This window comes from Mobula birostris, chromosome 28, assembly GCF_030028105.1.
Source record: "Mobula birostris isolate sMobBir1 chromosome 28, sMobBir1.hap1, whole genome shotgun sequence".
NCBI lineage: Eukaryota > Metazoa > Chordata > Chondrichthyes > Myliobatiformes > Myliobatidae > Mobula > Mobula birostris.
Window position 1 is genome coordinate 16766318 of NC_092397.1, and position 70964 is coordinate 16837281.

The 70964-nt window shown below is 51.2% G+C and overlaps 2 protein-coding genes across 3 annotated transcripts; one reads left to right on the forward strand and one right to left on the reverse strand.

Moving 5' to 3' along the window:
* The first annotated feature begins 20525 nt into the window (after window positions 1-20525).
* Window positions 20526-38636, forward strand: LOC140189038 (dapper homolog 2-like). The gene is made up of 4 exons (XM_072245721.1): window positions 20526-20918; window positions 31848-32148; window positions 32459-32725; window positions 37028-38636. The coding sequence occupies exons 1-4, from the start codon at window positions 20691-20693 to the stop codon at window positions 38167-38169; spliced, it is 1938 nt and encodes a 645-aa protein (XP_072101822.1). The 5' UTR covers window positions 20526-20690; the 3' UTR covers window positions 38170-38636.
* A 1628-nt stretch (window positions 38637-40264) lies between these two features.
* On the reverse strand, window positions 40265-55475 carry LOC140189119 (tetratricopeptide repeat protein 9C-like). 2 transcript variants are annotated; one of them, XM_072245824.1, is made up of 5 exons: window positions 55279-55475; window positions 48846-48897; window positions 47436-47691; window positions 42650-42832; window positions 40265-40724 (listed from the first exon to the last, which is right to left on the reverse strand). In XM_072245824.1, exons 1-5 carry the CDS (start codon window positions 55425-55427, stop codon window positions 40627-40629), a joined length of 738 nt encoding a protein of 245 aa, XP_072101925.1. In that variant the 5' UTR covers window positions 55428-55475; the 3' UTR covers window positions 40265-40626. The 2 variants fall into 2 exon arrangements, with proteins under 2 accessions (XP_072101925.1, XP_072101926.1); XM_072245825.1 differs by lacking the exon at window positions 48846-48897 and having other exon boundaries at window positions 40358-40724; window positions 55279-55360.
* Window positions 55476-70964: the final 15489 nt, after the last annotated feature.

The following is a 70964-nucleotide window of genomic DNA, read 5'->3' on the forward strand; positions in this document are numbered from 1 at the left end:
AGGAGGGAGCTCCGCACTGCGGGAGGGGCGGTGGGGAGGGAGCTCCGCACTGCGGGAGGGGCGGCGAGGAGGGAGCTCCACAGTGTGGGAGGGGCGGCGAGGAGGGAGCTCCGCACTGCGGGAGGGGCGGCGGGGAGGGAGCTCTGCACTGCGGGAGGGGCGGCGAGGAGGGAGCTCCGCACTGCGAGAGGGGCGGCGGGGAGGGAGCTCCGCACTGCGGGAGGGGCGGCGAGGAGGGAGCTCCGCAGTGTGGGAGGGGCGGCGAGGAGGGAGCTCCGCACTGCGGGAGGGGCGGCGAGGAGGAGCCAGTAACCAGTGATGATTTAAACATCCCTGTCAGGGCCCCACCAGCTACTTTCCCTATCAGCTCAACCAGTCAACCAGGCCCCGGGGAATGTATCCACCTCAAATTCTGCTAATTCCGCCTCCCCCTTAATAATCACGTGTTCTAGAAATTTCCCATCCCGCTCCCTGAATCCTCCAACAATATCCTTCCCTTCGGCAGAAGGCAGGAGATCGGGGTCTGAGGGGGAAAGTGGATCGGCCACGATGTAATAACGGAGCAGACTCGATGGGCCGAAAGGCCTAATTCTGCTTCTATATCCCGGGTCTTTATCCTATGGTTCTCTGGATCTTTAGTGAATGCAAACGAGAAATATTCGTTTAAAACTTCTCTCTCACGCTCTGGCTCCGCCCAAACTGATATTTTCATCCCGAATGGTCCCTGCTCTTTCCGTCTTCACCTCTCACCCTTATTGTACGAATAAAATATTTTGAGATTTTCCCTAATCTTGTCGGCCCCTTTTGGGCCCTTCTGTCCCTCCTAACGTTTTTAACAGCCTCCCGCCACCTATCTATCTCTCTCTCTCGCAACCATCTTCGATGGGAGGATTGGCCAGCAGGTTTCCGTCGGGCCGAAGGGCCTGTTTCCCTGCTGACTCAGACTATGGCTACCGAATGGTCGCTCCTGGCGCCGAGGAGGCGTAACGCTTTACAGCGGCGGGGATGAGCGGGGATTCGACTCCCGCCGCTGCCGGAGGTACACCTCCCCGTGACCGCGTGGATTTCCTCTCGCATTCCAAAGTGTACGGGGTTAGGGTTAGTGCGGTGTGAGCCCGGCACGAATTTGAATTTATTTAAATCTTACATTCGTCCCACAACACGGGGGAGTAAACCCCTCTGCGTTATAACTCTGTCGCAACGTACAGACAGGTGGATTTAAAAGTCTGACGGCTTGTGGAAAGAAGCTGTCCCGGAGCCTGCTGGTCCTGGCTTTCATGCTGCGGTACCGTCTGCCAGACCGAGCAGCTGAAACAGTTCGTGGTTGGGGGTGACCGGTGTCCCCGGTGATCTCCCAGGCCTTCTTTCTGCACCCGCTGCTGGAAATGTGCTCAGTGGTACGGACAGCCCAGCGCATTTGTGGATGTGAACTTCCCTCCGCTCTCTGCAGTGCCCAGCGATCAAAGCTGGTGCAGTTCCCGTTCCAGGCAGCAGTCGTGCCCCGGTAAAAGGTGTTGAGGATTTGGGGGCCCATGCAGAACTTCTTCAGCCGCCTGAGGTGGAAGAGACGCTGTTTTGCTGGGTTTTTTTGCCACACAGCCAGTGTGTACGGTCCAGGTGAGACCACAGGTGATGTGTAAACTACTCACCCTTCTCACCTCCAGACCCATTAATGTTAATCGGGGCGAGCCTGTCTCTGTTCCTCCTGTAACCCACAATCGGCTCTTTTGTTTTTTGGACACTGGGGGAGAGATTGTTATCTTGGCGTCACTGTGTCGGGGTGTCAACCTGTCCTCTGAGGGCTGTCTCGTCACTGCTATAGGCCGATATACAAGATACTATATATATATATATAGCCGATCAATACTCCGGGAGTTGGTTCCTAATGTGTTTTTTCCCCTTTTTTTCTTTCTCTTGAAGTTAGTGTTTTTTTTTCTTTTGGTTAGTTGGGTTCTCTTTTTCCTTTTCTTTATAAAAATTAATTGTTTTTCATTATCATATATTATTCTTGTTTGATAAGTTTTTTTCAGCTTTATTAACTATATATATATCAATTTGTTGAAGTCTTGTATTATTTTATAGCTGTAGAAGATTGTGTATCAATAAAAAGATTTTTTTTAAATAAAATGAAATAAGGCCGATCGATGTCGGGTCATCTGCGAATTTGATCCGCAGATTGGAGTTGTGTGCGGCTGCACAGTCGCGGGTGTAAAGGGAGTTGGCGGGGGGGGACTCAGGACACGACATCGGGGGGCGCCTGTGTTGAGGGGCAGAGGTGAGGGAGCCCATCCTGACCACCTGTCGGCGATCCGATAAGAAATCTGGGGTCCAGCTGCACAAGGCAGGGTGCGGACCGAGGTCTCTGAGCTCCCTGTCAACTCTGGAGGGAATTACGGCGTTGAAGTCCTGGAACAGGCCGGAAGCGTGGCGTCACTTGCGGGCTGACCCCCACCCCGGCACAATCCTCGGACTGTGTCGGTCGCGGACCCAGGGCACACACTTCGCCGTGCGTTTCGGTGTACAGGTGAGAAGTAAATCTAACTTTTGACTCTGTGGCGACGCCTTCACCCCGCTCTCGATTCACCCTAATGGAAGCACTCCCGCGACCTCACCTTGCTTGTCAGGTACAGAGTGCAGATGCCGCCAACTCCAAAGCAAACTTATTGGCAAAGTACGTTTACGTCTTTGTATCCCACCCTGAGATTCATTTACTCACGGGCATTCGCAGTAGAACAAAGAACTGCAATAGAATCAGTGGAAAGCGACACCCAAACACAGGCCCCTCCAAGAGGACCACAATCTTGTCGGAGGCTGGCGTGCCTCAGTGACCCGGAGAGATCTGCTGGCCGGAGTCAGGGCTTTGTGCTTTGGCTCTTGGCGGGGTCACCCGTGCCAAACAGGGTAAAAGGGTAGAGGCCAGACTAAGAGTGGTCCACCGGTCCTCCAGGTTCGGGGCTGACAACCCTGACGGGTCAAAAGTAAAAAAATTGTTACGGAAACAGCAATGAAGAATCCTTCTACCTCTGTGTGCGATTGCATGGACAGAGAGAAATGGCGGACCTTCACTGCTCCAGTAAATGTCAACAGCGTAACAGGTAGTAAGCAAGCACGTACTAACAAACAACCGATGCACAGACTGTGCAAATACAAAAATAAAATATTAAATAAATAATTCTGAGAACACAAGTTGTAGAGTCCCTAAAAGTGAGTCCGTAGGTTGTGGAATCAGTTCAGAGTTGAGATGAGTGGAGTTATCCACGCTGATTCAAGAGCCTGATGGTTGAGGGGTGATAACTGTTCCTGAACCTGGTGGTGTGGGACCTGATGGTTGAGGGGTGATAACTGTTCCTGAACCCGGTGGTGTGGGACTTGATGGTTGAGGGGTGATAACTGTCCCTGAACCTGGTGGGGTGGGACCTGAGGCTCCTGTACCACGGCCTGGATGGTGGTGGGGGTCCTTGACGACGGACGCTGCTTTCTTGTGTCAGGGCTCCTTGTCGATGTGCTCAGTGACGGTGGGGACGTGGGGGTGGTGGAGCTTTATCTGTGATAGACTGGCACTTTCACCAAGTCCTAATGAGATTAAAATCGACCTCCCCCCCCACCCCCTCTAAATCCGGGACCATCATTCCCAGATCATCCTTCACATAACTACTCCGGACATTAAAGACCGGAAAAGCCTTTGCCCAAAGTTTGTTCCCGGGCTCTTGCCCACGGAACGTTGTAGGCGTGCCCGCTCTCGTTGCCGTGATAACAGATTGTTTAATCGACACCGCCAGCCCACTTGCTCCTTAACCCTCTCCCTGCCACACCTGGAGGCTCCATGCCCTGGGATGCCATGTTACCTGCCCCGACCTTCGACGGTGCCGCGATCGCGCTGCTCAACGCTCGAAAGTTTGGCTGCAGACTCCGGCACGTCGGGTTCGCCACCCTTCCATGTTCCCTACACAGACACGTCAGCCCTCCTTATCGGAGCCAAGTAAAGTTACCGCTCGGTGTTTGATGGCAACATCTCACAAAATCCGACGAGCCCTCCCGCCGGTCAGCGTCGACCACTGCGTCCTCGCCGTCTGGACACGCGAGCCCCCGGGCGGGACGATCCGGAGAGCGAGCTGTCGCCCCGTGTAGCAAGCTCCCCCCCGCCCCGCCACGCATCCGATGGACCCAAAGGAACGGCAGAGACCGATGCAGTCTGGGCACCGGGAGTTGCCAGTCAGCGTCGAACTCAATGAAGAACTGCCTCAGGGTTTTACCCTCGGGGTTTACAGCGGGTACAGCCGCAAGGCAGCGGGGGTTTGAGATCAGAGTTTTCCTTCCGCTGGGTGAGCTGCCAACCACGGGCTAACGAGCCCAGTCTGCCCGAAGGTTTTAAGGGGCCAGTAACCCGCCTTTGCCCCCTCTCCTGTCAGTAGAAACAGTTCCTCCGGGCTTAGTAGCTAAGCCACGGGTGATGGCCAGGAATCGGACTTGGTTGTCAGAGGCTGTTGAGGCGCACGCCATTGGGAGCGTTTAATAGACAGTGGGAATTGCCCCCATTCCCACCCCCCATATCAATCTTGGGGAACCACACACACACACACACACACACACACATTGATGCAATCAGGAAGAAGACGCAGTGGCAACTCTACTTCATCTGGAGTTTGAAAAGATTCGGCTTGGAGACCGTAAGATATAGGAGCAGAATTAGGCCATTTGGCCCATCAAGTCTGCTCTGCCATTTCATCATGGCTGATCCATTTTCTCTCTCAGCCCTGATCTCCTGCCTTCTCCCCGTATCCCTTCATGCCCCGACCAATCAAGAATCTATCAACCTCTGCCTTAATTGTACATACAGACTTGGCCTCCACAGCTGCCTGTGGCAACGAATTCCACAGATTCACCACTCTCTGGCTAAAGAAATTCCTCCTCATCTCCATTCTAAAAGGACGCCCCTCTGTTCTGAGGCTGTGTCCTCTGGTCCTAGACTCCCCCACCATAGGAAACATCCTCTCCTCATCCATTCTATCGAGGCTTTCAACATTCGATAGGTTTCAATGAGATCACCCCTCATACAGCAAAAGCTCTTCATGTGATAAGCTGTTCAATCCTGGAATCATTTTTGTGAGCTTCCTTTGAACCCTCTCCAGTTTCAGCACATCCTTTCTAAGGTAAGGGGCCCAAAACTGCTCACAATACCCCAAGAGAGGCCTCACCAGCGCTTTATAAAGCCACAACATTACATCATTGCTTTTTTATAGTCTAGTCCTCTTGAAATGAATGCTAACATTGCATTTGCCTTCCTCACCACCGAGTCAACCTGCAAAGTAACCTTTAGAGAATCCTGCACAAGGACTCCCAAGCCCCTTTACACCTCCGTTTTTTGTACTTTCTCTCCATTTAAAAAATAGTTAACCCTCTCATTCTTCTACCAAAGTGCATGACCATACACTTCCTGACACTGTATTCCATTTGCCATTTCTTTGCCCATTCTCCGAATTTATCTAAGTCCTTCTGTAGCCTCTCTAATTCCTCAAAACTACCTGCTCCTCCTCCTACCTATCTTTGTATTGTTTTCAAACTTTGCAACAAAGCCATCACTTCTGTCATCGAAATCATTGATATATAAGACAAAAGGTATCAGTCCCAACCCAGATCCCTGTGGAACACCACCAGTCACCGGCAGCCAACCAGAAAAGGCTCCCTTTATTCCCACTCTTCGCCTCCTGCCAATCAGCCACTGCTTTATCCATGATAGAATCTTTCCTGTAATACCACGGGCTTGTTAAGCAGCTTCATGTGTGGCACCTTGTCAAAGACCCTCTGAAAACCCAAGTACACAACATCAGCCGATTCTCCTTTGTCTATCCTGCTTGTTATTTCTTCAAAGAATTCCAACAGATTTGTCAGGCAAATCTGAGGAAACCATGCTGACTACAGCCTATATTATCATGTGCTTCCAAGTACCCTGAGAACTCATCGTTAATAATTGATTCCAACATTTGAGGTCAGGCTAACTGGCCTATAATTTCCTTTCTTCTGACTCTCTCCCTTTTTGAAGAGTGGAGTGACATTTGTAATTTTCCAGTCTTCTGGAACTATTCCAGAATCTGGTGATTCTTGAAAGATCATTACTAATGCCTCCACAATCTCGTCAGCTACCTCTTTCAGAACGTTGGAGTGCACACCATCTGGTCCTGGTGACTTATCTGCCTTCAGATCTTTCAATTCCCCAAGAACCTCTCCCTAGTGATGGTATCTTCACACACTTCATGACCCCCAACACCTGGAACTCCCACCATACTGCTGGTGTCCTCCAAGGTATAGACTGATGCAAGATACTTATTCAGTTCATCTGCCTCATAGTCCTCCATTACTGCCTCTCCAGCATCGTTTTCCTGTGGCCTGATATCCACTCTCACCTCTCTTTTACGCTTTATGTATCAGAAGAATCTCTTTAATATTATCAGCTAGCTTACTTTCAATTTCTACCTTTACCTTCTTAATGAATTTTTAGTTGCCTTCTGCTGGTTGTTAAAAGCTTCTAACTTCCCATTATATCCTGTGTTACATACCCTTTTTTTTTGGCTTTTATGTTGCCTTTGGCTTCCCTTGTTAGTCATCTTGCCTCTAGAATACTTCTTCCTCTTTGGGATGTATATATCCTGTGCCTTCCGAATTGTTTCCAGAAATTCCAGCCATTGCTGCTCTGTCGTCATCCCTGCCAGTGTTCTTTTCCAGTCAATTCTAGCCAGCTCCTCTCTCATGCCCCTGTAATTCCCTTTCATCATCAGCATCAGGTGCCGTGCCCAGTTTGAGCTTTGACTGCCATGGCCCACACACTCCTGTTTCGGGTCAAGTGGATCAATTCATTGGTATTCATTTCCAGTTCTCTGGCTGCTGTCTCCATCATCATTTGTCTTTGCCTTCCTCTTGCTTTCTTCCCTTCAATCTTTTCCATAACTACCGTGCAATCTAACTCCTCTTTCCTAATCACACGTCCAATGAAGTCACAAACAACAGGAATTCTGCAGATGCTGGAAATTCAAGCAACACACATCAAAGTTGCTGGTGAACGCAGCAGGCCAGGCAGCATCTGTAGGAAGAGGTGCAGTCGATGTTTCAGGCTGAGACCTGACGAAGGGTCTCGGCGTGAAACGTCGACTGCACCTCTTCCTACAGATGCTGCCTGGCCTGCTGCGTTCACCAGCAACTTTGATGTGTGTTGTCCAATGAAGTCACGTTGCCTTTTCATGATCTCATACGTTATTTCTCTTTTTGTGTTTGCTCTGTTCATGACATCCTCGTTAGATATTCGTCTTGTCCATGATATTCTTTGCATCCTCCTCAAAAACCACATCGCTGCTGCTACAATTCATTTCCTCATGTTACTAGATATTGTCCAGCATTCTGAGCCATATAACATAACTGGATAAACGTAACATTTCAGTACTCTGAGGCGGGTTGTCATGCCTAGTTCAGTATTGGTCAGTATACTCTTCATTCTCGTAAAGGTGTCTTTTGCCATCCCTATTCTTCTTTTGATGTCCAAGTTGCACCTGCCATCTGATGTCACCCAGCTTCCTAAGTAGCAAAAGTTCTGTAATTGTTTTATGTCTTCCCCGTTTATTCTCAGTTTGCAGTTAGGATCCTCCTTCTTTTTGGATATCACCATACATTCTGTCTTTTTGCAATTGATAGATAGACCCATTTTTGCACTTTCTTCAACAACTATATCAATTAAGTTTTGTAGTTCTTCCTCCGTACTTGCAATTAACACAGCGTCATCCGCATATCTGAAATTATTGATGTTTTCACCACCAACTTTGATTCCCAAGATGTCTCTTATTTTTTGTAATATTGTTTCACTGTACACATTAAACAAATCAGGGGAGAAAACACACCCTTGTCTAACGCCTCTCTTGATTTTTGTAAACTGACTCAATTCTCCATCTATTCGTACAGCGGCAGTTTGTTCCCAGTACAGATTTCTGATTAGGCAGAGGTCTTTCAAATCTAGATCTGAAGTTTTCTGTAATATTTCAAATAACTTATTGTGCTTCACTTTATCAAATGCTTTTGTGTAGTCGATAAAACAAACAAATCTTTTTGCACTCGAATAGTTCGTTCTGATAGTATCCTTAACATCAATATTGCGTTTCTTGTACCTTTGTCTTTCACAAAAACCACATTGTTCTTTGCCTATTTCAGCTTGTATCTTACTTTGAGCTCTTGTCATCAAAATTCTTGGAAGTCTCTTGGTGATACGACTCATTAAACTTATGGTCCTATGTAATTCACATTCTATTTCTCCAGCTTTCTTAGGAAGAGTGATAAATACTCTCTCTTACTGATAAATACTGATTTTTTTCATCTCTTCTGGTATTATTCCAGTCTCATAAATGTCATTGATTAAATCAGTAAGTTTTTCAATTCCATAATCTTCAAGGGTGATAATTTGTTCTATTGCTAATTCATCAGGACCTGCTGCCTTTCCTTTCTTCATCTCATTTATTGCATTCCGAACTTCAGATTTTAAAATACTTGGACCTTCAATGTTTTTCTTAATTTCTAGTTTTCTAGTTTTTTGTCTCGATCATCTTCAAACAATTCCTGAATATAAGACCATAAGACAAAGGAGCAGAAGTCAGCCATTCGGCCCATCTGCTCCGCCATTTTATCATGAGCTGATCCATTCTCCCATTTAGTCCCATTCCCCCACCTTCTCACCATAACCTTTGATGCCCTGGCTACTCAGATACCTATCAATCTCTGCCTTAAATACACCCAATGACTTGGCCTCCACTGCCACCATTGGCAACAAATTCCACCCTCTAGCTGAAAAAAATTTCTTTGCATCTCTGTTCTGAATGGGCGCCCTTCAATCCTTAAGTCATGCCCTCTCGTACTAGGCTCCCCCACCATGGGAAACAACTTTGCCACATCCACTCTGTCCATGCCTTTCAACATTCGAGTTGTTTCTGTGAGGTCCCCCCTCATTCTTCTAAACTCCAAGGAATACAGTCCAAGAGCTGACAAACGTTCCTCATATGTTAACCCTCTCATTCCCGGAATCATTCTAGTGAATCTTCTCTGTACCCTCTCCAACGTCAGCACATCCTTTCTTAAAAAAGGAGCCCAAAACTGCCAAGTACTCCAAGTGAGGTCTTACCAGCGTCTTATAGAGCCTCAACATCACATCCCTGCTCCTATACTCTATTCCTCTAGAAATGAATGCCAACATTGCATTCGCCTTCTTCACTACCGACTCAACCTGGAGGTTAACCTTAAGGGTATCCTGCATGAGGACTCCCAAGTCCCGTTGCATCTCAGAACTTTGAATTCTCTCCCCATTTAAATAATAGTCTGCCCATTTATTTCTTCTGCCAAAGTGCATAACCATACACTTTCCAAAATTGTATTTCATTTGCCACTTCTTTGCCCATTCTTCCAATCTATCCAAGTCTCTCTGAAAACTGTCCATTTCCTCAGCACTACCGGCCCCTCCACCTATCCTCGTATCGTCAGCAAACTTAGCCACAAAGCCATCTATTCCATAATCCAAATCGTTGATGTACAATGTAAAAAGAAGCGGCCCCAACACGGACTCCTGTGGAAAACCACTGGTAACCGGCAGCCAACCAGAATAGGATCCCTTTATTCCCACTCTCTGTTTCCTGCCAATCAGCCAACGCTCTATCCACGTATGTAACTTTCCCGTAATTCCATGGGCTCTTATCTTGTTAAGTAGCCTCATGTGTGGCACCTTGTCAAAGGCCTTCTGAAAATCCAAATATACAAAATCCATTGCATCTCTCTTGTCTAGCCTACTGGTAATTTCCTCAAAAAATTGTAATAGGTTTGTCAGCCAGGATTTTCCTTTAAGGAATCCATGCTGAGTTCTGCCTATTTTGTCATATGCCTCCACGTACTCCGTAACCTCATCCTTGACAATCGACTCCAACAACTCCCCAACTAATATAATTGTGAATTTATGTCCTGATGTTTCTAATAAAATTAAAGCTGACTGGGAAAGAGAACTTGAGATTAATATACCGACTGAAAAATGGGAAAAAATTCTTCACTTGGTGAATTCATCCTCTGTATGTGCTAAGCATAGATTGATACAGTTTGGCTCATATGTCCAAAGATAAACTATCTCGTTATTACTCTTATATTAATCCAATATGTGACAGATGTCATTTCGAGATAGCTTCTTTAACCTACATGTTTTGGTCATGTCCCCTGTTGGAGAAATATTGGAAAGATATTTTTGATATTATTTCAACGGTCCTAAACATAGACTTATAACCTCATCCAATTATTGCTATCTTTGGACTACCAATGATAGACTTAAATAATTTAACCTCTTCATCACGAAGGATGATTGCATTTCTTACTTTAATGGCTAGAAGATCCATTTTACTGAATTGGAAAGAGATCAACCCTCCTACTGTATTTCATTGATTTTCACAAACTATGGTGTGTCTGAATCTGGAGAAAATTAGAAGTGCAGTTTATGACCCTTCCATTAAGTTTGAAAAAACTTGGAGGCCATTCATTCAGCATTTTCATTTGATGTAATTTGATCATTTCCAAACTTGTTTTATCTCTCTGTACTGTTGTTGGAGGGGAGTGGAGGCGTCGACGCTGAGGTTTTCTTCTTTTCCATTTTTAAGTTGTTAGTTTTGCCCAAGTCTTTTAGTTTAGTTGATTAATTCTGTTTTTCTTTGGGGATGGGGTTTGTTTTTTTTTTTTTTGGTTTTGTTTTTTTTTCTTTTTCATGTTTTTTTTTCAGTTTTTTTTGATTTGTATTATCCGTTGTCAGTTGGGAGCTTTGTTAACTTACACTATTTGATTTTACAATTACTTTTCCTAAGTGTAACAATATATCTCCTACTATTTGTATTATTGTTATGTTTTGTTTCTATACTTCGAAATTAATAAAAAGAGTGAAAAAGAAAAAGGAAGAGATTTATCTACCCTTAGACTATTCAGCTTCCTGAGTACTTTCTCTGTCGTAATTGTGACTGCGCACACTTCTCTTCCCTGCCACCCTTGAGTGTCCAGTATACTGCTGATGTCTTCCTCGTGAAGACTGATGCAAAATACTCGTTCAGTTCCTCTGCCAGCTCCTCATCTCCCATTACAATTTCTCCAGCATCATTTTCCATCGGTCCTATATCTACTCTCACCTGTCTGTTACTCTTTATATACTTGAGAAAGCTTTTAGTATCCTCTTTGATATTATTTGCTAGCTTCCTTTCAGAGTTAATCTTTTCTCTCTTAATGACCTTGGTTTCCTTTTGTAAGCTTTTAAAAACTTCCCAATCCTCTGTCTTCCCACTAATTTTTGCTTCCTTGTATGCCCTCTCCTTTGCTTTAACTTTGGCTTTGACTTCTCCTGTCAGCCACAGTTGCATCCTTTTGTCATTTGAAAATTTCTTCTTTTTTGGAATATATATTTTTTGGAAGAGGAGGGAGGAGAAGATGGTGGTGCGATGCAGCGCGCACGGCCGCTCCGAATGAATATCGTATGTGTTAACTAGGGGGCCGTGCACAATCCGGATTTGATGGAGACAGCCGTGAGAAGCACGGAGGAACACCTGGAGTAACTTCTGAAATGCCCGCTTCGCTGCCGCTGCTACTGTGCGATCGAGAATCTCCGGAGGGGAGTGTCTGTTGCCAGGGCCAGGGTCAAAGTGCTCGGCAGAGATGGTGCTCGGTGCTCGGTGTCGGGAGGTGGTTGGAGGCTCGGAGTTTTCGGACGGACTCGGAGTCGGACTGTGGTCAGATGCTTCCGGGATGCTGCATCAGCAAGTTTGCAGCGCTGGAGGTTCACCGTCTGAGTGAGATGATGGGACTTTCAAGAGACTTTGAGACTTTTTACCGTGCCCATGGTCTGTTCTTATCAAATTACGGTATTGCTTTGCACTGTTGTAACTATATGTTATAATTATGTGGTTTTTGTCAGTTTTTAAGTCGGTTTGTCATGTGTTTCTGTGATATCATTCTGGAAAAACATTGTATCATTTCTTAATGCATGCATTACTAAATGACAATAAAAGAGGACTGCGTGTCCTCATAATCTAATCTAATCTAATCTAATCTAATCTAATCTAATATCTGTCTTGCACCTTCCTAACTTCTGCATAAACTCCAGCCACTGCTGCTCTGCTGTCTTTCCCGCCAGTGTCCCTTTCCAGTCAACTTTGGCCAGTTCCTCTCTCATGCCACTGTAATTTCCTTTACTCCACTGAAATACCAACACATTGGATTTCAGCTTCTCTTTTTCAAATTTCACAGGAACTCAATCATGTTATGATCACTGCCTCCGAAGGGTTCCTTCACCTCAATCTTTCTAATCCCCTCCGGTTCATTACACAACACCCAATCCAGTACAGCCTATCCCCTAGTGGGCTCAACAACAAGCTGTTCTAAAAAGCCACCTCGCAGACATTCTGCAAATTCTCTCTTGAGATCCAGTGCCGACCTGATTTTCCCAATTCATTCACGTGTTAAAATCCCCCACAATTATCATAACACTGCCCTTCTGACAAGCCTTTTCTATTTCCAGTTGTAATTTGTAGTCCACATCCCTGCAGCTGTTTGGAGGCCTGTATATAACTGCCATCAGGGTCCTTTTACCCCTGCGATTTCTTAGCTCAACCTATAAAGATTCTGCACCTTCCGATCCTATGTCACCTCTTTCTAATGATTTAGTATCATTTCTTACCAATAAAGCCACGTCTCCCCCTCTGCCTACCTTCCTATCCTTCCGATACACCGTGTATCCTTGGACGTTCAGCTCCCAGAGACGTGCATCCTTTAGCCAGGTCTCAGTGATGGCCACAATATCATACCTGCCAATCTGTAGCTGTTCAACAAGATCATCCACCTTATTCCTTAAGCTGTGTGCATTTAAGCAGCATAACACCGCAAGTCCAGTATTTGGTACTTTTTGCTTTGATTGCCCAGCAACCCATCCCAATGGCTACAAATTTGCCCCATCCCCTGCCTGTCCTTCCTGACATCATTATTACTCACTATCTCAGACTCAGTCCATCTGTTCATAATCTCTTAGATTTAAAAAAATTCCCTTTACTCCACTGTAATACTGATACATCTGACTTTAGCTTCTCCCTCTCAGATTTCAGGGTGAAATTGATCATATTGTGATCACTTTCCCTGAAGGGTTCTTTTACCTGAAGCTCTCTATTCAATTCTGGTTCATGGTACAACACCGAATCCAGACTAGCTGATCCCTTCATGGGCTCAAGCACGAGCTGCTCTGAAAACCCATCTCATAGTCACTCTAGAAATTCCCCTTCCTGTAATCCAGCACCAACCTGATTTCCCCAATCTACCTGCGTACTGAAATCCCCCATGACTATTGTAACATTGCCCTTTTGGCATGCATTTTCTACCTCCCGTTGTAATTTGTAGCCACATCCTTACTACTGTTTGGGGGTCTGTATGTAATTCCGATCAGGGTCTTTTTAACCCTTGCAGTTCCTTATCTCTATCCAGGACGATTAACACCTTCTGACCCCACGTCAGCTCTTTCCAATGATTTGATTTCATTTTTTTGCCAACAGAGCAACGACACCCTCCCCCCTGCCTTCCTGCCTGTCTGTTTGCTGTAATGTGTATCCTTGGACATTAAGCTCCCAGCTGTAAGTTCTTTGTCACCAAAGACACTTACAGATTTCTCTCGGTGTACGATGGAGAGCGTCTCTGCCTGGCAGGGGGGCTCCAACGCATTGGATCACAAGAGGCGGCCGAGGGTTCTCCGTGGGGTTAACCTTACTCACCACCGAGGGAAAACAGAGGACTCACACAATGCTACAGCACAGAAAACAGACCCTTCGGCCCGTCTAGTCCCTGCCAAATAGTTATTCTGCTGAGACCCATTGACGCGCACCGGGACCACATCCCCCCTCCCATCCCCATAGCGATCCAAACTTCTCTTAAACGTTGAAATGGGACCCGCATCCACCGCTTGCGCCAGCCGCTCGTTCCACACGCCCACCATCCTCCGAGCTCCCCCTCAGGATCACCTTAAGTATCTCACCTTTCACCCTTAGCCCACGACCTCCAGTTGTTGTCACACCCAACTTCAGTGGAAAAAGCCTGCTTGGGTTTACCCTCATGATTTTGTGGCCCCTCGATTAAATCTCCTCTCGTTCTCCTGCGCTCCAAGGAATAAGGTCCTAACCTATTCAAGCTTTCCTTATAACTCATGTCCTCAAGTCCCGGAAACATCCTGGTAAATTTCCTCTGGACTCTTTCAACCTCGTTTACATCTTTCCAGTAGGTAGGTGACCAAAACTGCTCACAATGCTCCAAATTAGGCCTCACCAACGTCTGATACAACTTCAACATAACATCCCATCCCGTACTCAATACTTTGATTTACGAAGGCCAATATGCCAAAAGCTTTCGTTACAACCCTATCTACCTGTGACACCACTTTCAATGAATTATGTACCTGCATTCCCAGATCCCTCTGTTCTACCTCACTCCTCAGTGACTGTGTAAGACCTACCCTGGTTGGCCCTACCAAATTGCAAAACCTCTCACTTGTCTGCATTAAATTCCACCTGCCATTTTAGCCCATTTTTCCAGCTGGTCCAGATCCCTCAGCAAACCATGATAGTCTTCCTCGCTGTCCACTGTCTTGCTGTTATTCACAAATTTGCTGATCCATTTAAACACACTATCATTCAGATCGTTGATACAGATGACAAACAATGATGGACCCATCACCGATCCCTGTGGCATTCCACTAGTCACAGGCCTCCAGTCAGAGAGGCAGCCCTCTACTACCACTCCCTGGCTTCTCCCACAAAGCTGATGTCTAATCCAGTTTACTGCCTCATCTTGAACACCAAATGACTGACTCACCTTGACCAACCTCCCACGTGGGAGCTTGTCAAATGTCGTGCTAAAGTCCACGTAAACAACATGTACTGGCTTGGCTACACCACACACACACACACACACACACACACAGAGGAACTTGAAATTGCTCCCACTCTCCATTACTGATCTCTCTACGAGAATTGGTGTGTGTTCCCTTGTCCTACCCTTCCTGAAGTCCACAATCAGCTCCCTGGTCTCACGGATAGAAACATAGAAAACCTACACTCACAGCACGCTGGAGGAACTCAGCAGGTCGGGCAGCATCTGTGGAAAAGATCGGTCGACGTTTCGAGCCAGAAGCCTTCATCAGGACTGTAGAGGGAAGGGGCAGAGGCCCTATAAAGAAGGTGGTAGTCTCCAGCCCCTTGGTATGAAAATAGAATTCTCCAACTTCCGGTAATTCCCTCCCCCTCCCTTCCCCTATCCCTATGTCACTCTGCCCCCTCCCCCAGCTGCCTATCCCCTCCCTCATGGTTCTGCCTCCTTCTACTACCCATTGTGTTTTCCCCTATTCCTTCTTCACCTTTCCTGCCTATCCCCTCCCTGCTTCCCCTCCCCGACCCCTTTATCTTTCCCCTTACTGGTTTTTCACCTGGAACCTACCAGCCTTCTCCTTCCCACCCTCCCCCACCTTCTTTACAGGGCCTCTGCCCCTTCCCTCTACAGTCCTGACGAAGGGTTCCGGCCCGAAACGTCGACCGATCTTTTCCACGGATGCTGCCCGACCTGCTGAGTTCCTCCAGCACGTTGTGAGTGTTGCTTTGACCCCAGCATCTGCAGAGTATTTTGTGTTAACATAGAAAACCTACAGCACAATACAGGCCCTTTGGCCTACAGTGCTGTGCTGAACATGTCCTTACCTTAGAAATTACCTAGGTTTACCCATTGTTGTCTGTTTTACCAAGCTCCAGGAGTCTCTTAAAAGACCCTATCGTTTCTACCTCCACCACTGTCGCCGGCCGCAAATTCCACGCACTCACCACTCTCTGCGTAAAAAACTTACCCCTGACATCTCCTCTGTACCTACTTCCAAGCACCTTAAAACTGTGCCCTCTCATGTTAGCCGTCTCAGCCCTGGGAAAAAGCCTCTGACTATCCACACGATCAATGCCTCTCATCATCTGATACACCTCTATCAGGTCACCCCTCATCCTCCGTCGTTCCAAGGAGAAAAGGCCGAGTTCACTCAACCTATTCTCATAAGGCATGTTCCCCAATCCAGGCAACATCCTTGTAAATCTCCTCTGCACCCTTTCTATGGTTTCCACGTCCTTCCTGTAGTGAGGTGACCAGAACTGAGCACAGTACTCCAAGTGGGGTCTGACCAGGGTCCTATATAGCTGCAACATTACCTCTCGACTCTTAAATTCAATTCCACGATTGATGAAGGCCAATGCACCGTACGCCCTCTTAACCACAGAGTCAACCTGCACAGCAGCTTTGAGTGTCCTATGGACTCGGACCCCAAGATCCCTCTGATCCTCCACACTGCCAAGAGTCTTGCCATATTCTGTCATCATATTCGACCTACCAAAGTGAACCACCTCACACTTATCTGGGCTGAACTCCATCTGCCACTTCTCAGCCCAGTTTTGCATCCAATCAATGTCCCGCTGTAACCTCTGATAGCCCTCCACACCATCCACAACACCCCCAACCTTTGTGTCATCAGCAAATTTATTAAACCATCCCTCCACTTCCTCATCCGGGTTACTTATAAAAATCACAAAGAGTAGGTGTCCCAGAACAGATCCCTGAGGCACACCACTGGTCACCGACCTCCATGCAGAATATGACCCATCTACAACCACTCTTTGCCTTCTGTGGGCAAGCCAGTTCTGGATCCACAAAAGCAATGTCCCCTTGGATCCCATGCCTCCTTACTTTCTCAATAAGCCTGGCATGGGGTGCCTTATCAAATGCCTTGCTGAAATCCATATACACTACATCTACTGCTCTACCTTCATCAATGTGTTTAGTCACATCCTCAAAAAATTCAATCAGGCTCGTAAGGCACAACCTGCCTTTGACAAAGCCATGCTGACTATTCCTAATCATGTTATGCCTCTCCAAATGTTCATAAATCCTGCCTCTCAGGATCTTCTCCATCAACTTACCAACCACTGAAGTAAGACTCACTGGTTTATAATTTCCTGGGCTATCCCATTCCCTTTCTTGAATAATGGAACACCTTCCGCAACACTCCAATCCTCCAGAACCTCTCCCGTCCCCATTGATCATCGCCAGAGGCTCAGCAATCTCCTCCCTCGCCTCCCACAGTAGCCTGGGATACATCTCGTCTGGTCCCGGTGACTTATCCAACTTGATGCTTTCCACAAGTTCCAGCACATCCTCTTCCTTAATATCTACACGCTCAAGCTTTTCAGTCTGCTGCAATCACACAAGACACTTTTCCGTAGTGAATACTGAAGTAAAGTATTCATTAAGTACCCCTGCCACCTCCTCCAGTTCCATACTCACTTTTCCACTGTCACACTTGACTGGTCCTATTCTCTCATGTCTTATCCTCTTGCTCTTCACATACTTGTAGAATGCCTTGGGGTTTTCCTTAATCCTGCTCGCCAAGGCCTTCTCATAGCCCCTTCTGGCTCTCCTAATTTCATTCTTAAGCTCCTTCCTGCTAGCCTTATAATCTTCTAGACCTCTATCATTACCTAGGTCTTTGAACCTTCCGTAAGCTCTTCTTTTCTTCTTGACTAGATTTACAACAGCCTTTGTACACCACGGTTCCTGTACCCTACCACCCTTTCACTGTCTCATTGGAATGTACCTACTCAGAACCCCATGCAAATATCCCCTGAACAGTTGCCACATTTCTTCTGTACGTTTCCCTGAGACCATCTGTTTCCAATTTATATTTCCAAGTTCCTGCCTGATAGCCTCATATCTCCCCTTCCTCCAATTAAACACTTTTCTAACTTAGACAAGTTAGAAATAGACCATAGCATTGGAGAGGGATAGGAACAGACATGGTAAAAGAGATAGAATTGTGATCACTATCTCCAAAATGCTCTCCCACTGAGAGACCTGACACCTGACCAGGTTCATTTCCCAATACCAGATCAAGTACAGCCTCTCCTCTTGTAGGTTTATCTACACATTGTGTCAAGAAACCTTCCTGAACAGACTTAACAAACTCCACCCTATCTAAACCCCTCACTCTTGGGAGATGCCAATCAATATTTGGGAAATTAAAATCTCCCACCTCCACAACCCTGTTATTATTACTCCTTTGCAGAATCTGTCTCCCTGTTTACTCCTTGATGTCCCTGTTACTATTGGGTGGTCTATAAAAAATACCCAGTAGTGTTATTGACCCCTTCCTGTTTCCAACTTCCACCCACAGAGACTCTGTAGACAATCCCTCCATGAAGTCCACCTTTTCTGCAGTCGTGACGCTATCTCTGATCAACAGTGCCACGCCCCCACCTCTTTTGCCTCCCTCCCTGTCCTTTCCGAAACATCTAAATCCTGGCACTCTAAATAGCCATTCCTGCCCCTGAGCCATCCAAGTCTCTGTAATGGCCACCACATCATAGCTCCAAATACTGATCCACACTTTGAGCTCATCCGCATTGTTCATAATACTCCTTGCATTAAAATAGACACATCTCAAACCATCCGTCTGAGTGCGTCCCTTCCCTATCACCTGCCTGTCCTCCCTCACACACTGTCTCCAAGCTTTCTCTATTTGTGAGCCAACCACCTCTTCCCCAGTCTCTTCAGTTCGGTTCCCACCCCCCCAGCAATTCTAGTTTAAACTCTCCCTAATAGCTTTTGCAAACCTCCCCGCCAGGATATTGGTCCCCCTGGGATTCAAGTGCAACCCATCCTTTTTGTACAGGTCACGCCTGCCCCAAAAGAGGTCCCAATGATCCAGAAATCTGAATCCCGGCCCCCTGCTCCAATCCCTCAGTCACACATTTATCCTCCACCTCACTCTATTCCTATACTCACTGTCACATGGCACAGGCAGTAATCCCGAGATTACTAGCTTTGTGGTCCTGCTTCTCAGCTTCTTTCCTAACTCCCTGTAGTCTGCTTTCAGGACCCCCTCCCTTTTGCTACCTATGTCGTTGGTACCAATATGTACCACGATCTCTGGCAGTTCACCTTCCCACTTCAGGATATCGTGGACACGATCAGAAACGTCCCAGACACTGGCACACAGGACGCAAACTACCATCTGTGTTTCTTTTCTGAATCCATAGAATCACCTCTCTGACCCCCTAACTATAGGGTCCCCTATCATTGCTGCCATCCTCTTCCTTTCCCTGCCCTTCTGAGCCACAGGGCCAGACTCTGTGCCAGAGGCGTGGCCAGTGTTGCTCCCCCCAGGTAGCCGTCTCCCCCAACAGTACTCAAACAGGAGTACTTATTGTTCAGGGGGACAGCCACAGGGGTACTCTCAAGCATCTGCTTGTTGCCCTTCCTTCTCCTCACTGTTACCCTCTTATCTGTCTCCCGAGGCCCCAGTGTGACTACCTGCCTATAGCTCCTCTCTATCAGCTCCTCACTCTCCTTGACCAGACGAAGGTCATCGAGCTGCATCTCCAGTTCCCTAACGCGCTCCCTAAGGAGCTGCAGCTCGACGCACCTGGTGCAGATGTGGCCGTCCGGGAGGCTGGGAATCTCCCAGACTTCCCACATGACACCGAGCACAGAACACCGGCCTCACACACATTCTTTCTGTCTGTATTCTACACAGGCAACCTACCTCGCCTCGACCCGTTATTGCTAAAGCCCCATTGAGCCAAAGCCTTCCTACTCTGTCTCCCTCCATTCTGTCACCCGCTCCTCTGATGCCCGCTCTATAAAGCTGTCTTCTGTTTAATCCCTTCTCGCTGTTCTCACTGGCTGACGTCCGTGTGCTTGAGGTTGAGTACAAGGTTGTTCCTGCAACACCACTCAACTAGCTGGTACATCTCACTCCTATACGCCCTCTCGTCTCCATCTGAGATTCTGCCAACAATGGTTGTATCGTCAGCAACTTTATAGATGGCATTTGAGCTGTGCCCTGTCGTGGGTGTAGAGAGAGTAGAGCAGTGGGTTAAGCCAGTGAGGTGCGCCAGTGTCGATCGTCAGCAAGGACGAAATATTTTTTCATGATCTGCACAGACTCACCGGTCTCCCGGCAGGGAAGTCAAGGATCCAGTTGCAGAGGGAGGTACAGAGGCCCAGGGATTGGAGCTCGTTGATTTAGAACTGAGGGTTTGACTGTGTTGAACGCTAAGAGTTGTAATTAGTAAACAGCAGCCTGATGAAGGTATGGGTATTGTCCAGATGATCCACGGGTCTTGAGTCTGGACGGGGGTGTGTGTGTGTGTGTGTGTGTGTGTGTGTGTGTGTGTGTGTGTGTGTGTGTGTGTGTGTGTGTGTGTGTGTGTGTGTGTGTGTGTGTGTGTGTGTGTGTGTGTGTGTGTGTCTGCCTGTGTAACTGTGTGTGTGTATCTTGTGTGTTTAAGCGTGGTGACCGCTCTCCGTGACGAAGATGACCTCATTTGAAAAACTCTCCTCCGCCAATTGCAACATTCCTGGTCTCGGGATCGAACGGGTCGTGAGGCCCCGCCTCCTCCTGCCCCACGTGACGGGGCCGGCCAATGGGCGGCGGGCAGCCTGTTACATTGTTTCCATTTCTCAGTGATACTGACTCGCTACAATCGCGGCGCTTCCCCGGGGGACAGTGACGAGAGCCGGCGTGCGGGGTGGCTGCGAGACCCTGTTCCCCCGGGAGGGGGGACGGTGCGGAGGATCGGCAGCTCCTCATGGCCAGGAAGGCCGGCGCAAGCGGCCCCAAGCCCGGGCTGGACAGGAACCGGATCGGGGAGAGGCTGGAGGCCAGCGTGGCGGGCCTGCTGGAGCTGAGGCTGCTGCGGGAGAGGCAGGAGGAGACGGTACGGAGGGTGCTGCAGGAGGAGCGGCTGGAAGGCGGCGACGATCGCAAGCAGATCCTGGGGGATCTGCAGCCTCCGGGAGGGGCCGGCGCCCGGCAGGTGAGCAGGGGGGTGGGAGGGGGTCAGGCAGAAGCAGGGGTGTGGGGGGGGTGAGACAACATCTGGGCGCAAGGGTCAACATCTGGGAACGTGTTGACACCTGGACCGGTGCGAAGTTCAAAGCTGGATGTGGAACGGGATCGCCCCGGCAATTCGGTCGGACTGTGTTGGTAAACAGTCGGTATCCCCCTGGCACGGGGCTCGAAGGGCTGAACGGCCGCCCTTGCCCACCCTGGGAGTCGCGGGGCTGGGTTGCAACTCCTCCCATCCGCGGGGTCCCTCTCCCGGCCGCCAGAGCCGGTGTCTTCGGTCGGAAGGTTCCGGGTTCGAATCCCGCTCGGGGCTGAGCTGGGGCATGGAGGGAGAGGGGTCAGAATTACCCGCTTGGGGGGGGGGGAGGTGGGATCGGTCAGGCTCTGCTGCTCTGGGGGAAACAACCGGGGGGGGGGGAGGAGAGTGGGGACAGTAGTGAGGCATCCATATAACAACCCCCCCCCCCCCGGCCGCCACTCCCCACGGCCAGAGCAGAGACAAACCCGGGGTAGCCTGTGAGAGGCCGACCACCGCATGCAGTCCTAGGACCGGAGAGCAAGCCTGAGGGCAGAACCTCCCGTTGGATCAGAGATGAGGAGGGGTTTCTCAGAGCTGCAGAGGAGTAACGGCGCAGAAACAGGCCCTTCGGCCCGTCTAGTGCGTGCCGAGCCATTAAAACTGCCCACTCCCATCGACCTGCACAGCCTTCCACACCCCGACCATCCACGTTCTCTGAAACGTTGAAATCGAGCTCGCATGCACCTCTTGTGCTGGCAGCTACCTCCACTCTCTCACCACCCAAGTTTCCCCTCGTGTTCCCCTTAAATTTTTCACCTTTCCCCCTTAACCCGTGACCTCAGGTTGTACTCCCACCCACCCTCAGTGGAAAAAACCTGCTTGCAGTTACCCCATCTACACCCCTCATAATTTTGTATACCTCTATCAAATCTCCCCTCAATCTTCTACGTTCCAAGGAATAAAGTCCTAACCTATTCAATCTTTCCTTATAACTCAGGTCGTCCAGACCTGGCAACATCCTTGTAAATTTTCTCTGCACTCTTTCAAACTTGTTTACATCTTTCCTGTAGGTAGGTGGCCAAACCTGCAGAGGGGGTGGAGAATCTGTTGCCACAGATGGCTGTGGAAGACACGTCACCGGGTATATTTAAAGGGGAGGTGGGTAGGTTCTTGATTCGCTGAGGGGAAGGCGGGAGAACGCGGTTGAGAGGGATTACAGATCAGCCATGATGGGAATGGCGGGGCAGACTCGATGGGCCGAGTGGCCTCATTCTGCCCCGATGTTTTACGCTCTGAGCCGCGGTGCAGCGGGTAAGGTTGCTGTCTCAATGCTCCCGGAGTGGCGGGTTCGATCCCGATCGCTGGCAAGAGCGAATTCCTCATCAACACCTCCCGACCCGCCGCCCCTCTGCTGTCGGCTGCCCCTTGGCGCTGGGATTCCTGCCAGTGGGTGCCAGTCTCCCACAGCCTGGTGCCGTGTGACTGTTTGGGGGGGGGGGGCGGGGGGTGAGAGAGGGTGCTCATTCACGTGACCTTATTCTGAGTGTGGGATCGGGTGCGGGCCTGTCCAGCATGGACTCGATGGGCCGAAGAGCCCCTCTCCGTGCTGCAGTGCAGAATTGGCTCTGTGCGCGGGCGGCGGGATGCGCTGCTGCCCGCCCCGCGGCCCCGCGATGGGAGGGGAAAGTCCGGCTACGAGAGCCGCCTCCATACTGACCCTAGCCCGCGAGCGGGAGGAAACTGGCGCGTAGTTTGAACGTGCAGACTCCTCACGGGAATCGGACCCGGGAACGTCGGTGCTGTGAAGCGTTATGTCTGCCACTGCGTGACTGGGCTGCCCACAAAGACTCGGCCTCCTCGGCCACCTGTGGCAACGAATTCCACAGACTCGCCACCCTCTGGCTGAATAAATTCCTCCTCACCTCCGCTCAGGGTGGGAGAATTGGAAAGAATAAGGGGAGCAGTTGATGGTCAGTACGGGCTCGATGGGCCGAAGGGCCCTAGTGTCTCATCAGCCAAGGAAGCAGCCCGTCTCCGACCCAGGCGCTGTTCAGACGGGGTCACCGAACGCCAGCGGGCGCAGGCAGCACGACTGGGGCGTGTTCGCGGTTTGCGGTTTCCCGGTTCTCCTCGCCCGAGCTCCACTCTCGGCCTGCGGGATAATCTCCCCTCGTGACACGGCGCACAGCAGCACGCCTGTCGGAATTTCTGCCGAATTAATCTCTTAATTGTTCGCCTGTCGGGTACCGACTTGTCAAAAAGTCTGTCTGATCCACAGCGAGCCTGAGAGTGTAAACACGAATTAGGCTTTTGTGATGAACTGGGACCTCCCGGTTCACTTGGAATGGCGCCTCGGGCAGGAGGGAGGCGGATCTGTCTTCAGAGACACCGCAGTGTGGTGGGTGTTAACACTGGCACCTGGGCAACACCTCCCCTTCCCTCTCTCCCCCTCTGTCCATCCCTCACTCCCTCCCTCTCTCCCCCTTCCCCTCTGTCCATCCCTCCCTCCCTCCCGCTCCATCCGTCTGTCCCTCCCTCCCCCCTCCATCCGTCTGACCCTCCCTCCCTCCCCCTCCATCCATCCCATCCTCCCTCTCTCCCCCTCCATCCATCCCTCCCTCCCTCTCTTCCCCTCCCTGCCCCTCACTCTCCCTCCTTCCCTCTCTCCCTGCTCGTCACTCTCCCTCCTTCCCTGCCCCTCACTCTCCCTCCATCCCTCCCTCCCCCTCCATCCGTCTGTCCCTTTCTCCCTCTCCCTCCATCCATCCCTCCCTGCCCCTCACTCTCCCTCCTTCCCTCCCTCCCTGCCTGTCACCTTCCCTGCCCCTCACTCTCCCTCCCTCCCTCCCTCCCTGCCCCTCACTCTCCCTCCTTCCATCTCTCTCAGTCACACTCTCGGTCCGCCTCACTCAGCATCTGACGCGCGCCGGTCTGCAGTACCACATCCCGATCCGGGGCGCAGGTCCCCGAGCTGCGGCTGACGTTCCCGGTGACAGAACCTCAGGAAAGAGCCCCGCGGCTGCCGAGAATCTGAAATAAAATCCGGGGAGCGGTGGAAGCTCTGGGCAGGTTGGGCAGCCTCTGTGGGGAGGGACCTGGCAGGGACCGGGAAGGAGATTGAAGACGCAGGAGTCGGGCCACAGAGAAGCGTGCGAGAGGGTGGGACAGCTCAAGGGGATAGGGTAGGGATTGGCTAAAAACACTAGAATCACCATGACAACCTCGGCTTGTCTATTCCCCTTGCCCCGTCCCCCATCCCCCATCCGCTCTTTCGCGTTTCCATCCCCGTGCACGCTGCCAGACCTCCTGGGTGTTTCGAGAACGTTTTGTCTTTGCGCTCGGCGGTGTTTTGCTTTGGATCGGTGCCTCGGGGGGAGGGGGGGTCAGGTTGGTGGCCTGGAGACATGCCAGCTGGTGTCACTAACTAGTAGGTAAGGAGAGCCCGCACCCCACCAGCGAGGGAGACTTCCCACGGCCGGGACGCCCCGTTATCAGAGAGGGTCACGGAGGAGGCAGAGAATGGCGTTTCACCAACCACTTTTATTGCCGTGGTCCGATACCATTAAGCAGAGGGGACCATGGACTCCAGGGTGAGAGCCCCTGCTGTGGGGTGTCCTTGGACACAGGCCCTTTGGCCCATCGAGTCCCTGCTGACCCATTTACACTGATCCCGTTCTTTTCTCCCATGAACTGGGAGAAGAGGTTGTACAAGCCTGGGCTGTTTTCTCTGGAGCACCGGAGGGCGACTGGAGCCCTGAGAGTGGCTCGTCAGATTCTGACAGACGGAAGTCTTTCCCCAGGATCGAAATTCCTAATGAAGGAAAAACGTGGGGAGGTGTGCGGGAGAGGAGGGTGAGATCGAGCTCGGGGCGGGTTGAAGGGTCAGCACGGTGCGATGGGCCGAAGGGACTGCCCCTGAGCGGTACACAGCCGGGGCGCCCGGGGCTTTTGCGCCGTGCTGTATTTGTCAAAGTGGAGCAGAGATCGATTTTATCTCTCTGGCGGGAACAAAGGGTGTGAGGTTCGGGTAGAGCACCGCGGGACAGCTGGCAAGGGAGGGGCAACTACAGATACACCCCAGCCCTAACACACGGGGCGGGTTCATTCGATTCCAAACAACTAACTGGTTTACTGATCATTACAGGACATCTCCCCGGTGCTTCCCTCTCCCTTCCCCTTTTCCCAACACAGACCTTCTCCCTGCCCCCCTCCCCACTCGCGAGAGAGAGCGTGTGCTCTAATTCCAGAAGGCATTTACTTAAGGCGAGAGGAGGAAAGTTGAAGGAAGTGTGGGGCAGGACTGTTTTCTCAGACGCACGGGGATTGGGGGGTGCGCGGAAAGCTCAGCCGGGGTGGCGGAGACGTTGAAGGCGTTTAATACGCTGTCGGCCGCGTGGACAGGCGGGTAGCCGGGGGTGGGGGGGGGGGTGATACGGATCAGGTGCCGGCAGAAGGGATTCTGTTCTCTTCGGCATGGCGCCCAGCAGAGTTAGTACAGGCCAAAGACAGTATGGCCTCTGCTCTGTGCTCACCCAGTAATCGGTCAAGGCCCAGTTGGGTGAGCATAAAGCTCAGTGCTAGTGTTTTTTTCCAGTTTGCAGAAATATTTTTATAGATAGAACATAGAATAGTACAGCACAGTACAGGCCCTTCGGCCCACAATGTTGTGCTGACCCTCAAACCCTGCCTCCCATATAACCCCCCACCTTAAATTCCTCCATATACCTGTCTAGTAGTCGCTTAAACTTCACGAGTGTATCTGCCTCCACCACTGACTCAGGCAGTGCATTCCACGCACCAACCACTCTCTGAGTAAAAGACCTTCCTCTAATATCCCCCTTGAACTTCCCACCCCTTACCTTAAAGCCATGTATTGAGCAGTGGTGCCCTGGGGAAGAGGCGCTGGCTATCCACTCTATCTATTCCTCTTATTATCTTGTACACCTCTATCATGTCTCCTCTCATCCTCCTTCTCTCCAAAGAGTAAAGCCCTAGCTCCCTTAATCTCTGATCATAATGTATACTCTCTAAACCAGGCAGCATCCTGGTAAATCTCCTCTGTACCCTTTCCAATGCTTCCACATCTTTCCTATAGTGAGGTGACCAGAAGTGGACACAGTACTCCAAGTGTGGCCTAACCAGAGTTTTATAGAGCTGCATCATTACATCGCGACTCTTAAACTCTATCCCTCAACTAATGAAAGCTAACACCACATAAGTTTTCTTAACTACCCTATCCACCTGTGAGGACAGGGATTGCCTCCGTTACCCCCCCCCAACAGATATTTATTTATTGAGATAGTTATTTATTCGAGCTGTAGCCCAGCAATCTCCCGATTTAGCCAAAGTCACAGGCAATTTACAATGACCAATTAATCTACCAACTGGTCGGTCCTTGGACTGTGGGAGGAAACCCACGCGGTCACGGGGAGAATGTACAAACTCCTTACAGGCAGTAGTGGGAATTGAACCCAGGTCTCCTGCACTGCGAGCCGTCATGCTGACCGGACCTCCACTGAGGCTGCCTGGCCTACCGAGTGCCTCCAGTGTTATTGTGCGCGCACTGCCCTGGGTTTCCAGTGTCTGCTAGAATCGTGGGTCGACGGGACGTTCTCCTGAGAGATAGGGTGGGGCTAAAATGCAACCAGAAGAGGCGAGGAGCAGCCCCCCCCCCCCAAACCCCGCAGATGTGTGTGTGTGTGTGTGTGTGTGTGTGTGTGCATGTGTGTGGTACACGGCCTCTTCCAGCCCGCAGAAGAGACAGCCGGCTGGGGAGAGGACGGCGGGTGGTTGGTGTTGGGAGTGGCAGGCGAATGAAGGGTTAAACGAGGGGAACGTTTTCGAGCGACCGGAGCGTTTCCCAGGTCCGCCTGCCGAGGGCCGTTCGTTTCTGGGCTGCCTGTTCTGCGGTCGGGCGCCCTCCCTCCCCCACCGGGATCAGATAAGGGGGAGTGGGGTCAGGCGCAGTTCACCTGATGCCTGGAACAATGGGTACCTGGCATGGGGAGCGGCTGGATCTAATCTCTGCTCTCACCTGAGCGCAGAAACCGAGCCAGTGGCTCTAGTCAGCGGGGTGGGGTTTCATCTAGCCTGGAGGGTGGGTCTGGGATCAGAACCCCTCCCTTGGCACAGTCTCCCCCTTCCTCTCCCACTGGTCCACACCCATTCTCTCTCCCCCCACCCTGTGTTCCCTCATGCTCTCCTTTCCTTCCCAACACATTCCCTCTCCCACTCTATCCCTTCTTCCTCCCCACATTTTCACACTCTCTCCCTTCCTGTCCCACCCTTGTGCATTCCCCCTCTTCTTCTCCCCACATTCCCTCTCCCTGTATGTTCTTTCTCATCCACATATTCCCCCCTTCTCTCTCCCCCCACGGTCCCCCCCGTCTCTCTCCCCCCCCATGGTCCCAATCTGTCCTTCACACCCACACGTTCCTGTTCCCCCCTCCCAATACTTTCTCCCCCCCTGCACACATTCCCTCCCTCTCCCTGTGCATTCTCTCGTTCCCCACATTTTCCCTCCTTCTCGCCCGCACATTCCCTCCCCCCACACGTCTCCCACCCCAGCACACATTCTCTCCCTCCTTAATCGTTTCCTCTCTGCTCTCCGTCCCCACACGTTCCCCCTCTCTCCCCCTCCCCCCTACATTCTCTCCCCACATGTTCCCCTTCTCTCTCGCCTCCCCCCCACATTCCCCCTCTCCCCTTCGTGCCTTCCCCCTCTCCATCCCCCCCCCCCCCACCCCAGCCTCTCTGGTTTAACCCCGAACATCCGTGTTCAGAAGCATTAGGACAGGCCCCCGCCCTGCTGCCTTGGAACCGTGCCCGCCCCCTGCTGGGTGCTGCCCTGCTGCATTTTCCAACACCTGCTGCTTATCAGCCGCCCGGGTGGCGGGTGTGGCGGATTCCGGCCGTGCCCGGACCTGCGAGCTGGAGCCAGGGTGCAGAGTCCAACGTCAGTGGGAGAGAGAGCTCGGCGCCCAGCCGCACCCTGTCCCGGGTCAGCTGCTGCGCGCGGGGAGGGAAAGCTCCCTCCCCGCCACCAAGCAGGCAGCCACAGTGCAGGAGAGGGCCGGCGGGAGGCCATTGGGGTGGGCTAGTCTTCCAACTGCCTCTTGTTTCTACAGTGTGGTTTGCTGACGCCAGTTCCCTCGGTAAAGCGCATCTGTAGAGGTGTTGCATCCCTGCATCAGTCATGCCTGTTATCCCCTCCCTGCATGTTTGCCGCCAGTCACGGAGTTCGAGTAGGCCCGTTGGGGGGGGCTTCCATCCTCAGACTGAGCGGGGGCTCCGGCAGCCAGTTCTGTTGCCGGGGATGGGAGGGGGCCCAGGCAGGAACGCAGTGTACCTCCCAGCTCAAACTCGCTTCACTCCGCTAACTCCGTTCACTGTCAGCTGCACCGTAGACTCTGTAAGGGATCTGAACGCAGGTCTGTGAAAACCAAGTTATTGGATTGTGGGTGGCCTGGACATACTCCGAACCAGGCAGCAGGTAGAATTCTCGGATTCACCACCCTCTATCCCAGGGGCTCCCAACCGGGGACCCTTTGCTTAATAATATTGGTCCACAGCTTAAAAATGGTTGAAAAACACCATCTCTAAATCTTGGACAGTCTGGCCTTTAATCTGGGCCTCTGATTCTCATCATCATCATTACGTGCTGTGTCGTATGACATAATCATTACGTGCTGTGTTGTATGACATAATCATTACGTGCTGTGTTGTATGACATAATCATTACATGCCGTGTTGCATGAAGTAGGCGATCATGGTCTTTCCAGACCACAATTGATTCCTGGCAAACTTTTCTACCAAAGTGGTTTGCCATCGCCGCCTTCTGGGCAGTGTCTTTACAAGACGGGTGAGCCCCCAGCCATTATCAATACTCTTCAGAGATTGTCTGCCTGGCGTCAGTGGTCGCGTAACCAGGACCTCTGGTTCTAGGCTCCCTGGACTAGGGGAGACCGATTATTTTACCCCCAGGAGACGGGGGGGGGGGTGGAACGGGCACCATTCTGGCTGGGCGTCTGTGACTAGCTGTGCTCCCCCGTTTGTGAAAACGGAAATAGGCGGATTAGGTAGATGTACAAAATGCTGGAGGAACTCTGCAGGGTCAGTGGAGGGCAATAAACAGACGAAGTTTCGGGTGGATTAGTAGATTTACAGATTAGTACATCTTAGAAAGATTGGGGCAGTTGTGCACAGCGAAGGGGTTGTCAGAGGATACAACAGGATGTAGGTTAGTTACAGATATAGAACAGTACAGGCCCTTCAGCCCACAATGTTGTGCTGACCCTTTAACCTACTCCAAGATTAGTCTAACCTTCCCTCCCACATAACCCTTCATGTTTCTATCATCCATGTACCCAAGAGTTTCTTAAATGTCCCTAAAGTACCTGCCTCTATCACCACCCTCGGGAGTGCGTTCGACGCACCCACAACTCTCTGTGTAGACAAAAACCACCTCTGACCCTCTATACTTTCCTCCAACCACCTTAAAATTATGCCCCCTGGTACCAGCCATTTCCACCCTGGGGATAAAGGTGCTGGCTGGCCACTCCTTAGCTATGCCTCACCGTATGGGCAGAGAAATGGCGGATGCAGTTTAATTCAGATGAGCTTGAGGTTTGTGCTTTGGGGGGGGGTCAAATGAAAGGAGAAAGGAGTTAACAGCAGGACTCTTAGCAGCATAGATGTGGTTGGATCTTAGGGTCCAGGTCCGTAGCTTCCGGACAGTGTGTACATAACTAGATAGACATGCTTGCCTTCATTAGTCGGGGTAGTGAGTCCAAGAATTAGGAAGTCATATTGCAGCCACTGTGTAAACAACTTACCTCTGATATCCCCCCCTATACGTCCCTCCAAATGATGCTGTCTCGTGTTTGCTCTTTCCTCCCTGGTTAAGGTTGCTGGCTGTCCACTCGATCTGTGCCTCTATCAGGTCTTAGAAGGGTAGAGCACAGGGAACAGGCCATTCAGCCCACAGTGTCTGTGCTGACCCGGCTAAAAAGCAAATCAAAAATGCCCAAACACTAATCCCTCCTACCTGGACCGTGTCCATATCCTTCCATCTTCCTCACGTCCATCTGCTTGTCCAAACGTCTCTTAAAAGCCTCTGCCTGTACCACCATACCACGCATCCACAACTCTCCGAGTAAAAAAACTTACCCCTCACCTTCAACGCATGCCCCCTGGTATGAGACATTTTAACGCTGGGATATAGATACTCCCTGTCCACTCTACCAATGCCTCTCATAATCTTGTAACCCTCGATCAGATCTCCCCTCTGACGCTCCAGAGAAAACAACCCAAGTTTATCCAGCCTCTCGTTATAGCACACACCCTCTAAACCAGTCAGCATCCTGGTAAACCTCTTCTGCCCCCTCTCCAAAGCCTCAGCATCCTCCCGACAGTGAGCCAGTCAGAACTGTATGCAATACTCCAGATGTGGCCTGACCAGAGTTTTAAAAAGTTGCAACATAACCTCCTAACTTTTGAACTCAATGCCTCGACGTGTGAAAGCAAAGCCTTGCAACCACACAAAATGACAGAACTCAGTGGACCAGGCAGCGCCCATGGAGAAAGAGTACTCGGAGCACTCCCTGAGTTCTCCAGCATCGTGTGTGTGTGTTGCTTGGACTTCCTGCGTTCGCGGATCGATAAGCCTTCTTAGCCACATTATCGAACTGTGTTGTCACTTTCAACGAGCTAGGAGCTTGGTCCCCCAAGACCCTGGAGGGACTCGGCGGGTCGGGCAGCATCTGTGGAAATGAGTGAACAGTCGACGTTTTGGGCCGAGACCCTTCGTCAGGACCGAGAAGGAAGGGGGAAGACACCAGAATAGAAACGTTGTTGGGGGGGGGGGTGGAGGGGAAGTAGATTGGTGGGTGGGAGAGGTCAAGGGCTGGAGAAGAAGGAATCTGATAGGAGAGGAGAGTGAGCCATGGGAGAACGGGATGGAGGGGGGTTCCGTAAGGAGATGATGGGTGAAGTCGGGTGGACGGGAGAGGTCAAGGGCTGGAGAGGAAGGAATCTGATAGGAGAGGAGGGTGGACCGTGGGTGAAAGGGAAGGAGGAGGGGACCCAGGGGGAGGTGACAGGCAGGTGAGAAGAAGTAAAAGATCAAAGAGTGGGGGGGGGGGGCTATTTTGTTCACCGGAAGGAGAAATCGATGTTCATACCCTCAGGTTGGAAGCTACCCAGAGGGGATACAAGGTGTTGCTCCCTCCACCCTGAGGCACACGAGGAGGCCACGGATCGCCACGTTGTAAGGGACAAGTTTCTTTTTTAAAGCAGAGAGTGGTAGGTGTCTGGATGGGTCTGGGAATTAGATGAAGACTTTTAGATAGCCAGATAATCGTTCAAGGAATGGAGGGACAGGGATGAAGACAAGAGATTCCGCTGACGCTGGAAATCCAGAGTGGCACACACACAAACACAAAACACTAGAGAGACTCAGTAAGTCAGGCAGCATCTATGGAGGTTGATAAACAGTCACTGTTCTGGACTGAGACCCTTCAACAGGGCTGGAAAGGAGGGGGGAAAGCCAGAATAAGAAGATGGGGGGAGTGGGGAGGAGGAGTAACAAGTTGGCAGGTGATGGGTGAGACCGGGTCGGGGGGGAAGATGGGATGGTGCCGGAAAGCAGGGAGGGGAGGGGTGGAGGAGGCGTACAGATGGGATTCAGATTAATTTGTCATTACACTCAGACGTCAAGGGCTGTCGGGCCAGTTCCTGTGCGGTACTGATCCATGTTGTGCTGTATGCTGATGAGACCGCCTGAGAGCGAGCACAGACCACTCGAACTCGCGTTGGGGCGCCGCGCTCCGCCCATCGCCGGTTCAAACGCTGACGAGGGCTCTGGTTTACTCCCGACAGCCTCCGCAGCCAGCCACCGGCGAGTTGGAGCGGGCTCCCGCGCGAGACGTTAAGCTGGAGCTGGCGGGCGGCCGGGAGCAGTGCGCGGATGGGCTGGCGGGGCGAGGCAGCCCGACTCCCCTGCCCGAGGAACTGGGCGGGGAGCAGTGGAGAGGAGATGCCGGCGGCCTCTCAGCGGAGCCGGGGACCTCGGCCAGCCCTGCCCCGGAGCATCAGGGGCCGGCGGGGCGGCACGACTCTGTGACCCAGCTGGTGGAGAGGGGCCCGGACAGTGGCGACACGGACTCCAGGCCCAGCTCGGGTGAGAGGGGGCGCCGGTGGGGAGAAACGGGAAAGGGAAGGGGAGACAGGGGGAGGGAAGGGGCAGGAGAGGGAGAGGAAGGGGATGGGGTGGGGGAAAGGGCGATTGAGTGGGGATTGAGGGGAGAAGTGGGGGAGCGGTTGGAAGAAGGGAAAAGAGGTAAATGGGATGGTCCAAGGAAGAGAGAAGGTTAGAGAGTGCCGGTTGAGGGGGAGTGATGGGGGGGCCTGTCTGTTCTGTGTGTCGGGTGTTCCTCCCCCGCCCACCGTAACCTGTCTTCACCTCCCCCCCCCCACCCCGCCTGCCCCAGGTTTCTACGACGTGACCGACAGCGCCTCGTGCTCGCTTTCCACCTCCTGCACGTCGGTGTACAGCGAGGGCCCCTCCAGCTCGCTGTGGAGCGTCCAGTCGGGCCCGCAGGTCAGCCGGCCCTGCGGCAGCCGCAGCCGGCCTCGCTCCACTGACGACGGGGCCGTGCGGCCGGAGCCCGGCACGCGGCGGGCCCTCGAAGGCGAGGGCTGCGTCTGGGGCAGGGTCGTCAGGAGGGGAAGGACCTCCCAGCGGCCCGTCTCGGCAGGTAGGGGGCCGCCCTGCCCGCGGGGCGCGCTGGGGGGCACGGGTGGACAGCGGGGGTGACCAGGGCAGGGTGAGACGGGATGAGAAGGGGACACTGGGGTTGGGGTGGGGAGGGCAGAGGCAAGGCTCGAAAAGTTCTACAGCCCAGAAACAGGCCCTTCGGCCCATCTAGCCCATGCCAAACTATTATTCTGCCTAATCCACTCAAACTTATCCAAACTTCTCTTAAATGTTCAAAATGAACTCAAATCCAGCTCATCCCACACTCTCACCACCCTCTGAGTGAAGAAGTTTCCTCTCATGTTCCCCTTACGCATTTCACCTTTCACCCTTAACCCATGATCTCTAGTTCTAGTCTCACCCAACCTCAGTAGAAAAAGCCTGCTTGCATTTACCCTATCTATACCCCTCTGTCAAATCTCCCCTTATTCCCTACGCTCCAGGGAATAAAGTTCTAACCTATTCAACCTTTCCCTAGAACTCAGTCCCGGCAACACCCTTGTCAATTTTCTCTGTACTCTTTCAACCTTGTTGACATCTTTCCTGTAGGTAGGCGACCAAAACTGCACACAATACTCCAAATTAGGCCTCACCAACGTCTTGTAGAACTCCAACATAACATCCCATCTCCTATACTCAATACTTATGAAGGCCAGTGTGCCAAAAGCTTTCTTTACAGCTCTACCCACCTGTGGCATGACCTTCAAGGAATTAGGGACCTGTATTCCCAGATCCCTCTGTTCTACGGCACTCCCCGGTGCCCGGCCGCTCACTGTGTCCTCCCAAAGTGCAACACCTCACACTTGTCTGCATTAAATTCCATCTGCCATTTTCCAGCTGGTCCAAATCCCTCTGGGAGCTCTGATAGTCTTCCTCGCAGTCCACTGCACCTCCAATCTAGGTGTCACCCACAAACTTGCCGATGCCGTTAACCACATTATCATCCAGATCGTTGATAAAGATGACAAACAACGGAACAAAGGAATTAGTAACAGCACCAATTCCTGCAGCGGTCCACTAGTCACAGGCCTCCGGTCAGAGAGGCGGTCATCTTCCACCATTCTCCGGCCTCTCCCGTGAAGCCGACGTCTCATCAAATTTACTACCTCATCCCGAATGCCGCGCGATGGGACCTTTTTGACCAAGCTCCCATGTGAGACCCTGTCAAAGGCTTTGCTAAAGTCCATGTAGACAACATCCACTGCCTTGCCTTCACCAGCTTTCCTGGTAACCTCCACGAAAAACTCTATAGGATTGGTTAGACATGACCTGCCATGCACAAAGGGTGTTGGGGCAGAAGTGCATCTACCAAATGTTTATATATCTGGTCCTTAGAATACTTACCAATAACTTGTCCACTACCTGATTGTTCTAAAATTTCCTGGCTTATTATTAGAGCATTCCTTAAACAATTGACATCAAATATCCTGCAATCCCCAAGCACCTAAGGACGTCTTAGATCCCTCTGCAAGGGAGACTGCAATTCCTGTACTAGCCTCCCAATCATTCCTGGACCATTCCCGTGAACCTCCTCTGCACCCTCTCCAATGCCAGCACATCCTTTCTTAAACAACAGGTCCCCAAAACTGCTCAACTGCAGTGTGACTAATGCCTCAAAGACTTGGCATTACGTCCTAACTTTTATATTCCAGTCCTCTCGAAATGAATGCTAACGTCGCATTTGCTTCCTCACCACCGACTCAACCCGCAAGTTACCCTTCAGGGAATTCTGCACAAGGACTCCCAAGTCCCTTTGCACCTGATTTCTGAACGCTCTCCCCATTTACAAAATAGTCTACACCTTTATTCCTTCGACCAAAGTGCACGACCATGAACTTCCCAACATTGTACTCCTTCTGCAGACGCCTTGCTCCCTCAACACTACCTGCCCCTCCACATCTTTGTATCGTCTGCAAACTTGGCCACAAAGCCATCGATTCTATCATCGAAATCATCGGCATTCAATGTAAAAAGAACCTATCTCGACACCAACCCTCGTGGAACACCACTGGTCACTGGCAGCCGAGCAGAAAAGGTCCCCTTTAATCTCACTGTGCCTCTGAACAATCAGCCAAACCCCTATCCAGGCTAGAAATATTTCCGACAATGCCACGAGCTCATAGCTCATTAAGCAGCCTTGTGTGGGGCACCTTGTCAACGGCCTTCTGAAAATCCAAGTACACAACATCAGCTGACTCTACTTGCTCCAGGTGACCTATCTACCTTCAGACCTTTCAGCTTGCCCAGCACCTTCTCCTTAGTAACAGCAACTACACACACCTATGCCCTCTGACATTCTTGAATTTCTGGCATACTGCTGGTGTCTTCCAAGTGAAGATAGACAAAAATCATTTATTAAGTTCGTACAACTTCTCAGTCTCAGGTTACTACCTCTCCAGTCTGATATTTACCATTGCCTCTCTTTTATGCTTTCTATATCTGAAAAATCTTTTGGTAGTCTCTTTGATACTGTCTAGCTTACCGAGATATTTAACCTTTTCTGTCCTTATGGCTGTTTAGTTGCCTTCTATTTAAAAGCATTCCAATCCTCTTTCTACTAATGTTTGCTCTATTAAATACCCTCTCTTTTCCTTTTATGCTGTCTTTGACTTCCCTCAGCCATCCTCCCTTTAGAATACTTCATCCTTGGGACGTATCTATCCTGTGCCTTCCGAGTTGCCCCCAAAAACCTCCAGCCATCGCTGCTCTGCCATCGTCCCTGCTAGTGTCCCCTTCCAGCTTGGTCAACTCCTCTCTCGTGCCTCTGTAATTCCCCTTACTCCACTGTAATACTGATACATCCGACTTTAGCATCTCCCTTTCAAACTTCAGGGTGAATTCTATCGTATTATGATCACTGCCTCCTAAGGGTTCCTTTACCTTAAGCTCCCTAATCAAAACTGGTTCATTACACAACAGCCGATCCAGGATTGCCTTTTCCCTAGTGGGCTCAACCATAAGCTGCTCTAAAAAGCCACCCTGTAGACATTCTACAAATTCCCTCACTTGGGATTCAGCACCAACCTGACTTTCCCAATCCACCTGCGTATTGAAATCCCCCACTGGTATTGTAACATTAACCTTCTGACATGCTTTTTTTTAATCTCCCATTGTAATTTGTAGCCCACATCCTGGCTACTGTTCGGGGGGCCTCTATATAACTTCCATCAAGTTTTTTTTTCCTTGCACTTTCTTAGCTCTACGCACAAGGATTCTACCTCTTCCGATCCCACGTCTCCCCTTTCTAAGGATTGAATTTCATGTTTTACCAACAGAACCACAAGGTCCTAGGGAACGCCTTGACAGCCCCTGGAGATTTATCCACCCTAATTTGCCTCAAGTCAACAAGTACTCCCTCCTCTCTAATCTGTATAGGGTCCATGATGTTGCTGTTGTGTTGCCTCACTTCTACAGACTCTGTATCCACCTTCCAGTAAACACAAATGCAAAAAAAAATCCATTTAGGATCCCCCCCCATCTCTTTTGACTCCACACATAAGATGACCACTCTGATCTTCTAGAAATCCAATTTTAACCCTTGCTGTTCTTCTGCTGTTAGTATATCTGTGGAAGCCCAAGGAATTCTCCTTCACGCTGTCTGCTAGGGCAACCTCATGCCTCCTTTTATCACTCCTGATTTCCGCGAGTGTTCTCTTGCATTTCTTCTGCTCCATAAGCACCTCATTTGTTCCTGCCTGCCTCTACCTCCTTTTGTTTTTGCTCAGTATCTCTCAAAACCCAAGGTCCCCGACACCTGTTATCTTTACCTTTTATTCTGACAAGCTTTGTACTCTCAAACTTTCACTTGTGAAGGCCTCCCACTTAGCCTTTGCCAGAAAAACGCCTGTCCCAATCCACACTTGCCAGATCCCTTCTGATACTATCAAAACTGGCCTTTCTCCAATTTAGAATCTCAACACAACAAGACCTGTCCTCCTCCAGAATTATTGAATGTAATGGCAGTATGATAAATAGATTCAGCGTTCCCCTACACAAGCGTCTGTAACGGCCCTGTCTCGTTCCCAAACAGGATCACACTCTCTCTAGTCCCAACATATGGATTTACAAAACTTTCCTGAACACTTTAACCAAACTTTATCCCATCCAGTATGGGGGTCCTGGGAGGGGGTGGAGGCATCGGGAGGGGCGGGGATGTTGGGGGATGGGAGGAATGGGGATGCTGAGGGAACAGAGGACGGGGGCACCAAGGGTGGTGGAAGGGAACTGAGGGGTAAGTGTAGGATGGGTCCTAAAACTCACCCCTTCTCTCTCTCTCTCTCTCTCTCTCCCTACCCACCTCCAGGCGAGCTAACCTTCCTGCCCCGATACTGCAGCTCCAGCAGACTCTCCTCCAGCTGCCCGGCCGCCTCCTCCTCCACCTCCATCTCCCTCGCCTCCTCCATCTCGCCCTCCTCCCCGGGCTGCGGCGCGCGGCCCGACCCAAAGTTCCGCTGCGATCTGGTGTCCAGGCACGGCAGCGAGGTCTACCACTACCCGAGCCCGCTGCACGCGGTGGCCCTCCAGAGCCCGCTCTTCACCGCCTCGTCCGGCCGCCCCAGGGAGCTGGAGGGGGAGGGGGAGGGCAGAGGGGAAGGGGAGGCCGGGACAGGGCTGGGGGCCGGGACCGAGCCCGTCCCGCCGGCCAGCAGGGAGAGGCTGGACAGGTATATCTGCGGCCTGGTGCTCCGCTCCCGCTGCGGGGCCGGCTCCGAGCAGCCGGGCCCCAGGCGGCCTCCGCTGGCCTCGTACCCCAAGAGCCTGTCGCTGTCGTCGGTCTGGGGCCAGGGCCCGGCCGGGGTCTGGAAAGGGGCCAGGAGGCGGATCTCCACCAGCTGCCAGGCCTCGGAGCGGCCGCCGTCGCAGGACCGGCGCTCCCCGGTCACCCCCGAGCCCGCTGGCCTGGCGGCCCCTGAGGGCCCACTCTACCGCGGCAAGCACCTCCACCACGGGCTGGTGAGGTGCCCGGCCGCGGGCGAACGGGACGTCCCGGAGCACGGGGGCCGCCGCGTGGACCTCTTCAGGCGGCTGGGCTCCAGGAGGAGGTCGCCCTCCCGTTCCAGCTCAGAGATGAACCTGAGCTCGGCGCTGCCGCGGGCTCCCGATGCCTCGCTGGGGCTCGAGTGCCGGCCCGGGCCGGCCAGGAGGAAGCAGAAGTGGACGTCGGTGCTGGAGATCCCAGCCCCAGGCAGGGCGAAGAGGGCCGGCTTCCTGGGCCAGGCCCAGGCCTTCCTGAGCCGCCGCCAGAGGTCCTCGCCCTGCGATTCCCTCCCTTCCTCGCTGGGGGAGGAGGGTGCTGGCTGGTTGCGGGGGGCTGAGACCCTGCCCCGGACCAGCCCGGTCTCCGAGACCCGGTTCCACCGCTCCAGATCCTTCAAGGAGCTCAGGAAGAAGGTGCAGTTGTCCATCAGGCCTTGGTCACTCAAGGCCAACAGTACTCCCAAATGAGGGGCATCTCCCTCACTCACTGGGGCCATTCCTCCCTGCCTCATCTTTTCCTTTCCCAACCCTTCATCTGCAGAGGGGTTCCCCTCTCCCCCGGCCCCTCATCCATAGAGGTGGCCAATCCACCCTCCTCCTCTTCTAGAAGACATGATCAGAAGTAGGCCATTCGGCCCATTCATACTGCTATCATGGCTGGTTTAATATCCCTCTCAACCCCATTCTCTTCCCTCCTCCCCCCCCCTTTGTTTTTCCTCCTCCGCTCTCTGAGAATAAACCAAAACTGTGAACGCTGGGGAAGGAGAAAGCGACAGGGGAAAATCCGACAAAGACCTGTACCTAGTGCCTTAGCTTGCCGGACTGGTGAGGAGTCGCGTTAGTTTCAGATAATTATTTAAGTTGTCCTCCTGCTGGGCTGCAATATTTTTGGACGCTAGATTGTAGAGTTGGAATAAATAAAATTATTGACCAAAGACCCTGGACGCGTGTCCCATCTCCATGTGTCGTCGGAGGGGGGGTGGGATTGGCGCCTTTCGCAGGGATATTCAGCTGGGGGGTGGGGGGTGGGGGGAGACGCGCAGGACGACCTCGATGCCACCCGGGGCACAGCAGTCCGCTCGGTAGGCAGCCTGCACCAACGCACAGCGGCACCAGGTTTGTACCGACTCCCGGAGTCTCCGCAGTAACTCGCCGGGACTTCCAGCCCCGCCACCTCGACCAGCTGGAAGGACACGGGCAACAAAGGTGTGGGAACGCCACTTCCTGGGAATTCATTACACCCCACACACTGAGCGCCGTGCCTTCATTACTGAGGGATCAAATCATGGAGCTCTCTCCTTTTTTTAAAAACATAAACTCGAGGAATTCTGCAGATGCTGGAATTTCAAGCAACACACATCAAAGTTGCTGGTGAACGCAGCAGGCCAGGCAGCATCTCTAGGAAGAGGTACAGTCGACGTTTCGGGCCGAGACCCTTCGTCAGGACTCTCCAGGCCGGGTCTTTATGTGCTGCTATTGTGACTCCCGTCTCCCCTTCCCCCACCACCACTCTGCAATCCCGTCTCCCCAGATCCCACCGTCAGCTCCTGGGCCCTCAGAGGCTCCATCTTCCTCTCACCCCAACCCTCCCCTCTCCATTGACACCCCCAGCCTCCCCCCCCCCCCCCCGATCCCAGCTCTCATCCGTGCCGGGTCTTTACCATCCCCTCCGACCTTCAACTGTCGGAGGCAGAGCGCTCTGTCCTCAGTGAGGGCCTCACCTTTGTCCGCCTTCGCCCACACCTCAGCGAGTTCCGTGTTCGCCATGATGCGGAACTCTTCTTCCGCCGTCTCCGTCTCCGAGCCTACTTCTTCGGCAAGGACTCTTCCACCCCCACCGATGATCCCCTTCTCCCGTCTTCAACCCTCCTCCTCTTCATGGACACCCCGCACTGGTCTGGATCTCTTTATCGCTAACTGCCGACGGGACATCAACTGTCTCGACTTCACCGCACCTTGTTCCCATTCCAACCTCACTCCTTCGGAACGCTCCGCTCTCCACCCAGTCCTGACGAAGGGTCTCGGCCCGAAACGTCAACTGTACCTCTTCCTAGAGATGCTGCCTGGCCTGCTGTGTTCACCAGCAACTTTGATGTGTGTTGCTCTCTCCTTTGTGGTGAACCCACACCAGGAGCTAAGGCTCCTCACCACCTTCTCCTGGCCCATCTCCACTGAATGAATAAACATCACATTGTCTCCAAAGCTGTTTCCCCCCTCCAACCTCCAAAGCCATCTCCAATCTTTAAAGCCGCCTCTGGGACCAGCTCCCATCTCCAATCTCCAAAACCGTGGAAACTTCGTGGCCCACATTGGGCCTCGATAATCTACGTGCAATAACAAATCGTCTCTGCTTGGTTTGCCAAATGGTCTTGTCGTCTGAAGGCCTTTTGTGGGATAGTCCCCCATTCAGAGCCCTAAGCCCGATATTACTAAAACCCCTCCAGTGTCTACCAGCACCTGATGAGACAGGGGGGAGGCAAGCCCATGGTTACTGTAAAAACCGCTTTATCCACCAGATTATGTTTCAGTCCCTGTGGTACTGCAGGTGGTCACCAACGTACACTCAGCGGCTGCTCTGTTAGGTACAGGAGGTACTTCGCTAAAGTGCCCACTGAGTGTACATCGCTCACTGGGGAAGGGGGATAGGATGACTCCGTAAAGGAATAAAAACATATCACACACGATTCTGGCCATTGGAAAGTTCCAGTTGGAGTTGGAAGGTTATGTTACAGAACAGATCCTCGCATCTAGATTTCGCGGTCGCGCGGACGCACGGCGTTCGGTGGGGGGGCCTTCAGACGCTCGTGAGTCTTCCGCCTCAGGCCGGTACTGTGGTGGGACTGTCCGTGGGTCGCAAGCTGGCCAAAGGCCTCGCGCCGGTGTGCGCCGGGCACCCCTGGAGCTTCAGGAACCGCCGGCGCGCCGTCATTTGCCAAACATGCCCTTGTACATCGACCGCTCCTTCTGGTGATACCGGCTCAGGTGCTGCTCCGCCTGCTGGATGGACCGCTTCACGTTCGCATCTGCGGCGAGAGAAAGGGGCGAACCGTCATCCTCCAGCCGGGCAGGTCCGCGGCCTCACCGTTCGATCCTGACCCCTCTCCCCCTCCTCTGTCTGTATCACTCACTCTCTGCCCATCTGAATCTCTCTCTCTCCCTCCTGTGTCTGAACCTGTCTCTCTCCCCCCTCTGTCTGAACCCCTCTCTCTCTCTTCCTCCTCTGTCTGTATCATTCTCTGCCCATCTGAATCTCTCTCTCTCTCCCTCCTGTGTCTGAACCTGTCTCTCTCCCCCCATCTGAATCTCTCTCTCTCTCCCCCCTCTGAACCCCTCTCTCTCTCCCTCCTCTGTCTGAATCTGTCTCTCTCTCTCCCTGTCTAAATCAATCAATCTCTCCCTCTCCCCCACTGTCTGAATCTCTCTCCCCCCACCGTCTGAATCTCCATTCTGGGACCCCTACTCATTGTGGTTTTCATAAGTGACCTGGATGAGAAAGTAGAAGGGTAGGTTAGTAAGTCTGCAGGATGACACAAAAGTTGGGGGTGTTTATGGATAGGCTGGAGGGTTGTCAGAGGGTATAGCGGGACATTGATAGGATGCAGAACTGGGCTGAGAAGTGGCAGATGGAGTTTAACCCAGATAAGTGTGAAGTGGTTCATTTTAGTAGGTCCAATTTGAAGACAATTTAATATTAATGGTAAGACTCTTGGCAGTGTGGAGGATCAGAGGGATCTTGGGGTCTGTGTTGATAGGGCACTCAAAGCTGCTGTGCAGGTTGACAGTGTTGTTAAGAAGGCATATAATGTGTTGGCATTCATCAACCATGGGACTGAGTTCCAAGAGCCATAAAGTAATGTTACAGCTGTATAGGACCTTAGACCCCACTTGAAATACTGTGCTCAGTTCTGGTCACCTCACTAGAGGAAAGATATGCATACTATAGAGAGTGCGCAGAGGAGATTTACAAGGATGTCGCCTGGATTGAAGGACGTAACTCATGAGAATAGGTTGAGTGAACTCGGCCTTTTCTCCTTGGAGCGACGGTGGGTGAGAGGTGACCAGATAGAGGTGTATAAAATGATAAGAGGCATTGATTGTGTGGATAGCCAGAGGCTTTTCCCCAGGGCTGAAAATTGCTAACACAAGGGAGCATAGTTTTAACGTGCTTAGGTGTAGGTACAGAGGGAATGTCAGTGGTAAGCTTTTCACACAGAGAGCGGTGGGTGCGTGGAATGCACTGCCAGTGACGGTGGTGGAGGTGGATACAATAGGGTTTTTTAAGAGGCTCTTAGATAGGTACATGGAGCTTAGAAAAATAGAGGGCTATGCGGTAGGGAAATTCTAGGCGGTTTCTAGAGTAGGTTACATGGTCAACACAACCTTGTGGGCCGAAGGGCCTGTAATGTGCTGTAGATTTCTATGTTTCTGTGTTTCATCGGAGAGGCTCCGGAGGAGGTTCGTGAGAATGACCCCGGGGATGAAAGGGTGAAATGCATGATCAACATTTGATGGCTCTGGGCCTGTACTTGCTGGAGTTTAGAAGGTTCGGGGCGGGGGAATCGCATGTTCCCTGTGGCGGGGGAGGACACAGCGTCAGAACGCAAGCATCGATTCTTTAGAACAGAGATGAAGAGGAATTTAAAGAGTCTTACCATTAATACTATACTCTACCATCACATTTGACCTACCAAAATGAGCCACCTCACACGTATCTGGGTTGAACTCCATCTGCCACTTCTCAGCCCAGGTTTGCAACCTATCAATGTGCCGCTGTAACCTCTGACAGCCCCCCACACTATCCACAACACCCCCAACCTTTGTGTTATCTGCAAACCCATCCCTCCACTTCCTCAGCCAGGTCATTTATAAAAATCACGAAGAGAAGGGGTCCCAGAACAGATTCGTGAGGCACACCACTGGTCAGACGCGATGGGACTGGCCGGCTTACCGTTGGGGCAGATCTTGGCGGCCTTGTTGAGGTGGCGCAGGGCTTGCTCATAGTCGCCAATGTGGTAGAGGGCCACCCCTGCCCGGTACAGGGCCTTGCTGTTGTCCCCCTGATGCTCCAGCACCTTCAGGCAGTAATCCCTCACGCGCTCGTAGTTCACCTTCTCCGACAGGAGGAGGCAGGCTGTTGGGTTGGGGGATGAAAGCAAGAAGAGGCGGTTATCAAACTGCGTCACCCCTGAACCGCTAGACGCCCCCACCGGAGTGAGGAGCATGCGATTATTGTTTCGTTCTTCTGCTCTGTTCACTGCAACAGCCTGGGTTTCCCAGTGGACACCCATTCCCACATGGTGGTCCAAGGCCTCCCCTACCCCCACAGGCCTCTCTAGGTTGATTTCGCTAACTTTGGGTAATTTCTCACTCCTCCCCCTTCTCCTTTCATCACCTCCCTCTGATGCCCCTTCTCCTTCCCTCTCTCCCATGGCCCACTCTCCTCTCCTATCAGATTCCTTCTTCTTCAGCCCTTTACCTCTTCCACTAATCACCTCCCAGCTTCTGACTTCATTCCCCCACCCACCTTCCCCAGCTCTCACCTACCCGAGGGCAACAAGAGGGGAAACTTCTTCACTCAGAGGGTGGCGAGAGTGCGGAACGAGCTGCCTCAGCGCAAGTGGTGGACCTGTGCTCAATTTCAACGTTTGAGAGAAGGTTGGATAGGTGCGAGGATATGGAGGGCAGGCCGATGGGAGTCGGCAGGTTAAATGGTTCAGCACGGAGGAGATGGGCTGAAGGGCTGTGCTTTTCTGTGACTCTATGGCCTGCCAGCTGGTACTCGTCCTCCTCCTCCTCCAACCACCCTAATCTGGCTGCTGCCCCCTTCCCCTTCAATCCTGATGGAGGGTCTCATCAAAACGTCAACTCTTTATTCCCCTCCACTGATGCTGACAGACCCGCCGAGTGCCTCCAGCATTTTGTCTGCACCGCACACGATTACTGCCCCTGCGTGGGGACCAAGTCACTTGTCCCGTGGCCGGATTCGACGCAAGGCCCACCCACGCCGGGGAAACAGGCCCTTCGGCCCATTGGGTCATGGCTGGCCCATTGACCGCGATCCTGTTTCTATTCTGCCACCTTCCAGCCAACCACCCTCCTTACCCCCTCACTCAAACAGGTGGGGGGGGGGTGGATTATCAGTAACCAATAAACCCACTGACCCCAGGCGTCACTGGGATGTGGAGGGAGCTGGAGCACCCATGGGAGACCCGGGAAATCAGTCCATGTTTACGTGTATTCATTATAATAGAGTTCATAAATAGAACATTATGAATTGTACAATGAATTTTTATAACAGAATTCAGAAATTCTATTGTATTTCTTTATCCCCTGTAAGTGTAAAAGAAAATTCATCTCAAAGCATTGTATGGTCACATGTACATACCCTGCTTTGATTTTAAAACCCATACGGCCACAGGGAGAACGTGCAAACTCCAAGCGCGTGTGGGCATGCGCACACATGTTACCAGCAGCACCAGTGCACCGACTCTCAGGGAGGACGTAGACGTTGGTGAGGACAAGATACAAGAGGCACAAAGCAACGGCAAAGGCTCAGATGGCCGTCTATTTCATGAAGGAACTCGGATAAACGTCTCTATTTCCTGAGGAGACTGAGGTCCTTTAACATCTGCCGGACGATGCTGAGGATGTTCTACGAGTCTGTGGTGGCCAGTGCGATCATGTTTGCTGTTGTGTGCTGGGGCAGCAGGCTGAGGGTGGCAGACACCAGCAGAATCAACAAACTCATTCGTAAGGCCAGTGATGTTGTGGGGATGGAACTGGACTCTCTCACGGTGGTGTCTGAAAAGAGGATGCTGTCCAAGTTGCATGCCATCTTGGACAATGTCTCCCATCCACTACATAATGTACTGGGTGGGCACAGGAGTACATTCAGCCAGAGACTCATTCCACCGAGATGCAGCACAGAGCGTCACAGGAAGTCATTCCTGCCTGTGACCATCAAACTTTACAACTCCTCCCTTGGAGGGTCAGACACCCTGAGCCAATAGGCTGGTCCTGGACTCATTTCATAATTTACATATTACTATTTAACTATATATGGTTCTATTACTATTTATTATTTATGGTGCAACTGTAACAAAAACCAATTTCCCCTGGGATCAATAAAGTATGACTATGACTATGAAGTGATACCCACGAAGCGATTTCTGAATGGACACTGAACCCATAAACAGTACCTCGCTACTTTTTTAAAAAAGTTTCTGTTCTTTTAACTGAACTTTTTTTAATATATTTATATATATATGGCTCCTTGTTCCACACTTGCGCCCCCTAGTGTTCCCCTTAAACATTTCACCTTTCGCCCTTAACCCACGACCTCTAGATCTTGTCTCACCTCACCTCAGTGGAAAAAGCCTGCTTGCATTTATCCTATCTATATAACTCTCACAATTCTATCAAATCTCCTCTGCTCCGGGGAATAAAGTCCTAACCTATTCAGTCTTTCCCTGTAGCTCAGTTCCTCACAACCCGGCAACATCCTTGCAAATTTTCTCTGTACTCTTTACCCGTAGGTAGGTGACCAGACCTGCACACAATACTCCAAATTAGGCCTCATCAATGTCTTATTCCCAGGACTGAAATGGCTAGCACGAGAGGGCACAGTTTTAAGGTGGTTGGAAGTAGGTTCAGAGGGGATGTCAGGGGTAAGTTTTTTCACTCAGAGAGTGGTGAGTGCGTGGAATGGGCTGTCGGCGACGGTGGTGGAGGTGGATACGATAGGGTCTTTTAGGAGACTCCTGGATAGGTACATGGAGCTTAGAAAAATAGAGGGCTATGGGTAAGCCTGGGTAATTTCTAAGGTAAGGACATGTTCGGCACAACTTTGCTTCTCTGTCTTGTACAACTTCAACAAATTGACATCATGGGGTAATCTTGTGATTATAAAGTGGATTTCATGTCCAGAGGGAATTCACAGGAGCATGCTCAAACACCAAGGTTCCTAAGGAGATAGGGGAAAGGATTCATTTATGAGACGGCCATTAAGCGCTGCTGGGAGATCGTCGGCTTGGTGTAGGAGGTCCTTTGGCCTGTCAGAAACCTGTTGGTCCCCCAGCGCTGCCAGCACGTTCCAGGCTGCAGGAGGGCGCACTGAAGCTCGGTGTGGCCACGGCGGGGAAGGACCGCAGTCTGAGGTCCCGCGAGCGTCGGGGATCAAGGTCCCGGTCAACAAGCATCTCGCGCATTTGGCAATGGCGCTTTGCACACAGACAAGTTAACAGCACAAGTTTCAGATCCAGTAACACGAGGAACGTAAATAAAAGAGAACAGTACAGGCCATTCGGCCCGCAATATTGTGCTGACTTTTTAACCTACTCTAGGATCAATCTGACCCACCCCCTATGTAGCCCTCTACTTTTCTATCATCCATGCCCTAAATCTAGGGTCCTGTTAAATATCTCTAATGTACCTCCCTCTGCCAGGAGAGGCACCCACCACTCTGGGTAGAATACGTATCTCCAACATTTCCCCACCCCACTACTGTCACTTTAAAATTATGCCCCTGGTATTAGCCATTTCTGCCCTAGGAGAAAGACACTGGCTACACTTCTAATTGGACAGCTCTATCAAGTCACCTCTCATCCTCCTTCACTCCAGAGAGAGAAGCCCTAACTCACTCCACCTGTCCCCATAAGACGTGCTCCCTAATCCAGGCAACTCTCCTCTGCGCCCTCTCTGAAGCTTCCACGTCCTTCCTATAACTTGGCGACCAGAGCAGAACGCAGTGCTCCAAGTAAATCGCTGCCTTTGTAGTTCTTGCAGATTATTTTAGTCAATAAACCTCTTCCTTCGAAATAAAAAATACACTCTAGGAGCATCGTAACCAGGCGCGGTGAAGAGTGGGGCATGGAGATTCTGGGAGGGAGGTTGCGAGCTCGGAGCAGGGGCTGTTGAAATCGTCGGCTGCTGACACGATCGAAGCCGGGCAGGGTAGGAGGGTTGGGAAGGGGTTCACAGAACCTCGCAGGGCCGTAAGGGGGCAGGCGGGGTAGGAAGGGTTGAGATTGCTCAGCAGGGTGGGGGAGGGAAGTAACTGGTGAACGAGGCAGGGCAGATTAAGAAATGGGGCTGCAGACTTTGTGGGGTGGTGAGTCCAGGGAGTGTAGGGCCTGGTGTAGTGCAAGTTGGACCCAATAGAGAAGGGTACACAGTTTGCAGCACAGTCCCGCCTCTCCTAACCCTCCCCACGTTGATAGGTACAGGAGTGGCTTTCTGCTGCTGTAGCCCGTCCACTTCATGGTTCGACGCGTTGTGCGTTCAGAGATGCTCTTCCGCACACCGCTGTCGTAACGTGTGGTTATCTGAGTTCCTGTCAGCTTGAACCAGTCTGGCCATTCTCCTCCGACCTCTCTCGTTAACAAGGCGATTTCGCCCACAGAACTGCCGCTCACTGGATGTTTTTTTTTGTTTTTCGCACCACCCTCTGTAAACGCTAGACAGGGCTGTGTGTAAAAATCCCAGTCTTGCACTTAGGTCACATTTCTTCCCCATTCTGATGTTTGCTCTGAACAACAGCTGAACCTCTTGACCGTGCCGGCGTGCTTTAATGCAACCAGTTACTGCCGCGTGATTGGCTGATTTGCATTAGCGTGCGGGTGTACCTCATAAACCAGCGAGTGCAGGAGCAGATCAGGCCATTCAGCCCATCGGGTCAGCACCAGCAGAGGCTGGAGGGAAGGGTTGGGGCAGGGGGGGGAGGGGTGCCAGCTTACCAGCCAGGTTGTTGTAGCAGTCGCACTCGACGCTGTGCAGCAGCTCGGTCTCCTCGGCGGTGAGCTTGCCCTTCTCGGCCCCGAAGGCCTGCGCCGGGGAGGGCTCCTGGGGATCCAGCCCTCTCAGGTGCATGAGGGCCCAGTGGTACCTGCTGATGGCCTCCCGAACCCTCTTCTGCTTGTAGTGCTGGTTGCCCTCGGCCTTATAGCGGACAGCCTGCTGCAGCCGGGCTTGGAACTCGCCCTCCGGCTCGCCCTGGGGCAGGAGGAACAGCAGAGACAGGTGAGGGGCACTCCCGGGCGAACCCTGACCCAGCCCCACCTACACGATCATTAGACCCTGAGACGTAGGATCACAATTCGGCCACTTGGCCCATCGAGTCTGCTCCGCCATTTCCATTTCCCTCTCAGCCCCAATCTCCTGCCTTCTCCCTGCATCCCTTCATGCCCTGACCAATCAGGAATCTGTCAACCTCTGCCTTTAATATACATACAGACTTGGCCTCCACAGCCGCCACAGATTCAACCACTCACTGGCTAAAGAAATTCCTCCTCATCTCCGTTCTAAAAGGACACCCCTCTATTCTGAGGCTGTGTCCTCTGGTCTTAGACTCCCCCACCACAGGAAACATCCTCTCCACATCCATTCTATCGAGGCTTTTCACAGTTTAATAGTTTTTAGTGAGAACCCCCCCCCCCACCACCACCACCTCATTCGACTGAATTCCAGCGAGTTCAGGCCCAAAGCCTTCAAACGACAAGCCTTTGAATCCCGGACTCATTTTCGTGAATTTCCTCTGAACCCCCTCCAGTACCAGCACATCCTTTCTCGGATAAGGGGCCTGAAACTGCTCACAAGTACTCTCAAGTGCCTTACAAAGCCTCAGCATTACCTCCAACCCCTCCTGCACGCAGTCTCATCATAACAATGCACAGCACGGGGCTCCATTCAGACAAGAACTGACCCCAGTGCCCAGCTCTCTATCCGGGTGCATCGCAGCTCGGTGCAGTTCAAGTCCCTGGGGCTGAACCTCACCTGGTCCAACCACGTAGACATCACGGCGAAGGAAGCTCACCGCTCCCTCGGGAGGCTAGCAAAATTCGGCATGTCCCTGTCGACCCGCACCAACGCCCATCGACGCACCGGAGAAAGTACTGCGGCTTAGGACGGAGGGTTGTCGGCGCGGCTGAGCGCATCACGAGCCAGCCTCCCCTCCGCGGACTCTGTCTACTCTTCTCCCCACTGCCTCGCCCACCCTGGGCGTTCTCTCCTCTCCCCCCACCCCCATCGGGGAGAAGTTGCAAAAGCCTGAAAGCGCGCACACCTAGCTCAAAGGAGATTCTAGCCCTCTGCTGCCAGTCTCTTGAAGGAAGCTTTTGTGCAATTAGACCGTTGCCCTCACAGTCTACCTCGTTATGATCTTGCACTTCAGCGTTTATCTGTTCTGCACCTTCTCTGTAGCTGTTTCAGAAATCAGAATCAGGTTCATTATCACCGGCACGTGTCGTGACATTTGTTAACTTAGAGGCAGCAGTTCAATGCAATGCATAATATCGAAGAGAAAAAAATAATCAGTAGATCAATTACAGTATATGTGTATCGAATAGATTAAACATTGTGCAAAAACAGAAACAATATATATTAAAAAATTGAGGTCGTGTTCAATTACAGACAGGTTAGCCTAACGTCGGCGGTGGGGAAACTGCTGGAGTCAGTTATCAAAGATGTGATAACAGCACATTTGGAAAGTGGTGAAATCACCGGACAAAGTCAGCATGGATTTGTGAAAGGAAAATCATGTCTGACGAATCTCATGTAGAATTTTTTGAGGATGTAACTAGTAGAGTGGATAGGGGAGAACCAGTGGATGTGGTATATTTGGATTTTCAAAAGGCTTTTGACAAGGTCCCACACAGGAGATTAGTGTGCAAACTTAAAGCACATGGTATTGGGGGTGAGGTATTGATGTGGATAGAGAATTGGTTGGCAGACAGGAAGCAAAGAGTGGGAATAAACTGGACCTTTTTAGAATGGCAGGCAGTGACTAGTGGGGTACCGCAAGGCTCAGTGCTGGGACGCCAGTTGTTTACAATATATATTAATGACTTAGACGAGGGAATTAAATGCAGCATCTCCAAGTTTGCGGATGACACGAAGCTGGGTGGCGGTGTTAGCTGTGAGGAGGATGCAGGGTTACTTGGATAGGTTAGGTGAGTGGGCAAATTCATGGCAGATGCAATTTAATGTGGATAAATGTGAGGTTATCCACTTTGGTGGCAAGAACAGGAAAACAGATTATTATCTGAATGGTGGCCGATTAGGAAAAGGGGAGGTGCAACGAGACCTGGGTGTCATTGTACACCAGTCATTGAAAGTGGGCATGCAGGTACAGCAGGCGGTGAAAAAGGCGAACGGTATGCTGACATTCATAGCAAGAGGATTCGAGTACAGGAACAAGGAGGTACTACTGCAGTTGTACAAGGCCTTGGTGAGACCACACCTAGAGTATTGTGTGCAGTTTTGGTCCCCTAATCTGAGGAAAGACATTCGTGCCATAGAGGGAGTACAAAGAAGGTTCACCAGATTGATTCCTGGGATGGCAGGACTTTCATATGATGAAAGACTGGATCGGTTAGGCTTATACTCTCTGGAATTTAGAAGATTGAGGGGGGATCTTATTGAAACGTATAAAATTCTAAAGGGATTGGACAGGCTAGATGTAGGAAGATTGTTCCCGATGTTGGGGAAGTCCAGAACGAGGGGTCACAGTTTGAGGATAGAGGGGAAGCCTTTTAGGACTGAGGTGAGGAAAAACTTCTTCACACAGAGAGTGGTGAATCTGTGGAATTCTCTGCCACAGGGAACAGTTGAGGCCAGTACATTGGCTATATTTAAGAGGGAGTTAGATAGGGCCCTTGTGGCTAAGGGGATCAGGGGGTATGGAGAGAAGGCAGGTACAGGGTTCTGAGTTGGATGATCAGCCATGATCGTACTGAATGGCGGTACAGGCTCAAAGGGCCGAATAGCCTACTCCTGCACCTATTTTCTATGTTTCTAAGGGTTCAATGTCCATTTAGGAATCGGATGGCAGAGGGGAAGAAGCTGTTCCTCAATCACTGAGTTTGTGCCTTCAGGCTCCTGTACCTCCTCCCTGATGGTAACAGTGAGAAAAGGGCATGCCCTGGGTGCTGGAGGTCCTTAATAATGGACGCTGCCTTTCTGAGACACCGCTCCTTGAAGATGTCCTGGGTACTTTGTAGGCTAGTACCCAGAATGGAGCCGACTAAATTTACAACCTTCTGCAGCTTCTTTCGGTCCTGTGTAGTAGCCCCTCCATACCAGACAGTGATGCAGCCTGTCAGAATGCTCCCCACGGGACATCTATAGAAGTTTCCCTTTACTCTGCATTGTTACTGTTTTACCTTGTCCTACCTCAACGCACCGTGTAATGATCTGATCTGTATGAACGGTTCATAAGACACGCAATTCACAGCATCTTGGTAAATAATCATTGTCACCACCATGAACTGTGTCGTACGATATCATCATTGTGCCCTGTCTCGCATGACATCATCGGTATGCGCCGCGTCACATGACGTGGGCGTTCGTGGTCTTTCACCATGTTTGTTCTTGGCAAATTTCTCTGCAGAAGTGGTTTGCCATTGTGTACTTCTGGGCAGTGACTTCACAAGACAGGTGACCCCCAGCTACCATCAATACTCTTCAGAGATTGTCTGCCTGGCGTAACCAGGGCCTGTGATCTGCACCAACCATCCACCGCCTGCCCCCGTGGGTTCACGTGACCCTGATCGGGAGCTAAGCAGGTGCCACACCTTGCCCAAGGGTGACCTGCAGGCTAGCGGAGGGAAGCAGCCCGTTACACCTCCTTGGGTAGAGACATCACCCAGAATCTCAGTACTTGTGACAATGATAAACCAATTCCAATACCCTGTCAGCTCTTCACCCAGCTTGTGATTACAATCGCAGTGACTTTTTCAGGGGGAGGGGAACCCGGGAAGCAAGCCATTCAGCCCACTATGTCCAAACTGTCCAACAGACAGCCAGCACTTGAATCCAAGTGCTCAGGAACAGAGTAGTGGACTCTGCCAGTAAATCACCAGCACATCCCTCCCCGCCATCAGTCACATCCTCAAGGAGGCAGCGTCCGTTACCAAAGACCCCCACCATCCGGGCCGGGCCGTCTCCTCACAGCTCCCGTCGGGCACGAGGTACAGAGGCCTGACATCCCACACCACCAGGTTCAGGAACAGCACCATAGCGTAGCGGTCAGCACGACGGTTTACAGTACCGGCGGCCCGGGTTCAATTCCCGCCACTGCCTGCGAGGAGTTTGTACGTTCCCCCCGCGATGGTGGTTGGGAAGGTGTTGGACTGAGGGTGAGGTTTCGAGGTACTTGGTGACTAACGATGAAATAAGTCAAAGTCAGCATGGTTTCTGTAAAGGGAAATCTTGCCTGACGAATCGGTTAGTGCCCTTCGAGGAAGTGACGATCAGTGTGGGCAACGGAGAGGCAGTGAATGTCACTTTTCAGAAGGCGTTTGCTAAGGTGCCACACATGAGGCTGCTTAACAAGATAAAACCTATGGTGTTACAGGGAAAGATACTGGTATGGATAGCAGGATGCAGGAGGCAGCGAGTGGGAATAAAAGGGGCCTTTTCTGGTTGGCTGCCAGTGACTAGTGGTGTTCCTCAGGGGTCAGTATTGGGACCACTGCTTTTCACATTGTTTGTTAATGATTTAGATAGTGGAATCGATGGCTTTGTGGCAAAGTTTGCAGTCGATACGGAGATAGGTGGAGCGGTAGGTAGTGTTGAGGAAAGAACGCAACTGCAGCAGGACTTAGACAAATTGGAAGAACGGGAAAAAAGTGGCCCATGATGGAATACAGTGTTGGGATATGTACAATAATGCATTTTGGTAAAAGGAACAATAGTGCAGACTATTATCTAAATGGGGAGAAGTACAAACATCAGAGGTGCAGAGGGACTTAGGAGTCCTTGTGCAAGAATCCCAGAAGGTTAATTCACAGGTTGAGTCTGTGGTGAAGAAGGCAAATGCAATATTGGCATTTATTTCAAGGGGAATAGAATATAAAAACAAGGAGGTAATGCTGAGCCTTTATAAGACACTAGTCAGGCCACAAATGTCAACAGTTTTGGGCCCCATATCTCAGAAAGGATGTGTTGTCATTGGACAGAGTCCAGAGGAGGTTCATGAGGATGATTCTGGGAATGAAGGGGTTAACATATGAGGAGCGTTTGGCAGCTTTGGGCCTGTACTCACTGGAATTTAGAAGAATGCGGTAGGGATCTCATTGAAACCTACCGAATGTTGAAAGGATTAGATAGTGCGGATGTGGAGATGTTTCCTAAGTGGAGAGGGCACAGCTCCAAAATTGACGGATCACCCTTTAGAACAGAGGTCAGGAGGAATCTTTTTAGCCAGAGAACGCTCTGCCACAGACTGCGGTGGAGGCCAAGTCCGTGGGTATATTTAAGGCGAAAAGTTGATCAGTCGGGGAATCAAAGGGATGTGGTGAGAAGGCAGGCGTACGGGGTTGAGTGGGATCCGGGATCAGCCATGATGGAATGGCGGAGCAGACTCGATGGGCTGAATGGCCTAAATCTGCTCCTAAGTCTTATGGTCTTATGGTGCAGGTTTCTTCCTACAATTCAAAGATGTACTGGTTGGTGTTAATTGATCTTTGTAAATTGTCTTGTGATTAGGCTAGAGTTAAATCGGGGGTTGCTGGGCAACGCGGCTCGAGGGACGGGAGGACCTACTCTGCGCTGTGTCTCAATAAATGATAAATAAACTACTATATCCCTTCAACCATTCAGTTCTTAAACTGGCACAACCCTAATCAGTACTTCAGAATAGCAACAGGACAAACATGGAAATAACTGCTGAGACCCGACGCAGACTGAGAGATCGTTTCGCTGAACACCTACGCTCTGTCTGCCAGAGAAAGCAGGATCTCCCAGTGGCCACACATTTTAATTCCACATCCCATTCCCATTCTGACATGTCTATCCACGGCCTCCTCTACTGTAAAGATGAAGCCACACTCAGGTTGGAGGAACAACACCTTATATGCCGTCTGGGTAGCCTCCAACCTGATGGCATGAACATCAACTTCTCTAACTTCCACTAATGCCCCACCTCCCCCTCGTATCCCATCCGTTATTTATTTTTATACACACATTCTTTCTCTCTCTCTCCTTTTTCTCCCTCTGTCCCTCTGAATATACCCCTTGCCCATCCTCTGGTCCCCCCCCACCTTGTCTTTCCCCCTGGGCCTCCTGTCCCATGATCCTCTCGTATCCCCTTTTGCCAAACACCTGTCCAGCTCTTGGCTCCATCCCTCCCCTCCTGTCTTCTCTTATCATTTCGGATCTCCCCCTCCCCCTCCCACTTTCAAATCTCTTACTAGCTCTTCCTTCAGTTAGTCCTGACGAAGGGTCTCGGCCCGAAACGTCGACTGTACCTCTTCCTAGAGATGCTGCCTGGCCTGCTGCGTTCACCAGCAACTTTGATGTGTGTTGCTTGAATTTCCAGCATCTGCAGAATTCCTGTTGTTTATGGAAATAACTGTGTTTTTTTAATTGCATTCTTCCCTGTGAAAATTGCATCTTATTTATGCTTACGGTTTCCTTGAGCATGTTGTGTCCCTGAAGCTATGTACCTGTGCTGCAGCTGCATGGAGTATCACGCCTAGGGGGTACCTGTACACGCGGCAATGAACTGAACTTTGACCCATTTGGCCTTCTGTGCCGAGGGGGTTCGAGTCTAGACACTTTATAAATTATGTCGGTCCGGGATCGCCCAATAATTCGCCGGCAGAGCCTCCCACGGCCCCAGCTGCAGACCCCAGCCTGAGAACGTTCCTTCAGTGGTGCCAAACTCCAACATAAGCATTAATAATATCCAAAGACAGGTGGTTAGGGTGGTAAAGAGAGCTTTTGGCCCACTGGCCTTCATAAGTCAAAGTGCTGAGTACAGGAGATGGGATGTTATGTTGAAGCTGGACAAGACGTTGGTGGGGCCTAATTCGGCGTATTGTGAGCAGTTTTGGTTAGAGCCTTCAGCATTTTGGGCATCGAGGGAGAGAGGAAGAGGAGAGCCATCCGCAGTACCACCGATGCGGCAGAGAGGGCCTCAAGATGGCTGTGGCTCAGAAGAGGGGAGCCACGGAGTCGTAAGTAGCCACCTGGACACAAGCTGGGGTCTGATCAGCCCCGGCTGGGTCATCTGGAGGAGGTTGTATGATGTTGAAAGACCCGAAACACCCGATGATTCCAGCAACATCACTGAAGATGTGTCCAGAAGCATCAACAGACGTATGTACACAGGTCACCTACCTACAGGGAAGATGTGAAAAAGGTTCAAAGTGCAGAGAAGATTTACAAGGATGTTGCCGGGTCTGGAGGACTTGAGTTGTAGGGAAAGACTGAATAGATTAGGACTTTATTCCTTGGAACGTAGAAGATTGAGGGGAGATTTGATAGAGGTATATATGGGGTAAATACAAGCAGGCTTTTTTCCACTGAGGTTGGGTGGGACTACAACCAGAGGACATGGATTAAGAGTGAAAGGGGAGAAGTTTAACGACAGCATGAAGGAAACTTCTTCACTCAGTGGGTGGGAACGAGCTGCCAGCACCAGAGGTGCAAGCAAGCTCGATTTCAATGGCTAAGAGAAGTTTGGGTAGGTACATGGATGGTAGGGGGGGTGGTCCCAGTGCAGGTCGATGGGAGTAGGCAGTTTAACCGGACTTAGCACGGACTAGACGGGCTGAAGGGCCTGTTTCTGTGCTGTACCTCTCTACGACTCTGTTCGCACCCGTGAACATGCGAAGTGGGAGCAGCCTCCACTCTTGGGAACGGTCCAGCACACGCAGGCATTGCCCGGAGCGGGCCGGACACACCCGGGATCGGCCGCACCCAGCCCGTCTCGCCCGTCCGGCCATTCCGCCCGTCCTCCCCCGGGGCCCCGGGGCCCCGCTCCCGCGCCCACTGCCCTCACCTGCGTTGCCATGGCTCTCGGCAGCTTCCGCCACGCAACCTCGACCCGGAAGCGCAAACGTTCCGCGGCCGCTGAAGCCGAGCCGGAGGGTCCCACCCCTCCCCCGTCACGTGATACGGGGAGGGCAGCGCTTGGGGCACCGAAGGGAACTTACTGGTGGGCGCGGGTACTAAGAAGCGGAGCAAAGTTTGTCTCGCCTTCTTTTCATACAGATCAAACGTTACACAGTGTATTGGGGTGGTACAAAGTAAAACAGTAACAATGCAGAATAAACTGCAACAGCTACAGGGGAAGTGCAGAGCAGGAAATGATAAAGTACAAGATTTTAAAGATATAGACTATCTTAAGCGTTCAACATCCTGATAACAACGGAGTAGAAGTTTTTCTTGACGCTTTCAGGCTTCTGTATCTTCTTCCTGACGGTGAGGGAGAACTCATAGTCATAGTCACACTTTATTGATCCCGGGGGAAATTGGTTTTCGTTTCAGCTGCACCATAAATAATTAAATAGTAATATGTAATTTATGCCAGGAAATAAGTCCAGGACCAGCCTATTGGCTCAGGGTGTCTGACCCTCCAAGGGAGGAGTTGTAAAGTTTGATGGCCACAGGCAGGAATGACTTCCTATGACGCTCTGTGTTGCATCTGGTGGAATGAGTCTCTGGCTGAATATACTCCTGTGCCCACCCAGTACATTATGTAGTGGATGGGAGACATTGTCCAAGATGGCATGCAACTTGGACAGCATCCTCTTTTCAGACACCACCGTCAGAGAGTCCAGTTCCATCCCCACAACATCACTGGCCTTACGAATGAGTTTGCTGATTCTGTTGGTGTCTGCTACCCTCAGCCTCAGAGAGAACGTCCAGGGGTATTTGCCTCTACCACCATACCAGGCAGCACATTCCAGGCATGCACCACTCTCTGAGAGAAAAACTTACCCCTCACATCCCCCCTCTCACCTTCAATGCATGCCCTCTGGTATTAGACATTTCATTCCTGGGAAACAGATGCTCCCTGCGCACTCCACCGATGCCGGTCACAATCTGTGAACCTCTATCAGTTCTCCCCTTGGTCTCCGACGCTCCAGGGTATAAAACCCAAGTTTATTTAGCCTCTTGTGATAGCAGACACCCTCTAAACCAGGCAGCATCCTGCTAAACCTCTCCTGCACCCTCTCCAAAGCCTCAACTTCCTTCCTATAGGGGGCGACTGTACGCAATACTCCAGACGTGGCCGAACCAGAGTTTTATAAAGTCGCGACATAACCTCCTGACTTTTGAACTCAATGCCTTGACTACCTTGTGATTCCTTCTTTCTGCATTCTTTACTTTTGCAACTTATAGTACTTCTGCTGCCGCAAAATTTCAGGTGATGTAAGTTAGCGATAGTAAGTCAGATAGCACTCAAGTTGATATAAGAAAAGGCAAGAGTAGACATCAAACTGGTTCCACCGCTGAATAAGATCATGGCTGATCTGACCGTGGCCTCAGTTCCACCCGCCTGCCTTTTCCCTATAACCCTTCATTCCCTTACTATGCAAAAATCTATTTAACTGTGGACTTCAGAAAGGGTAGGATGAGGGAACACAAACCAATCCTCATAGAGGGATCAGAAGAGGAAAGGGCGAGCAATTTCAAGTCCCTGGGTGTCAATATCTCTGAGGATCTAACCTGGGCCCAACATATCGGTACAGCTACAAAGAAGGCACGACAGTGGCTAGACTTCATTTAGAGTTTGAGGTGATTTGGTATCTCACCAAAGACATTCGTAAATTTCTATAGATGTTCTGTGGAGAGCATTTTGACTGGCTGCATCACCGTCTGGTATGGGGGGTGGAGGGGGCTACAGCACAGCATTGAAGTAAGTTCCGTTGAAAACTCAGTCAGCCTCCATAGTATCCAGGACATCTCCAAGGAGCAGTGCCTCAGAAAGGCGGCATCCATCATTAAGGACCACCATCACCCAGGACATGCCCTTTTCTCATCAGGGAGCGGGTACAGGAGCCTGAAGGCACACACTCACCAATTCAGGAACAGATTCTTCCCCTCTGCTACCCTGAGTGGACATTGAACCCATGAACATTATTTCACTACTTTTTGATTTCTATTTTTGTGCTACTTATTTAACTATTTTACATATTTGCTGTAATCCAGCCTTTTTCTCTATTATCATGTATCGCATTGTACTGCTGCTGCAAAGACAACAAATTTCATGATGTATGCCAATGATGTTAAACCTGATTCTGACTTATTGATATATTTAATGAGGTAACCTCTGTTTCTCCTCATCTCCATCCTAAATCTATTCCCCTCGAATCTAGAGGCTACATCGCCTAGTTCTAGTCTCACATCCTGTCGAAACAACTTTTCTGCTTCTCTTTCACAATTTAATGTTTCCATCAGATATCCACTCATTCTTCTGAATTCCAGCAACTATACTCCCAGATGGCTCAATCTCTCCTCACAAGCAAACCCCCTCAAAGGTTCGAAGATTCATTTATTATCAGAAGTATACAACTCTAAAATCCTTCTTCTCCAGATAGCCATGAAACCAAGAAAATAATGAAAAGCAGCACGGTCATCAACCCCCAAATCCCCCCTCCCCTCACAAAATGGAACAGGCACATCGGACCCCCCCCCCAAAATTCTCCACCCCCACACAAAAAAACAAGAAAGATCAGGTGAAAAACACACAATGTAAAAAAAACTAAAAGACTGGGGGGGGGGAATCTACAGTCCAAGTCCATATCTAAAACACAGAAAACCTGGGTAACATTCTACAAGCACAGTGGCAGGCCTTTCCCTCTCCATAGCCCAGCGATCAAAAGGCAGTCTCCCCTCTCCATAGCATACCCTACTCTCTCTACACCCACGACCGTGCGGCTAGGCACAGCTCAAATGCCATCTATAAATTTGTTGACGACACAACCATCATTGGCAGAACCTCAGATGATGATGCGAAGGTGTACAGGAGCAAGATATACCAGCTCGTTGAGTGGTGCTGCAGCGACAACCCTGCACTCAACGTCAGTAAGCACCAGAGCTGATTGTGGACTTCAGAAAGGGTAGGACGAGGGAGCACACACCAATCCTCATAGAGGGATCAGAAGTGGAGAGAGCGAGGAATTTTCAAGTTCCTGGGTGTCACCATTCCTGAGGATCTAACCTGGTCCCAACATATTGATGCACCTGTAAAGGAGGCACAACAGCAACTATATTTCATTAGGAGTTTGGGGAGATTTGGTATGTCACCAAAAACTCAGAAATCTCTACAGATGTACCACGGAGAGCATTCTAACTACATCACTGTCTGGTATGGGGGGGCGTGGTGTGGACTACTGCACAGGATTGAAGTAAACTGCAGAGAGTTGTAAACTCAGTCAGCTCCATCATGGGCACCAGCCTCCGTTGTATCCAGGACATCTTCCAGGAGCGGTGCCTCAGAAAGGCAGTGTCCATCACCACCCGGGACATGCCCTCTTCTCATTGCTACCATCAGGGAGGAAGTACAGGACCCCAAAGGAACACACACTCAGTGATTCAGGAACGGCTTCTGCCGTCCGATTCCTGAATGGACATTGAACCCATGAACACTACCTCACTACTTCTTTATTTCTGTTCTTGCACTGCTTATTTCAGTCTGTTGCCGCAAAATCAACAAATTTCACGACGTATGCTGGGGATATTAAACCTGATTCTGATATGGCGTTAAAAAAACCCCCACAATAAATATAAAAATAAAGGCAATCCTTTTAGAAGGCAATGTACAAGTAATGGTTAAGTGTGGTCCATCATATATAAGATGAGCAGCCTTTGGCCCCGCCAAACTGGGTAATCAAGTTTGTGTGGATGCTGTGTGACGTACCCCACCCCGCCAAATAACAGACAATACACCATATGCAATTAAATGATTACTCTTTATAGATCTTACTGGAACTATGTAATTAATAGAGATACAATATAAAAGGAAAGTAAAAGGCGCCAAACTTATCAGAGTTCAACCACTTCGTGCACAACCGTTGGAGCTCTAATAACGGGGTTGGTTTTCGACCATTCGATCCCCTCCGACCACCTCGACCCGCCGCCTGGGACCAACCACGGTGGTCGACCAGACGCTCCACACGAGTCTGTCTCCGTCTCCTCTCCTCGCCGAAGACCCTGGGCCTCGGGGTCCGCCCCGTCGGCCAGCTCACAGCATCGCGTCCGCTCTCTCTCTCCCATCGCGCCTTCTCCCCGAAAACCCGCGCATCACAATAGCTTACAGACACACCAGAAAGAATAACATCCATCCCAATTGGTTCATTCAGCCTCTTATCAATAATATAACCCAAACAAGCAGAGAGAGAGAACTCCTTACATCGCAGTTATTATTACAGAAAAGCAATTTTAATTATAATATAACAGAGAAGCCATTTTGATTAGCCTACGCAGTAACATAAAAAAAGAAGCCCCTTACGTATACATGGGCTGAATGTAAGTACATTAAGTGAACTCAAGGTGACCCTGACAGAAACTGCTACAGTGATTCTTGGCACGAGGAATCCTTCTAGGTGGCAGCAGGACAGTGACAGTGTAGGTATGAGGTGTGGAGCGCAAGGGTAAAGTGACAGGTCATGGGGGTGAGGATAAAGGGTCGCGGAGAGGAGTGGCCGACGTGGACGTGAAGGTTTAACGGGTGGAGGCGTTGATCGGCTCGGGGGGAGGTAACTGCTTTTGAGTCTGGTGCTCCTGGGTGCTGCGTAGCCTCTTCTCCTCATGGGAGTGGGGCCAGCAGTCCTCGAGTAGGGCGGGTGGGATCCTTCATGATATTGCTGGCCTTGTTCCAATACAATTGCTTCGTATCTGTAAAGGAAGGGAGACACGGCCATCCCTGGAACCGAGGGAGACTTTGTGTCTCAAATTTTTTTTAATGTGTATGCAGTGGCCCCCACTTTATTCGGTACACCTGCTTGTTAATGCCAATACCGAATCGGCCAATCACGTGGCACAATACTCAATGCACAAAAGCATACAGACGTGGTCAAGAGGCTCAGCTGTTCAGATCAAACGTCAGAATGGGGGAAGAAATGTGATGAGTGACTTTGACCATGGAACAATTGCTGGTGCCAGATGGGGTGGTTTGAGTATCTCAGGAACTGCCAAACTCCTGGGATTTTCATGCACAGTCTCTAGAGTTTACGGAGAATGGTGTGGAAAAAAAAATTCAATGATTGGCAGTTCTGTGGGCAAGAACACCTTGTTAATGGGAAAGGTCAGAGGAGAATGGCCAGACTGGTTCAAGCTGACAGGAGGGCAACAGTAACTCAGATAACCACCCATTACAACAGTGGTGTGCAGAAGAACATCTCTGAACGCACAACACGTTGAACCTTGACGTGGAGGGGTTACAGCAGCTCAAGGCCACGAACGTACACTCAGTGGCCACTTTATTGAATACAGGGGTGTATATTTAAATGCTCCAGCCATGGTTTTGAACTTCCCTCTCTCCGGATCGTTTCGCCCGGGCCTCGGGTATGCTAGTCAAACACCTGTTACCCCCCTGTATCGCCGGAACTAGCCTTGCAGCCCTGACGGGGGTTGTGACATCAAGTGCAGGCAGCCGCGGATAGTTTGTCAAGCTGAAGAATCTCCCAGCTCCTGGGAATCGCCGTCTTCTGAGGCAGCCCCTCGGGATGGTCAAGGGCTTGCCTCCTTCCCCACGCCCCGGGGCTGTGGTGCTTTTGGCCTGGGGGAGCCTGCGATCGCTGGTGATCTGGCCCCTGCAACGAAGTTTCCTGTATGATCCCACACCGGCCTCTTCTGCCTCCCCCGCCCCACAATCCCTCCCCACCTCTATTCTGATTCTATTCCTCAGTCTCCGAATCCACTTGTTCTTTCTCTGGCTCCCTGTTCAAAATCAAACTCAAAGTAAATGTATTATTGAAGTACAAGCATGTCACCATATACAACCCTGAGATTCATTTCGCTAGAGAAATTTAGAGCACAGAAACAGGCCCTTCAGCCCATCTACTCCATGCCAAACCCCTTAATCTGCCTACTTCCATCGAACTGCACCGGGATCATAGCCCTCCACACCCCTACCATCCATGTACCTGTCCAAACTTCTCTCAAATGTTGAAATGGAGCTCTCATGCACCACTTGTGCTGGCAGCTCGTTCCACTCTCCAAGTGAAGAAGTTTCCCCTCATGTTCCCCTTAAACTTTTCACCTTTCACCCTTAACCCCTGACCTCTGGTTGCAGTTCCACATGACCTCAGTGGAAAAAAAAGTCTGCTTGCATTTACCCTATCTATGCTCCTCATCAAACACCTCTATCAAATCTCCCCTCAATCTTCTACAGTCTAAGAAATAAAGTCCTAATCTATTCAAACCTTCCATATAACTCAGGTCCTCCAGACCCGGCAACTTCTTTGTAAATTTTCTCTGCACTCTTTCAATCTTACTTATATCTTAGGTAGGAAAATGAATTTATGGGGAAAAAACATACATAACAAAGACTGGCAAACAACTAACATGCAGAAGAGGACAAAGCATGCAAATTTAAAAAAACACATGACTGAGAACGAGAGTTATTATGAATTCTTTAAAGTCAGTGTATAGGCTGTGGAGTCAGTTCAGAGTTGAGATGAGTGAAGTTATTCACACTGGTTCAGGAGCGTGATGGTTGAGGGGTGATAACTGTTCCTGAACCTGGTGGTGTGGGACCCGATGGTTGAGGGGTGATAACTGTTCCTGAACCTGGTGGTGTGGGACCTGGTGGTTGAGGGGTGATAACTGTACCTGAACCTGGTGGTGTGGGACCCGATGGTTGAGGGGTGATAACTGTTCCTGAACCTGGTGGTGTGGGACCCGATGGTTGAGGGGTGATAACTGTTCCTGAACCTGGTGGTGTGGGACCTGATGGTTGAGGGGTGATAACTGCTCCTGAACCTGGTGGTGTGGGACCTGATGGTTGAGGGGTGATAACTGTTCCTGAATCTGGTGGTGTGGAACCTGATGGTTGAGGGGGTGATAACTGTCCCTGAACCTGGTGGTGTGGGACCTGATGGTTGAGGGGTGATAACTGTCCCTGAACCTGGTGGTGTGGGACCTGATGGTTGAGGGGTGATAACTGTCCCTGAACCTCGTGGTGTGGGACCTGATGGTTGAGGGATAATAACCGCTCCTGAACCTGGTGGTGTGGGACCTGATGGTTGAGGGGTGATAACTGTTCCTGAACCTGGTGGTGTGGGAGCCTGATGGTTGAGGGGTGATAACTGTTCCTGAACCTGGTGGTGCGGGACCTGATGGTTGAGGGGTGATAACTGTCCCTGAACCTGGTGGTGTGGGACCTGATGGTTGAGGGGTGATAACTGTCCCTGAACCTGGTGGTGTGGGACCTGAGGCTCCTGTACCTTCTTCCCAATGCTAGTAGCTACCACTCTTCCCTTTAACTCTGGGTAAATTCGGTCCCGGATTTAAACGACTGACGAGACTAGGCTCAGGAACCAATATCCTATATCACTTTTATTCCATCGATTCACCTCGCGGTATTTATTTACAGAGAACGGGGAACGGTGTTCTTTTTGCGCAGAGTGAGTAGAGGAGGAAGCTGCCGACAGTTCCAGACAGACAAGGCTGCGTTGTGTCGGGGCCCCCCGGCAGCAGGAGCCCACAGTCCTGGTGCCAGACGTGGGAAAAACACTGTCCCACCGGGGCATTGCCAGTCCCCTAGCGATCGGCCCAGACCTGGTCTTTCTGCTCCAGGAACCTGTTCTGGGAGAAACGGACGTCGTGACGGTTAACAAGCATCCGGCAAGGGGAAAGCATTGGCACAGTAAATTCACTGGAATATTCTTTCATCCGGCTCTTACCAACATTCCCTCCAGCTCATCGATGTCTTCCTTATCCTGGAGTGTCCTGCAAATCGAAGTGAGCGAGCGTGGGATAGTTAGAACGTTAACAAAATCTTCCTCCTTCCCTTCCTCCCAAGGTCCACTCTCCCATCCTATCAGATTCCCTCTTCTTCAGCCCTTTACCTCTTCCACCTATCAGCTCCCAGCTTCTTACATTATCTCCACTGGCTTCACCTATCACCTGCTTGTACTTCTTCCCCTCCCCCCACCCCTTCTTCTTATTCTGGCCTCTTCCCCTCCGTAGATGCTGCCTGACCCGCTGAGCTCGATGTCAACGTTTAAAACAAGTTTGGATAGGTACATGCATGCTGGGTTAGGGTCAAGCAGATTGAATGGTTTGGCACGGACTAGATGGGCTGAAGGGCCTGTTTCTTTACTATGACCCCTGAGTTCCTCCAGTCCTTTGCTGCTAACCCAGATTCCAGCATCTGCAGAGGTTCTTGAATAGAGTTGAGGCATACGAACTTTACCCTATTGACTCCCCCTAGAGCTGATCTGGCGCCGCATCCACGCATGCGCGCCGCTGCGATGACGCATGGCGCAGTTCTACTCGGAGCATTACGGTACCCACGATCGCTCGGTCTATTACGGTAATATGAATATTAATGATCGCGCCCTCCCCCCTCATGAATATTCAACGATCGATTCCCCCCCACCTCTCCAGGCGGCCGTTCATCAGCCGCAAATTGCGACTCAGGGCCCGGGTGACGGCGGTCAGCTGCCGCAGGGCAGCAGCAAGCACGGCCGCCTCGGTGTGTCCGTCGGGGAGCTGAGTGAGGAGGCCGCTCGGGATCGGGATCGGCATCAGGCTCGGGCCCGGGTCCGTGTCGGCCTCGACGACAGCGCCGCCGCCCCTTGAATCTCCCGCCGCCATTCGCAGACCACGTGACTCACAGGCTAACCCCACCCCCTCCCCATTGACGTTCAGGGGACGTAGTGACCTCGTGATTTGAGTATGGCATTATGGGAACTGTAGTCATTTTCCCTTGATGTAGGAGAGTTGCCTTATGATGGAAAGTTGAGGTTGAGTCTGAACAGAGGAATGTCTTCCAGTTGTCTTCACCTACGATAGGCTTCCTCGTTCTCACCTACCACCCCACTGGGGATAGGTTTCCTCTTGTCTTCACCTACCATCCCACCAGCCCTCCTCGTCCAGCAGATAATTCACCGTAACCTCTGCCATCTCCAACGGGATCCCCCCACCAAGCACATATTTCCCTTCCTCCCACACTTTCCACAGCGAATCCATAGTCCATTCATCCCTCCTGGCACTTATCCTTGCAAGCAGAACAAGTGCTAGACCTGCCCGAACAGCTCCTCCCTCACTGCCATTCAGGGCCCCAAACAGTCCTTCCTGGGGAGGCGACACTTCACCTGAGAGTCTGTTGGGGTCACCTACTGTGTCCCGTGCTCCTGTATATCGGGGAGACCCAACTTAAATCAGGAGTCCGCTTCACCGAGCACCTTCGCTCCGTCCGTCCTAGTGGCCACCCATTTTAATTCCACTTCCCACTCCGATTCCGACATGTCAGTCCATGCCCTCCTCTACTGCCGCGATGAGGCCATACCCAGGTTGGAGGAGCAACACCTTGTATTCCGTCTGGGTAGCCTCCAACCTGATGGCATGAACGTTGATATCTTGAATTTCTCATAATGCCCTCCTTCACCATTCCCCATCCCCTTATCCCTTTCTCACCTTACTTGCCCATCACCTCCCTCTGGTGCTCCTTCCTGTTTTCTTTCTTCCATGGTCTTCAACCCCTTCCTATCAGATTCCCCCTTACCCAGCCACCTCTTTTGCTGATTGACTTCCCTTACTTCACTCCTCCCCCTCTCCCTGTTTCACCTATCACCTTGTACTTCTTTATCCCCTCCCTTCCCCCCACCTTTTCACTCTGACTTCTGCCCCCTTCCTTCCCACCCCAATGAAGGCTCACAGCCCGAAACGTCACCTATTTCCGTGGGTTCTCCCTGGCCTGCTGAGTTCCTCCAGCATTTTGTCTGTGTGTTATTTTGATTTCCAGCATCTGCAGATTTTCTCTAGTGTTTTATCAATTCTATGCATTTTTTCCATTCTACTGTGAATGCCTGGTTCCTTCAGGTTGTCATAGCCAGGGGTGCGGTAATGGGGACAAGCTCCCACTGCCTATTAAATGCTCCCAATGTCGTGTGCCTCTGACAACCAGGCCCAGCTCCCGGCCTTCATGTGTGGCTTAGCTACTAAGCCCAGCGGAACCGTTTCTAGTGACAGGAGAAGGGGCGAAGGCGGGTTACTGGCGGCTTAAAACCAGTCGCTTCAGGCCGATGGGGCTCGTCAGCCGTGGTTGGCAGCTCATCTAGAAGGAAAACTGATCTCAAACCTCTGCTGCCTTGCAGCTTTGGGAGTAAACCCCGAGGGAAAAAATCTGGAGCTGGACCCCCAAAGGCAGTCCGACATTGAGTATTATAAACACCGTGGCTACCGGAGCAGGTCAAATCCTGCGGCATGTAACTTACCTGACTCCCCAAAGCCTGTCCACCATCGACAAGGCTCAGGTCAGGAGTGTAATGGAATACTCGCCACTCGCCTGGGTGAGTGCAGCTCCATCAACACTCGAGGAGCTCAACACCATCCAGTACCAGGCAGCCCACTCGATTGGTACCCCTTCCACAAGCATCCAATCCCCCCACCATCGACAGACAGTTGTAGCAGTGTGTACTATCTACAAGATGCACTGCAACAACACACCAAAGTTCCCAAAGCAGCACCTTCCAGACCCACGACCACCACCATCTCGAAGGACGAGAACAGCAGATACCTGGGAACACCACCACTCGGAAATCCCCCTCCAAGTCACTCACCATCCTGACTTGGAAACATATCAGGAAGGAGGAGAAGATGGCGGCGTGATGCAGCACGTGCGTCCATTCCGAATGATATCGATATGTGTTAACTGGGAGGCTGTGCACAATCCAGATTTGATGGAGACAGCTGTCAGAAGCACAAAGGAACACCTGGAGAAACTTCTGAAATGCTCGCTTCGCTGCCGCTGCTACTGTGCGATTGAGAATCTCCGGAGACGAAGGCCCCAAATCCTTGGCTTTGCCTGTTGCCTGTTGCCGGGGCCAGGGTCGAAGCGCCCGGCAGAGGTGGTGCTCGGTGCTCCGTGTCGGAGAGCTGGTCGGAGGCTCGGAGTTTTCGGACGGACTCGGAGTTGGACTGTGGTCAGATGCTGCATCGGCAAGTTTGCGGCGCTGAAGGTTCACCGTCTGTGTGAGATGATGGGACTTTCGAGAGACTTTGAGATTTTTACCATGCCCATGGTCTGTTCTTATCAAATTACGGTATTGCTTTGCACTGTTGTAACTATATGTTATAATTATGTGGTTTTTGTCAGTTTTTAAGTCGGTTTGTCATGTGTTTCTGTGATATCATTCTGGAAAAACATTGTATCTTTTCTTAATGCATGCATTACTAAATTACAATAAAAGAGGACTGTGTGTCCTCATAATCTAATCTAATCGAATATCACGATTTCTACACTGCCTGTAGGTCAAAATCGTGGAATCCCCTGCCTAACAGCACTGTGGGTGTCCCTACACCTCAGGGACTGCAGTGGTTCAAGAAGGCACCTCATCACCACCTTCCCAAGGGCAACTAGGGACGGGCGATAAATGCTGGTTTAGCTGGCGACGTAGGTAATCCCGTAAATTAATTTTGAAGAAGTGTTTTCTGTCTCACACACCAAACCCGCGAACCCACTTCCTCGTTACAGGTTAGCTCGTGTCAGAGTTCAATTCTGACACTGCCTGTAAGGAGTTTATACGTTCTCCCCCATAACTGCGTGGGTTTCCTCCGGGTGCTCTGGTTTCCTCCCACAGTCCAAAGCCGTCCCGGTTGGTGGGTTAATCAGTCACTGTAAGTCGTCCTGTGATCGGGCTGGGGTTAAATCGGAGTTTGCTGGGCCTGAAGACCCTGTCACGCACTGTACCTCTAAATGAATAAATTAATTCCCCTTCACAGATGCCGCCTGACCTGCTGAGTTCCTCCAGCATTTTGTGTGTGCGCGCGGTGCAGATTTCCAGCGACTGCAGAACCACCCGTGTTTGCGTCTTACACATTCTGCAGTTTTCCACTCACCGCTGTGGGCTTCACGTCAGCAAGGAGTTTCACTTCACTCCAATGTGTGCGACGACACACCGATCTGAATTTCTGTCCCCTTGACCCCTCTCCGACCTCTCACCCACGAGGGTCCGGGCTCCTGCGTCGTGCAGGAAGCTTTTATTTGGCACCTTGCCCTTTGGAAATCAGAAATCCTTCCGGTGATTCCCATTTTATTCCCACAAAAACACCTGGATTCACAAAAGTAGAAAATTGTCCAATGCTGCTCCTGTTTGTTTAATAGCACAAATTTCTTCCCCTCGCTGTCTGTCTGTGTGAGACGGGGGTAGGAAGAGAGAATAGGGGTAGGGAGAGAGAGTGGGGGTAGGGAGAGACGGGGAGGGAGGGACAGAGAGAGAGAGACAGACAAGAAATGGGGGGGAGTGAGTGGGACAGGAAGCAGGAGAGGGAGGGAAAGGGGGTTAGAGAGAGAGAAGAGGGGGAGACAGAGAGAATGAGGGAGGGGGAAGAGAGTGGGACAGGGACAATGAGGGAGGAGGAAGAGAGTGGGACAGGGAGCTGGAGGGGGAGGGAAAGGAGGTTAGAGAGAGGATGGGAGAGGGACAGACAGCGATTGGAGGGGAAGAGAGTGGGACAGGGAGCAGAAGAGGGAGGGAAAGGGGGTTAGAGAGAGAGGAGAGGAGACAGAGAGAATGAGGGAGGGGGAAGAGAGTGGGACAGGGAGCAGAAGAGGGAGGGAAAGGGGGTTAGAGAGAGAGGAGGGGAGACAGAGAGAATGAGGGAGGGGGAAGAGAGTGGGACAGGGAGCAGAAGAGGGAGGGAAAGGGGGTTAGAGAGAGAGGAGGGGAGACAGAGAGAATGAGGGAGGGGGAAGAGAGTGGGACAGGGAGCTGGAGGGGGAGGAAAAGGGGGATAGAGAGAGAGAGAGTGTGCGAGACTGCCATGTTCTTCCTGTGACAGTGTTGGTTCCCCAACCCAAGGTACTCTGGTTTCCTCCAACATTGCAATGACGTGAAGGTCGGTGAATTGACTGCTGCGAACTGCTCCCCACCCCAGTGTGCGAGAGAGTGATAAGAGTCTGGGGTGGGGTGGAAACTGGGAATAAAATGGAGCAACATTGGGAACATCTGAGGCAAATTAGGGTAGGTAAATCCCCGGGGCTGGACAACGCCTTTCCCTCCTACCACATCGGAGACAAGTGCAGACATCGCCGGGGCCCTCACAGAGATACTTAAATCGTCCTGGGTGACAGATGAGGTATTGAAGGATTGGATGTTGTTCTGCTGTTTAGGAAAGGCTGTAACAATAAACCAGGAAATTATAGGCCAGTGAGCCTGACATCAGTAGTGGGAAAGTTATCCTAAGGGACCGGATATATGAGCATTTGGATAGGTGGTGTAGTGGTATCAGCTCCAGACTTCAAGGCAGGAGGTTCTGAGTTCAAATGCAGCCAGGTCCCAACCCGGGCAGCGGCAGTATCTTGCACAGAAGAAAGGCCTGGCAATCTACTTCCGTGTCTTCCATGGAAACCCGATGGACCATGAGGTCACAAAGAGTCAGACTCAACCTAATGACTGAACAACAACAGACTGTGGTGCTCCTCCGCCTTCCCTGGCCTTCTGGCCTCTCCTGTCGGATTCTCCCTTCTCCAGCCCTGTACTTCTTTCACCGACCAACTTCCCAGCTCCATACTTGACCCATCTCCATCACCTATCACCTTGCACTTCTTCCTCTCCTCCCTCCCAGCTTCTTGCTCTGGCTTCTCATCTTTTCTCTTCAGTCCTGATGAAGGGTATCGGCCCCGAACATCGACTGCCGACTCTTTTCCAGAGATGCTGCCTGGCCTGCTGAGTTCCTCAGCATTTTGCGTCTGCTGCTTGGACCTCCAGCATCCGCAGATTTTCTTGTTTGCAAACGGACTGATTGGGGGTAGTCAGCATGGCTTTGTGTACGGCAGGTCATGTCTAACTAATCTTACAGAGTCTTTCGAGGAAGACAATGGCAGAGGAAGTAAGGAACGTGGAATTGGGAGGGAAAACTGAGAAGGGCCACATCACCCTTAACTGCTGAACGGTGAGGAGTCCATGATCTAAAGCCGCACTCAAACTATGCTCCTCACGGGCCGTGGGCTCTCGTTGAGTGGCCGCGTGTTTTCGGTGTCTCCAGGTGCGGCCATACCGACGACCCGATTCCTCGCCGATATCACCGACAGGAGCGTTGCGGGAGATTGAAACATCGAGACGGTGGGCAGAGGCCGCAGCTGCCGGAAGGCCCCCGAACTCCAGCAACCTCCCTCGATGGAGAGTGAGAGGCTGTTGGTCTTCGAGTCCGGGGACGGGGGTGGGGAAAGAGACTCGGACAAGCGACGCGCCAGACCGTAACATCGAAAGAGCAAGCTGTTGGTGTACCCTCTCACTGTGGCAGGAACAATCTCTACCGCTCCCTTTCGAACAAGAGAGCGCTCCTGGCTGAGACGTCGAAGTGTTGGGATGGACGGTAGTTTCTGAAGGGAGTCTCGATCATGGTCTCTTGGGGGCTTCGCTACTGCTTGCATGGGGGGGGGGTTGATGCTCTGCTCGAGTGAGTGGGAGGGGGAAGGATGAGGGTTGATGCTCTTGTGCAAGGGAGGGGTTTAGGGGTTCTTTTTCTCTCACTTGTTCTTAGGGGGTCCCCTCTCCCCCGCTTCATGGGTGTAAGAATTTCAGGTTGTATACTTTCTCAGATATTAAATTGAACCATTGAGTGCCTCCTGCCCTTTGCCACATTTTAGAATATTCTACCATGGGAACAGCTATACAATGTTTGTTCAGTCCCTTGTGTTTTTTTTTCCATTCTCCCTATTACTAAGGGACTAATATTTATTCTCTTTTTATATGTAATCATGGTTTTTGCTGTTTTGTTCACAGCTGGTTTATACTCAGGTGTGTGTATGTTTTTGCAAAACCCTTTCAGTTTTGCGAGCTCAGCCTCTGGTTGTGCGTCGGTGGTGAGTAAGGAGGCAGGGAGGAGAGGTAATGGGGAGAGGTGTTGCAGAGACGAGGAAATGGAGCTGCCATCCTATCTGACCGACAAGGGTGAAATTTCACCCGTCAAGGCCACATCGAACCATGGAACAATTCAATTCCTGAGCAGCTCTGCCAGACGGAGATCCTTGCCACCAGGAGCAGGCAAAAGACATCTCCCATCCTTAGCTGATGTGCCAAGGGAGTAGGACATACAGCATTACAAGAAGACATCAGCCTACAATGGTGTGCTAATCTTTGAACCTCCTCCAATATCTAACTAGCCCTTCCCTCCTACTTAGCCCTCCATATTTCTATCATCCACTTGCCTCTCCACAAGTCTCTTAAATGTCCCTAATGGACCTGTCACTTCCACCGCCCCATGCTCCCACCACTCTGTATTTTTAAAAAAACTTACCTCTGACAACGTCCGCACACTTTCTTCTAACCATCTTAAAATTATGCTGCCTCGTATTAGCC

Bases quoted from the DNA above. Each gene is read 5' to 3' on its own strand.
- LOC140189038 (XM_072245721.1), top strand. From the start codon at position 20,691: ATGGCCAGGAAGGCCGGCGCAAGCGGCCCCAAGCCCGGGCTGGACAGG. The intron at 20,919-31,847 runs GTGAGCAGGGGG...TACTCCCGACAG, and splicing joins GAGGGGCCGGCGCCCGGCAG to CCTCCGCAGCCAGCCACCGG. The intron at 32,149-32,458 runs GTGAGAGGGGGC...CGCCTGCCCCAG, and splicing joins GGACTCCAGGCCCAGCTCGG to GTTTCTACGACGTGACCGAC.
- LOC140189119 (XM_072245824.1), bottom strand. From the start codon at position 55,427: ATGGCCGGACGGGCGAGACGGGCTGGGTGCGGCCGATCCCGGGTGTGT. The intron at 47,692-48,845 runs GTAGACTGTGAG...CTCCTGCCCCAG, and splicing joins AAGTGCAAGATCATAACGAG to GGCGAGCCGGAGGGCGAGTT. The intron at 40,725-42,649 runs GTAAGCCGGCCA...CTCTCGCCGCAG, and splicing joins CGCCAAGATCTGCCCCAACG to ATGCGAACGTGAAGCGGTCC.